At 38.7% G+C, this 72,089-nt stretch overlaps 2 protein-coding genes across 2 annotated transcripts; both read right to left on the minus strand.

The window, feature by feature from the left end:
• Window positions 1–12,235: 12,235 nt before the first annotated feature.
• rassf10b (Ras association domain family member 10b) lies at window positions 12,236–13,528 on the minus strand (the record flags this gene model as incomplete). The annotated part of the gene is made up of 1 exon (XM_079217078.1): window positions 12,236–13,528. The coding sequence occupies one exon, from the start codon at window positions 13,526–13,528 to the stop codon at window positions 12,236–12,238; it is 1,293 nt and encodes a 430-aa protein (XP_079073204.1).
• A 7,132-nt stretch (window positions 13,529–20,660) lies between these two features.
• On the minus strand, window positions 20,661–50,614 carry tead1b (TEA domain family member 1b; the record flags this gene model as incomplete). Its single annotated transcript, XM_079216996.1, has 11 exons — window positions 50,443–50,614; window positions 33,286–33,350; window positions 29,941–30,003; window positions 26,639–26,770; window positions 26,338–26,384; window positions 26,177–26,235; window positions 25,468–25,586; window positions 24,070–24,243; window positions 22,105–22,245; window positions 21,816–21,968; window positions 20,661–20,774 (listed from the first exon to the last, which is right to left on the minus strand). Exons 1-11 carry the CDS (start codon window positions 50,597–50,599, stop codon window positions 20,661–20,663), a joined length of 1,224 nt encoding a protein of 407 aa, XP_079073122.1. The 5' UTR covers window positions 50,600–50,614.
• Window positions 50,615–72,089: the final 21,475 nt, after the last annotated feature.

A 72,089-nucleotide genomic window follows, 5' to 3' on the forward strand; every position in this document is an offset into this window, starting at 1 on the left:
CACTAAGTAAGAGATGCCACTGGAGGAAACATCTTCATCTTCCAAGTTTCCGTTGCACTTCATCCTTCAGAAAAATAAGCATCTCACCCCAGAATAGACGCGGATGTATATAACTGAAGAGGTCATTAAAGGTTGATATGTATTGTATATCTTGTAGGGAATTCATATCTGCCTTTTGATAAGAGACACAAGGCAGGGTTTATTAAAATTGGATTGAATGATGAAAACAAATGTCCCAGAAGAACCTGCCTCTACTTTAATTTAACTCAAGGAAATGTATTCTTAAATGGCATTAAAAAACAAATCTATCTTTCCGACTGCCTGTGTAATTATTATTATTGTTTGTAGCAGCAGCAGCAGTCGTAGAAGTATAGGTCTGATAGTGGTATAGCTGATATCCTTTGTTGTTGTAGTTATGTTGCTGTGGGAACAAGAAGAGAGAAAAGGTCAAACAAATGTTCAACACCCTAATAATCAAAGTAAGAAATGCAAGACATGTATAGATGTCGTGGGACCTCATGAAAAGAGATGATCTCTTTCAGCTGAGACTTTTAGGCCATCATCTCTTCTCGCCACATGCTGGCAGTAGAGTGCCAACAAACAGATGAAAAAGCTCCTCAGTCAACATACTGTTCATTTACAATATAACTATTTTTGATAATACTGCAAATCAACAGAAACAATACTTAACAATTAGTATTTGAATCGATAGGTAAGGTATTAGAAGAATTATTTATTCTCATTTTTTTTTGCAGTTTTATTGATTAATGGTGACCGAAGGGTACTATGCCTGTTATGGTATCTATTATGACCTACAGTAACGATATATTTGAGGTGCAAACTTCAGCCTATAACACCAATTGTAAAAGAGGATGCTGGAAACATTGTTGATAAGACGTTCATCTTCAAATTGAGTCTCAAACACACACATATTGCCAACATGTCAATTTATAACAACAATTACATCTATAAAACAAGGATTAGTTACATTTTCAAAGATGAAATGAAAATTATTTGGAGATCAAAAGTGAAATGTTTAATCTGAAATATAGATCTGTGTCATAGTCAATTTTGCGGTTGGTCCACTTGGAGCCGCTGTGCATCAGCAGATGTTGATGTCCTGTATCACTGTAAATGGCAGTTAGACAGGGCTTCATGAAAGGCACTAAAATCTTGTGAGGAATCACGTGAATATTCATCGCATAATAATCTAACAGTGGTATACATTGGGCAGTGGCCAGTCTTTTAGCTGCAAGACAAAAACATAAACATGTTGTTTTGAAAACAAGCAAAAGATTCAGAAGTGACATGTAAAACTGATTGTTTGGCTTTTGGGCTGTGTTCGCCCTTTTTTAACAGATGGGCGAGGACAGGCTGTGCTGTCTTCTAATTCAATATAATCCAGGCAGAGATATGTGAACATGCAACATTATACCTTATTTAACTCCAACCCAATCTAACCATCTGCTCTTCCTACGGGATAAAGTGTCAGTGAACAATGTGTACAAGCGAACGAAAAATGTGTGGCCTATTTTAATGTAGCATTTTTTGAATCCTAAAATAAAAGGCTCTTCTGTAATTGAATTACACTCAACACTCACATGCTGTTATTTATAGTGTTTCCCACAATACATTGCATTTAGTTTTCTTTCATTTCACAGTTTATATTTCAGGATTAAGAAAAATATGCTCCCAATAAATCAGTTTAGATTTGTTCAGCAGATCAAGTAAGTGGAAATAATATGAGAGCAGAGTTCATTTAGATTTAAGAACAACAACAACAACAACATAGTAGCCTTGAAAGTCCACTCAGCTCTTCATCATCTTTAAAGCCATACAAGAGACAAAATAATAATTAATACTTTCGCAGATATAAGCACAAAATGCAAAATGCTATTGGTCAATATGAGTAATAAAGGATGAGTTAAAGTTAAATGTAGACTTGGGTCTTGGTTAAAAGAGTATAGCCAAGCAGCTGTATGCTTGATAACCTGTTTACAACAACAAAACAACATAGCAACAACATGTGAAACCAGAGACGAGGCCACAGCACAAAAGGTCATGTGTCAGTCAGACTAAAGTAATCTGAGACTAAATGTGTTAACGTGTACAATGAGTGTCACAGAACACCCTTCAAATAAAAGGCTTGATACTCTGCTGCTGTGGATTATATGTATCTATCTGGACCCTGAATACAGAGTGTTATTGCTGCTGTCTTTATTCTTTCCAGTAAAAGGGGGAAAAGCAACAAAATAGCGATAATGTTCAATAATTTGTGAATGAACCTGTGCAGAAAGGTGTTCTAGTTACTTGTAAATATGTATTGTTCCAGCTGTGCTGTAGGTAAAGGGCCTAGAATGAGCTTTAATACTGTAGACCTTGCTTTTTTGCATCGATGTATATAATGTATTTTTTTTATATGTATGGGATCATGTATTTGATACATGCATTGATCACTTTTAAACTTCCAATCTCTCTCTCTCTCTCTCTCTCTCTCTCTCTCTCTCTCTCGCTCTGTATCTCTCTCTCTCTCTCTCTCTCTCTCTCTCTCTCTATATATATGTATATATATATATATATATATATATATATATATATATATATATATATATAAACAAATATCGCTCCAGGATATCCAATGAGCACCTTCGCACACACAGACACGCACACACACACACACACACACATATTATTATTATATTATTATATATATATATATATATATATATATATATATATATATATATATATAATAATATAATATATAATCATGTTCATAGTGGAGAAAGCTGCCTCAGCTGTATGTGGAGCCGAACATAGTTTAGATGTACGGAGCTACATTCCTCAGACCTGGGCAAGCTGTCTCCGAGACCATTTGGAGCCAGAAAGTGGCCGGGTCAGTTTCGCCGAAATGCTCTTCCAGGGCTACATCTGCTTGAAGATCGATCAGTTGCATCTGGAGAGGCCCAACATTTGCCCCCTTAAAGTGCTGTGTGACTTCCTTTGAGAACCCCCTGTGAGAACAGACAGTTTAAAAATAAATGGGATTCTTTAAACTGTTCCTTTCAGCCTAAATTATGTGTTTTACTTCTTTGTATTTGCCTTTCATTATAGTTTTATCTTTGTTTATAAAATATGCCACTCTGCTGGGCACTGTTTCAGAAAGCAGATTACTTAAACTCTGTGTGTTAACATAGTAACTGACTCTGTGATCCTAACATGCTCGCTAGGTTCTTTTTTTATATAAATATATAACAATCTGACTTGGCTTCTGAACTTGCTAAATGCATGCTTAGTTAACGTATTCTGGAGTTTGAATGTGATGCAATTGCCACACTGCTTCCTGTCCAAATATGTCCTCCTCCAGTTTATCCTTTGGTAATCAACAGTACAGTACACTTATAATATATATTCTGAATACCAGTCTAAAAAAATGAAAAACCCCCAGGACAACATTTTTAAATATAACACAGAGGGGGAAAAAATCATCTAATATTCCCCCTTATTAAGTGTCTCCCTTTCGCACCGTAGTTCATTTTATGTTTGGGTTCCCAGATGCCCAGATAACTGGTTTCCATGACAACACTCCTTTCACTAAAATAGGCTCCACCTTGTATTGTACCAGGAAGGTTTGCACTTGAGTGCAAGAGTGCTCTCCTGCTATACATATTGATCAAGCATAAATTCCCTATTCTTTATTAGCTTGTTGAATAGACTTTTTTTCTGAATGAGAAGTATTCTTCTGGTATTTCTTTAGATTTTGTCTTTGAAGATACAATCATGGATGAAGCTTTCATTTTAAATTGTAGAGTTGTATTGTGTTTTTTTTTAATCCAGACGGTAGAGCAAGATTTCACAAGAGAGCAAGTACCTCACTTCAGTCTGGATATATCTTACGGTGCTTTGGCTGGTTATTTATGCATGTGCGTTGTTGCTCATTGCTGCTGTTGGTGTATATATATATAGAGAGACTAATTACTAAGACTATACTAATTTCTAAGACTATACTCAAAATATATATGATATATATATATATATATATATATATATATATATATATATATATATATATATATATCCATTCAGTCAGTGGGTTTAACATGGTGTCAAAATCAGTTACAATAATCAACACCACTCCAAATAAACACCACCGTTGGTCGTTGATTCAAATGCAACATATGGTTTGTATCTCATCTACTCATTGGTTTATTATAACTATGCATTTTTCTTTTAATCCAAACTTGAGTTGTTTTGGCCAAATGTGTTGTTTTTTTTTCAAGTCAATGACAAACTATTTATTCAATCTTTAGGTATAAGGACGTCAGTAACAATCAGAAATGAAGAATGTGGTAAACTCAGAACTTCACAATTCTGATGAGCTGTGTAATCAATGTTTTGGTGTAAATAGCACCAGTCAGCTTCAAGCGGTGTCTGGTCTATTTTAACTACATTTTTACAAAATTGTTAAATACACATAAGCAGTCTTGCCTCTCAACAGTACGTTTGTGCAATTTAAAGCGTGCAAAAAAAAAAAAAAAACACACATTCCCGTTGTTAATTTACCTGTCTCTCTTGGCACATTTCAGGGGCTTCTGGAATATTCTGTCGGGGGATCTTAATTATCTCTAATTGATCTTGATCAAACTGGTCTGGTTGCACTGAATGATTCATGAGACATTATAATGAGCAGTGAAATATAGTTGAGCCACATGAATCTTGTTAATTTGGATTTTAAAACTGCAATTAGAATAATTCCAATCAACATCCATACCATTTAAAATATGAGGCTGGGACAAATTAAGTGACAGCACAAACCAAATTTGTCATGTTACCCTTGATGTTAAATTATAAATTATTTATGTTCAACAAGTCATATGTGTGCTCTTCATGAGCAACCAGCAGCTCCATCCTTTCAGCCAATTCAGAGGATCTCCATGAATATGAGCAGAAGCTAAGAACGTGCACATATGTTCATTATACTTAATAATAAGGGAGAGCCTGCTACTCCAGCTTACCAGACATGCAATTTACGTTTGAGATGTGACCTCACTGCCGCTAAAGAGCTTTCAGCCCTCCTCTCAAAAGACGTAGAGTGTTTCTGAGTGAACTCTGTTGTGGGCTCCTGTCAGCTGTTTTGAAATGCTAATCAGCATGCCTGTTATTCAGGCCAGACTATGTAGAGCTCAACCAATCACAGTACAAGATCTGTTGCCTCTTCTACTACTTTGCTGAGGCTGTGAGCACAAAAGACATTCAAAACACTGAAAGAAAAAAGCTTCATTCCTGGAATAATTACTTCTGTGTGAGAGCTTTCACGCTCTCAGCAGAGCTTAAATTCTGTATAGTCACGTTTAGACAATTATCTCAAATTACATTTTTACTTAATTTCAAATAGAGCAGTTGGACCAGATATACAGTTACACAGGGTCTCCACAAAGTTAATGGTCACTATCCTCACTGAGAATTGTAATTTCATTGATTATCTTTTGCGACAGAATGAACTCTGTGCTCTTTCCTAAGTGACGCCGACGATGAGGATGAGCAGATAAGACGAGCAATGATGACCAAACTCACTGACAACCTTTAAACTTCCTGTTCCTGATGATAATCAGCTGTTTCTCTCCCAGTAATTTAAACTGAAGGAGGGCTCTGATTGTCTGAGGATGTTGCTCCATGATGATTTTTGTTTTTACTAAAGTATCAAGACTCTGTGTATCTGTTGTCAGATCAGTAAGTTGTGAGGATGAAGAGTTTATGTTAGTGACACCTGAGTGAACAAAATAGACTTCAAACATGTGAAAATACTTTTCATTGAGCCCAGCAGTGATATTATTTACGATGCCAAGTGTTTAAAATATATTTGTGTGAGAGATGTCTCACAGAAAGTAAGTCCCTACACCATTCAGCCAATGAAAAAGCAGCATCTTGCAGTGGGTGTGTTGTGTCTTCAGTACTGTATATTAACAACCACAAACAAAATCATAGTGTAATTGGCTTTTGGGTCTATTTTTGAGCATCTAAGATATCAATAGTTTGGACTTCAATTACAGCCTTCCATGTGTCTGAACCATCTGTAATTCTCAGACATGAGTCACTCCTGCTATCTTTCTATCTATCTATCTAACTAACTTTGTTGTCAATATTTTTTACTTTTTTAATAATATGCTTTGTGAAATTGAGACGGTTCAGACAAATCTATTATTGTAAAATGAGGACAGGGCTTCGTGTCCGTCCCTTTTTCACTCATTCACTGTGCGTTGCTACTGTCGGGGAGTTGCACAACTGGCATTTTTGCATGTTTTTGCTGTATTGTTAGATTTTTGTTGAGAACACAATATAATAGATAAATGTCACACAAAATGTCAAGCTAGAATAAATACAAATAAATAAGTCAATATAGTGATTAGGTAGTGATTTCCAACACAGCCCTGGTCTACCCACAGTTTTGGGGTTGGATTGTCAAAGTCAGATCAGTTAGCGGCACATTGACCAAAACATCAGTGTATTTTCAATAGTCTGCTGCATTGTAATGACAGAAAGCCTAAATAATAACTGATGATGGCATTAGTAAAAGTTGTGTTTTACCTACTATTACCTGCCGTGAAAAATGTCTATTACCAGTGATTAACATTTGCAGATTTAAGAATGTATGCTATTTTTCTGTTACATAGACTGATTTGCCCCATTTTTCAAATCTTGTCCCAATATATTTTATGCTCTTTCTGAGATTTAAAACAATCTGAATAAGTAATAGTGAGCTCAATGTGCATACATTATAAGTTAAAAGACTAAACATACCGCTTCTTTCCACTGGCCGTAACTGATGAACAATTAGTCAGTTACCTCCATCTGCACTACTTACACTATTACCACCACACTAATATCCAAAATGAATTGTTTATATGTATTATTCAATGTATATTTATATTGTACATATTAGTTAAATGTTAATGTTGATGTTTAGTTTCTGTGTTCTACTCTGTTGTCTTTAATGTTATATATATATATATATATATATATATATATATATATATTGCTCTTGTTTATTTGTATATATATGTAGGTACAAAGGGAGCAATGTGTAACCGGAGTCAAATTCCATGTATGTGTACACACAGGGCCAATAAAGCTGATTCTGATTCTGATTCTGATGAAATGTACACTTTACGACTGCTCTGTCAAAATGTTTAAATATCCCTTCGCATTGAGGAAGTGCAAGAAAATCTGACACTTCACATTCTCGCTGTTGTTGATCCTATTTCAGTCTCCACCGTACACAATGTGTATGTTTCAAAAGGAGAATTGGTGTGACCCACAAGTAATGCAACACAATCCATTCCCATTGTATGTGAAACCAAACTTTCCCATTAAGTGATAAAGAGGCAGCATTACAGCAATTGTTCTAAAGAAAAGATTTTAGCCTAGAGCAGACTCTATTCACTTTTATGGCGAGGAAGATAATTCAGTGAATTTAAGAAACACTCAGACATCTTCATGAGTTTTTCTGTAACTGATACACCAAGCACACCCATGAAATCCTTTATTTTGCACGAGAGGAGAATATTTATGTGTTGTTGAAGGAGATAACTGTGATATGCTTAGAGCTCGCTTTTCATCACTTATGGGTGTGGCACCTTTTGCCACAGAAGACCTAAAGCTGTTTGACACTTGTAAGATATAATGTGGTGTATCATTCCAAAAAAACCTTGATGCACTTTAATAAAAGGGGACATTCAATGCGCATTTTCAGGTTCATACTTGAATTTGGGGTTTATGCTATAGCATGTTTGCATGCCTTAATGTTAAAAAAAAACATGTATTCATACATTTTCTCATACTGTCTGAATATACCTGTATTCACCCAGTTTGTTTTAGCACCTGTCTCTTTAAGCCCCTGTCCCGAAAAAAATCCCAGACTGCTCTGATGGGCATGCGAGGATTAAATGGTGCACCTTTGCAAAGGTGGTTCTCAGGCCATGGGTGGAGATATTGATCATGAGCATGATCAGCATAATAGCATTGGCTATTTTAGCTTTTCTTCATGTGTCTTGTTCACACTTGCTGGCAACTGTGGTCTAAAACTCAAAATCTAGTGATGCAGTTATCAAAACTTTAAACTTAACTTTTATTGATTTCTGTTTTCATCACACAATTCTCTTTACTTTTTAATTTTTTTTTAACTATGACACACACATTACGAGTTCAGCATTGCCCTTATCCTATCCAAAAATGTCAAAGGCAGAGCCATGTCAAGGTTGATTTTGATGGGTCGTGTGTTGGGTGTGATGTGGATGAAAATATATAGGAATGACAAGAAAGACATAAAGAGATGAACATAAATTCATATTACTCATTGATCTGTGTGTTATATGCAATTATATAGTTCCAGTTGTGAGCATGACTTGCTGTTTTGCCAACAGGAACACAGTTTGGTTGTATCACCTATTCTCAAAACCGGATCTCTTGTTTACAACCCTTGCATCCGAACAATGGAGAAAACTGTAACCTAGACGTCTAGACGTCTTTTGAAAACCTAATGTCCCACTGGACAGGTTGGATTATGTCGATCCATCGACAATGTACTTCATCGCTGATAAATGACATAAACCTTATTGATATCCATTTGCATCCACAGTAACTAACAGGTTAGCTACAACCTTTGTTCTTGCGGTAGAACTACCTTTTTACAGTTACCTCTATGTATTTGATTCTAAAAGTATAGATTTGGGGGTAAAGCATAATTTTAACACATCACACAACACATTATCTCTGACATTATACATATGAAACTGTTTTTTTGTTTTTTTTACACACTGCATTGTTGGCAGACTGCAACGGCTTTACATGTTTCCATTGCATGAAAAAATAGAGGTCAGAGGTTTGAGTTGATCAGGAAACAAAGTGTAAGAACCATTACTCCTCTGACTATACTATGTGTATAGGTGCACTATTATGTAGCGAGTTAAACACAATTCCAATAGATTTAGCTTTTTTGCTAAATATCACTGATAGTGATTGTAAGTCAGAAAATTCCATAAACAAGAGTTATACCAAAGATTTTGTAAAAACTAGTACTGTGACAAGGAAAATCAAACTTAGTTTGAAGAGCTTTAAAAGTGCATCTGTCTGCTGTGGAGATATGAGGAAATGTGGGATGAATCTTGAACACTTCCTGATTTACCTGCCTCAAATGATTTTCACAAAGTTGAATTACACTGAAAGCAGCTGATTCTTTACGAAATACTTTGAATGTATTTTTTAGCTTGCAGCTAGATATCCATGACACCAGTTATACTGTGGTTTTAGGAGGTTTGGTTCACAAAGACTCTCATAAAACTCTCTGTCGCTCCACTAGTTGTAATTTTGGTCCTCTGCAGTAAGGTTATTGGAGGGTAATGAGCCTGTTGGTGACAGATCTGAGCTGCGTCAGATCCTACAAGAGGTGACAGGCCTTGAGATGCTCGGAAAGAGGTTGTACAGTATCCCACAGGCGAGGTCCTGGGGTCAGCACCCGACCTTACAGGATTAACACACCTGCCACCAGCACAATGAGGGCTAATGAGCGCACACTGGCGGCCCCAGTCTGTTAGCAGCAGGCCAAGTGCTCTCTGAGTGGCTCACACCTCAGCGCTGGTTCTTGAAGTCCTGACTCCTGAGGCAATACCTTCATTAGTGACTTCATGGCAGATCACTCTCTGAGGCCGAACAAAGGAACAACAGGAACACAAAGTGACACATTCCTGGGATTAGAAAACTCTGGCCAGTTGAGCCATTAAAAGAAGTTTTTTTTTCTTCTTGACGTGCAAGGAATTTGCTTTGACTGCAGGAAAACTAATAAATGTCAGTGTAATTAATCTGACGAGTTTGAAGTAATGCTGACATGTTTTAACATTATTGGGTGCCTAACACCTAAAAAGTGAAATGATCACATAAAACCTGCAAAACATTATATATTTAATATAATTGATATTTGAATGTATATATATATATATATATATATATATATATATATAATATATATATATATAATATATATATAATATATATAATATATATATCATTCATAAACCGTGGTAAAATATTCCAACAAAAATGTTTTTGAGAAATGTACATTATGTATATATATATGTATATATGTATATATATATATATATATATATATATATATATATATATATATATATATATATATATATATATATATATATATATATATATATATATATATATATATATAGCATGTCCACTGAATCTGCAAAACCATGCTGGTCCCACATTGAAAAATACTGAAAAAAACTGGCCCACTATTGAACCTAATTGTTGACCATGTATAATATGTGTTTTAATTGCGAAGCCACCAGGTTGCCCTATATTTTACAGTCACAGAAATACTGCCACCATAGACTGTAACCTGATTGCTGATTCACCGCCGCTGTTCTTCTGCCATTGCGAGCCTTGCTTCTGTTTTGCATTAAGAAACTCTGATTTCTTTAGATTCAGATTAATCTATGCCAAACAGTCACCCAGGTCTCTGACAATGCTTCCTTTGATTTAAACCTGCTGCTAGCACATCAAAGTCAAAGTCAAAGTCAGTTTTATTGTCACTTCCTCCATTTGTGCAAACATACAGAAGACCTGAAATTATGTTTCTCTACTGTCTGACATAAAGTGAATAGTGCAAAACAGTAAAAAAAAAATTCTGAAATTCTGGGGGGATTCTGAATGAATGCAGCTGGATTCTTCCAGCTGCATTCACTATGCGCTGTAGGGCTTTCCTGCTGTAGTCTGTGCAGCTTCCGCCCCACACAGTGATGCAGTTGGTCAGGATGCTCTTGATGGTGCCACGGTCGAAGGTGCACATGATGGGTGGGGGGCTTCCTGCTTTCCTCAGTTTGCGGAAGCAGTAGAGGCGCCTCTGTGCTTTCTTTGCCAGGGATTTAGTGCTGGCTGTACACGAGAGGTCCTCACTGATGTCCACCCCCAGGAACTTGGTGCTGCTGAAAACAATACTGTTGACATTAGCACTGTAAACTATATATGCAGCAATAATAAACAACTTATGGCCAGGATATTAAGTTATTAATAGGAAAAGCACTGGTACAACTTTTCTCTCCTGATACAATACGCTAATTAACTATTTCTGCCAAGTGATCCAATAGTGGTGCTATTGGATCACCGCTAGTAACTACTGAATTAACGAGTAGTAACTACTTGAATTCATCATGAATTGCAACTTGTTTTATCATTTACTAACACTTTACAAATTATCTTGTTAATCATCTATAAGTCTTAAATACTTCATTTACAAATGGGGATAATATAATATTCTCTGCAGGCTGCATTATAGTTTCCATAATGACCACAGAAGAAGCCTTGAATGGGCATTCAGATAGTTGTCTGGTTTATTGATGAGGACAGCTGTGTATTCTTTCTTGGTAAATAGAATCATTGATCTTAGAAATGTTTGGAAAAACAGTTACTCAAGAACAGGCAGGCGGACAGTGCAATTTTTTTTTTTTTAAGCAGCTGACAGATAAAATGTGGAGGCTGTGTGCTGATGTCTTAACTCTGAAAGACCTATTCACTGTTCAGCTGTGAGATGATTTTCTCTTGATATCGTTCAACAGCAGTCATTCTGCATTAAAATTAGGCACACAATCATGCTGTGTCTCTATCAGGCAGTACAATGTATTCTCCTCTGTTGGAGGTCATTTCTGCTTTAGATGTTTGGATATTATTATGGTTTTCCTTATCACTCAGTATCTGGGTCACAGTGATCGCTGAGATGTTGTTCACAATCTGCAGAAAGATCCCAAAGACCCTTGACTTTGTGTTTTGGCTGTGGCGCCCTGCTGTCTCTGAGGTATTTATTCAGATGTTGTAGAAATGATCTGAGAATGATTTCGGCATCATCAATTCATTGGTTTGGTGCTTTCCTGACTCGAACATCCAAAAAGAAAGAAAATCAGATAAAGTTTCAAAAACAGCTTTTATTTTTATGTCAAAAACAACTTTCTTGGTGAGATTAACATGTACTACCCCAACAAATAAAAACATATAGTTCTTTAATGGATGTTATAAACATATATGATAATGTGAGGATTGTTATGATGCCATATAAAGATACAAAATAAAACACACAATAATATAAGATACATTCAGTTTGTCATCCATGTTTACTTCAGAGTAAAAATGATCCCTGAGGTTAAAAAAATGATGAACAGTCAGATACATCCTAAACCAGTGACTCCCACACAGGCTGGCTGTCTGAGTCCTGACTGTGCAGAGAACTTAAGCCAGTGTCTGAGTCGTCGTCGTTCACACTGTGAGCTTTGGACAGACCCCTGGCCTGCTCCACCCACTCGCTTTTCCTCTCCAAAGTGCTCGTCATCCCCATCTTATCATCTGTCCCGTGGCTGCATCTCTTTTCACTGACTGTCCCTTCCTCTATATCCAAAGTGTTTACTTTCTCCAGCAAATCCCTCATCTCCTTCTCCCTCGCTCCGCAAATCTCTTGGGTCAGCTCTAAATCGCTCCTAATAGCTTCTAAATCCGTGTTGAGGCGCAGACCGACGTATAAACTCGCCTCTAGTTGTGTTCTGATCCTCTCTTCTTCCAAAAACAGCTCGTTTTCTGACGCTGTGTCTGCCTCGGTGCCCTCGCTCTGCAGCTGCTCTTTCCTCCGCTGCATCCAGCGGTGGTTCAGCTCCTCCTGCACCTGCACCGTGAACACCTCTACGAGGGCTTCCTGCTCCCACAGCTCCTCCTGTAGTCGAACCACCTCATCACACTGCCGGACATACTCTTCAAAGTTGGCAAGAGCTTCAGCCGAACACACTTTGTCTCCATCGCGACTGGAAGCCGCAGCAGCATCCAGTAAATACGTGTCTTGTACATAATTAACCCCGTGTCTTTCAATTCTGTCAACATGCACCTTTGCCTCGCACATTTCGATGTCTGCGTCCAGCTCTGTAATCCTCTGGATTTGCTGACGGATTGTATGATCCTGAGAAATCACAAGATGGACCAAAGTTTCCATCTTTTCCGCAGACGACGCGTCTCTCTTCGCCCTCTTTTTATTGATCTTCTCCAACTTTCTGAAAGCTTTCCTGACGACCCGACGCTGTTTCTCTGGCGGGATGCCACCCGTGGGAGACCTTGCATCATTGGTGACACAGGGGCTGTGTTTGCTGAGCACCACGCGCGCCTCTGCGCTCCGGGCTCCGTGGCTCGCCAAAGACGCCTCGCTTTTCACCAACACAAACTTCACATTCCTCTGCTCCTCTCCCCATGCCACCCAAAGCCGCAAAATCTTTGTTCTGTTCGGTAAAATCCTCTCGAAACCTCTCCATTTCTCCACGATACAGTAAGACTGTGGGCATGCAGCTGTGGAGAGGCCGGGCTGTGAATGCTGGTTTTCCAGAAGCACTTTGACAACTTCAGCGCAGGTTGTGCGCTTTGACAAGCCGAAGACGAGTTTCTCCTCTCGGCAGACCCACAACGATATCTTACTCTCCTCCGCCTCCATCACGAATGTCTGCTAACCTGCGTTTTTCTTAATAGAAATAAGAAAAAAGTTTTTTTAAACTTAAATCCGCATGTCAGGAGAAAAGCGCAGCCGTGGCATCTCCTGTGTGTGCATGCGCGCTGCGTCCCGGACGCGAGATGTTGCTGATGGAGCTGAAGGTTTGAGGTCCCATGTGTCCTTCTGTGCTCTTTCATGAGGCGACATTAAGGTCTGCCTTCACGAGACTGCCTCTGCTGTGATCACATGACTGCCACCAGCAAGCGTCAGCAACTAGTTATTATTTTCTGTGACATGTTGGAGGGTTATGATGGTTATGTATCCAATGCTCTTAAATGAAATGTTAAATGGATCCTCGCACCCAAGTGTTTATAATGAACATCGTTAGCATAAAAAATGCTCAATTTGGACTCAAAATTTAACTGAGTGGTCAGCACAACACATCATTATACATTCAAAAATTAATCAACATAATGATTTAAGAAGATAGAAAAAGTAGCCTCTACTAAAGCTGAGTAGTATTGCCTCAAGTTCCAATGGGAAATCGTTTATATTAAGATATAGAAATACATATATTTTTAAACTGAATGAGATTTTATAAAATAAATATATGCTTTGGTTTGGTCTGGACTCCTGAGGGAAACATCTGGTTTATTTCTTCGACTGCTTGTGTTCATTTACAAACAGAGAATGTACAGACAGTACGCAGCTGTTTAGCATAATAATAATAATAATAATAATAATAATAAACTTTATATAGCACTGTTTTGTAATGTAATGTTGCTTTACAAAGGCAAAGCGCTAAAGTAAAAATGAATCAGCACCACAATTAGGACAGCTAATAAGTGAAGGGAAGAGAATGAATAAAGAAAAACAGTCAAATTAACAAAATAAAACACATAACACTTGGTGGAAACGGAAAAATAAAAGATGCAGACCTAATAAAAGGATTGTATTTTACCCTTAAAGTTGGACCATATGATGCAGCCTGTACATTGTAAACTATCAACGGTGACATACTTTAAAATAATGATTTTAAAGTATCTACTGGATATCTACCGGCTCACAAGAGGTGCAGCAAGAGGGGATTGTATTATCCCACTCAGGAAAAGTGCTTTTCGTCAGTCTGCATTTTCTGTACAAGCTGCACTAGACTGGATTCCATTCCAGGGACTATTTGAGATCTACGGACACACCGTTCTTTTAAGGCTCAACTAAAGAAATGATTGATTGGTGCCCAGCTCTGTCAGCACTAGAACATAACTGCTCCTTGCTGTCCTCATTGTGTTCGTGTTGTACTTCCTCTGTTTGTCTGTTGACAGCTGTCTGTCAGTCTTGACTTTGCCGGTCAACCATCTATACCTGCATGTCTTTTATTGTTGTTTAGCTGTGTCTGACTGTTGTGCAGGCACTGTAAAAGCATAAAATGTTTATAACATTGTATATTTAATCTTATTTCTGTTTTTAGGTTTGTTTTTTAACATCTGCCTGCACCAAGAGACATACTATATAATCGAACACATTAAGAGATCTAAGCAGAGCAGAGGTGACCTCGTGCTGGGTTACACGTTTGTGTTCGATGATCTGAATATTCAGGATCAGTTTTTATTGTTGATTTGAGTGCTAGAGGACAGATACTTGCCGGTCCTGCCTCCTGCCATCGCGGCCCTGCCGATGCCCCTCCTCTCGACCTCCTTCTGCTGACATGGATCGTGGTCATCTGGGTCGTGGTCCATGCCTACTACTCATAATTTCTGTCATATTCATTGAATGTGCTGTAACTCCGTTACGTTATTCATTCTGTACACGTGACATGATTTTTCCTGATCCGATGTGAGGTCCCAGGACAGGGTTGTCGTATGTGTACAGGCAAACTTGTATTTGTGATTTTGGGCTATACAAGATAAACTGAATTGAATTGAATATTTGATTGTGTAAATGACACCTTCAGATTGTGATGAGGATACTTGAGGGTTAAAAACGCCAAAGAAAAACAGAAAAAAAGAGTATTAACTGAATGTTGGATTAGTGTCAGGTAAGACTGTGCTGCTTTGCTTGGTCTGTCCTTGTTACTTTGTGATAATGTGTTTAAAAGGAAATGGATGTCTTTTTAATATCCTATAATTCATCATTTTGAGCTTTTTAGCCTTTCGTTCGTTCATCTTTTTCCGTCTCATTGACCCTTTTAGATTTCAGCCTTAGTGGGTCCTGAATGCATGAGTTTGGATTTCAAAGCACACTGCTGCTCACCTTTGTCTTCAAGAAAGGCCCGAGATTCTGAGATTGTTGGGGTTGTCAAGGCTGCTGCTTGTTTGAGGCATAGTGACCATGTACTGTATAATCTTCTTGTGTAAGAGGTGTGCCAGCTTTTGCTCGCCCATCTTGTGGTGTTAGAATATATGATTGGTTTTATTCTTACGGCTTTAGAGGATTACTTTGTGTGTGTGAGAGAGAGATACACTAGTGGTTGGTATCCTCTGCAGAGTCTTGTCAGACCAGAGCCAAAACAACCTGTTTGAAACCTGAAAGCACTCAATCCTCTAAATGTGTCATATCTCATTAAAATAAAGTGTTGTTAATCTTTAGCAACTAACAACAGTACTGTAGATTGGAAAATGTGTCCAACCAAAAAACCCATCCCAGTGTTGTCAACTCTTTTCCAATGAAACTAGCTTTCCACACCCGCTAGATGGTTTACTACAGTGATTAACGCGTTATCTCATGACATCGCGAGAACAAAGCTGCTGTGCAAGGTAAATAGCCAAACTGACAGGTCTCCCTTTAAAGAGACTCACCTGAATTATCACAGTGAATGTAAACTAAAAACACGGCTATTCATTCTAACAGGCAGGACAGACACCTGCTTGTACCCGTCCTGCCTGTTAGAGCGAATAGCCGTGTTTTTAGTCAATCAGTTCAGGCTAAGACACAGCCACAGCCACAGATACCGATTTCTGTTCTTTTTTTTTTTTTTTTGTCAGAGTATTTGATTAATTGGTTTCTGTCGGGATGTAAATAGAATTTCAACGAATATATCAAAATGGTTTTTGAAGAAGATTAACAACACCATAATGAAATGACATGATATTGGTGCAGTCAGTGCAACGTGAAAGTAAAATGGCATAAAAATACGTAGGATCACTCAGAGCACACATATGTGCACATAGACGGCCTTGAACTACATCATCCAGAATAAATAATTTTGCCGGTACTACCCACAATTCAAGAGTTATTAGTATAAAGAGATGTATAAATGACAACATAGTGGTGCTATATACTCCCAAAACTATTCAGTTTTCTCATGGCCCTTTAGCACCACTTTTTTATCAAAAGTATTTTATCAGATATTCTGCATGCCTTTTGAATCGCCAATGTGAACTCCCATTTGGGCAAAGCCATTATTGCCTTTTAAGGTTTACTTCAAACCCACAGGAACAAATTGCTATAATGTCAATATTATCTGACAGTTTGCTTTTATCAATAATATTTGTGAACATAGCAGGAAAACAGGAACATATTTTCCATTTTAGTTGACAAACTGATATCTGAATAATTATTGGTTGAGCATTTTAGTATTTGGTCTCTATTTCTGCTGTCAGTATAGATGACAGCGACTAAGGTTTTCTTTCAAATGTTCTATGTGACTGAACTTTAAGTACACATGGATATTATTTGCTGGTTCCTCAACTAAGGGGTTAAACTAAAACATAAATAGTGCCATTTTCTTTAAATTAAACAATGTCTCCCTCTGGTGATGGTTTCTGTTACTACAGCTGTATACATCGAAATATCATATAGTTGTTTTACATGTGAAACAGGGACACAGAGATGGTTAAATATAAAGCGACAGGCTCCATCTACTGTTGAGCTGAGGTGTCTGCAGTTAAAGAGTTAAATGAGGCTGCAGACCACACAGAATCATGTTATGATTCTGTAATCATGTACTGCTTTCTCAGTAAATACTCAAACCGTGCTGATTACTTCAGAACCATGAATGTTTAACTGAAGTGACAACAAAAGCAGGCAATCTATTTTCAGATTTATTTAACTTCAATATTGTATACATACAAAGTATCTAGAAAGCTAAAAAAAAACTACCATTATCAAGAAGGCATCATAATGTTACGGAGCAAAGACAAGACCAAATGCATAACACAGAAACATAGCAGAGCTTCTTTTCTCTCCTTTGCTCCAACACTTTACTGTCATGGATACGAAAAGATATCACACATCTGTACCAAGAAAAGCTAAGATATATAATTTTATACAAAGCACCTTTTTACAAAAAAAAACAAGTCTGCACACAAAACCCAAATGTTTGTATGACAACTATATGTGAGCTATGTGAAAAATCACTTTAAAGCCACTATCTGGAAATGGTCATAAGACAAAAAGGTACCAGTACCTACTCTTTCGACAGAATTACAAACAACAAGAGCTAAACTGCTGATATGTTTATATCATGAGTCCTCGACGTGGTTGATTTTTTTTAATGTGTCCATATTCTCCTTAAATGGTCCACCAGACATTCGTGCCATCGAAGGCATCAGTCCTGCTGTTTTAGTATTGAAACAACATGTCAAAATGTACCAGCAGTGCAGCAGCAACATCATTATACCATCTTATTGGGCTTGCAATATACAGACAATGTCATCACAAAACCAAGTACAACTGGATACAAGTACAATAAGAAAACATCTCACTAAGTAATCAATAAATGTGAACAGATACACAGGGTAAACATAAAGAAAAGAAAGCCTATTAAAACTCCACAGTGTCCACAGGACTGTGGCAAAAATACTGAATGATTGAATGAACTTTATCTGCATCCACCAGAGACATTGTCTGCAATTATTTAGAGCTTCTTCCATTAAAATACATTGTAATTGTATGAGTATAGTCCTTATGGTGAAAAGCATTAACCTTGATGGCCTCGTCCACACTAGCACCTGTGAAAAATGTGTTTCTGCATCTCAAACAGGTTTTGGAAACAATTTCTACCACATTAAAAGTTAAATTAAAGTTTCCTTTTTCGTTGTGAAAGATAAATTATAAAAGCTTGTGTCGGTCCCTCGAGGACATCACAGCTGTGTCTCAAAGGTAACATTATGATATTTTCACATCGTGCGAGCGCATGGATCCAGGAGAGAGGAAACCATGTTTCCTAAAACCTTTTTAAAAACACACTTGAACCTGCAAGTGTGCACGGAGCAAACAGCTGAGGTGTCCGTACGAGTTGACATCCTGCATGCAGTCAGCGGCTGTACGTTATCAGCAGGTCTTTCAGGCTTTGACCTCAAGCAAAGAAATAGTTTTTCTTCAAATACATAATTTATGAAATCAATGAAAATGAATATATCATTTATCTTTTGTATTTACCAGTAACCAACTTTCCTCCTGCTGTCATAATAATCCTTTAAAAAGGCAATGTGGTGATTGGTTTCACTTATGTCTCATTTTTGGTCTAGTAACATTGAATTTGTAATTTCTGTTTGATCTTTTTGAAGCTGGAAATTGTATACCAAAGGCACTTCCTTGCTACCATGCAGGACAGGACAAAAGATGAACTGTATCTCTGTATTTTTGGTATTTTACGACAGGAAAGGCAGTCAGTCTGTGTTTATAGTACACCCTTACAAAAAAAGGCTGATAGAACATTTACAGCGTTAGAGGAAAATATAACCTGTGTTATAACCGTTTCTGAGCTTAAATGTGCACACTTTAACAAAAACTGTATTTCTAGGAGCGTACCAAATGGAGGAAACATAATTTCGCAGATGTGAAGATGTACCAAGTAACAAAGCAGTGAGTTATTTTTGCTTGTTTGATCCACAAAACTGATTTTAAAACAAAGCTATGGGTAATGTTAGTGTATTCTAAGGCACTGTACATCTACGCTTTGGCAGATGGGATTGTGAATTTCGTACACAATGCAAACATAAAAGAGTCTTCCTGCGTAGAGATCACAGTTTAAGGGGCATCTTTTGGAGTTCTCACAGCTATAACATGCTTAAGGCTCGGGATCGGCGTAGGCCACAGAAACATGTGAACATTGTGTGAACGTGAAGGCAGCACCACTCTGGTTTGGAGTTCTTACACCAGCATCCCAGAGGGGAGCGATATTTTGAGCCTTTGAGGGGGCAAAGCCACAGTGTATGAAACAAAGGCCTTCGGTCTAGACGTGATTTATAGTGTGCTGATTATTGAAAATATTATTCTAAAACCACAGTTTGAACGGAAAAAAAGAAAGCATCACTAAGGCAAGTCCAGGCGGGGGAACAAAGTGCTTTTGGACAAGATGAGAGTCTGTTTTGAGTAATTTCGCAGTACTTTCACCTGTCTAAAATCTAAAATCCTCCCGTCAGTTGTCACAGAGAAAAGACTTGTTTGCAGCACATACATGCTTAGCAGTTGGTAAGACTTCCTACATTTAGGGAGCAGATGCAGGCAACATTATTTTAGTATTTTCACAGTGCAATAATTCTGTTGTTAGTGTCTAAGACTTGGAGTGCTTCAACAGAGATACACACACCTCTGAAAGCAGAGTTTTTTTTTTAAAGAAATAGCAGTAATTCAGCAATATTCATAACCACTTGCTTCCAACTGTCCATGTAGTGTTTTGTTAGTTAAGTTTCTTTGGAAAATCTATTAGCTGTGGGTGTATGTCTGTATATCTACAGTATGTACGCTCACAAATTATCAACTACAGACGCACAAAAAACACTCAAACATATTACACAGACCACATCAGGCTGCTGAAAGAAAAGGCCCGCATCCTTTTTTTTTTCTTAATCTACATAACAAAGCAGAAGAAGACAACACACATAGTTCCATTTACCAAATTAATCTAGTAAATTCTTTTAAAACGGCCACATTTATACCCAACAGTGACCAACTCAACATCTTTTAAACGAGAATCCTCGTATTTAAACATAAAACAACTGTACCGCAATTCACAGCTGCAGTCAAATAACAAACACTTTATATTAAAACAAATTTATAACAACTGACTTCACCCAATACCATGACCAAAAAGCATTGTAGGTGTGACTTTCAGGTAGAGGCACTGCCACTTGTCTTGAGGTTGGTAAGTCCATTAAAGAGGGGGGATTAGGGAGGGGAAGCTCGGAGCCTCTCATTCCTTTACCAGTCTGTAGATATGATGCTGGGCGCCGTGCTCACTGTTTGAAACCTCAAACACACACGCCATACACAGCAGCGTCTCCTGGGTGTCCCTATTCGTCACCACCTGCAAGAGAACAGACGGTCACTTTCTTGTGGCAAAGTACAAGTGTTCAAGGAGTTGCCATTCCCATTTTGGGAACAAAAAACACAGGTATAAAATCAAACGCCCAGGGTCCTGTCTCCGGATAACAACCACATATCCAGTGACATATTTCACTGTTGCACAAGTGCATTCTGTATATTGAAAAACACAAAAAGAAAAATGCTAGAAATGCTTTACACGTAGGATTCTTCAGTATGAGAATGTGTGTGCAGTCAGCAGTCTACAGCTTTCAGTTACTGGGTGGAAGTTAAAGGGTTAAACAAGGTTCATACCTATATTTTGGGTTTCTACAACAACATTTTAACAGGTTTTATTGTTTAAAAACACATTATTGTTCTCATACTGTCTGTATGAATGTTGTATTCCCCCGCTGTCTGAAACACTTTGTTTAGCACCTGTCTCTCCAGCCCCCCTCAGATATAGAACCACTGATACTTCACTGATATACGTCAGTTTTAGTTCCTCCTGAATATTTTAGATCTTTTGAAGATGCTCTAAAAACAGATCATCATTAATCTATTGTGATCATTTCCAACATGATGCCTTGGGAAACACCTCTTAAGGCTAGAATGAATACATATCTTACACACCTTTTTAAGCTTCATATGCTTTTGGGCCCTGGTTTTGGGCCCCCATGTAAATATATATGCCTGTCTTTCTATTTGTTTTTATTTTTGATCTCTCTGGAGTGCTGAATGATACTATAAGACCCCATGTGATGGCTAATAACAGGAGTTTCTCTCCCCCTGTTTTCCTCCCTTTTCCCCTGCAGATAATGAGGCTCCTCACACTGCGTTTCATCCCCTGTGGAATGAGAGCAATACAAGAACAAGAGGAACTCATCTCAAGGCTCAGTGTCAACCCCTCCAGCCCACCAACACACCATGACAGCAGCAGCAGCAGAAGAAGAAGAAGAAGAAGAAGAAGAAGAAGAAGAAGAAGAAGAAGAAGAAGAGTCCTGGAGAGAGGGCTCTCGCCCACTCAGGTAAGTGTAGTGATTACCAATAAGATAGTGAAGTTCTCCAGCACGCTGTTCATCATATATTTCTCTGGCAGATGTTTTAGTTTATGGATGAAGTTGATCATGTATTCACACATGGGAGACCGGCTTATCCGGTAGACAAAGCGTCCATTCTCAAACCGCGCATATTCCGTCTGAGGGAAAAGAGAAAAGAATGTATCAATTAAAATAGCATGTCACCTAAAAATATATTGCCGTTGTGTACTCATTGTTATTCACGTCCTTCAGTCATTGTTCTGATTCCCAGAATGAACAGACTTCAGTTCATACCTCAACTTTCTCAACCACCTGCTTGCCAAAGGAGCAGACCTTGGTTGAGCACGTAATGGTCATGTTCTCCGAGCTCTCGTACTGACTCGTGACTCCGTAGAAAGATCCAGAATCGTCTTGAATGCTGCAGTTCAAGTCCGCCTGGGGAAATAGGAACATAAAAATGAGCAGTCAGTGACAATTATTATATGTATTTAGGTGTTCAATATACAGAAATACAACCACGATACAAAGAGGTAAATACAGGTCTATTAAAATGGTGAAATAAAATATGAGTAGAAACCATGTTGACAAGGTGTACAGGAGAAAAGTGATGGACTAAATTAATTGAGTATTATGTTTTAGTCTAGGAACCTTTGTGAGGTTTTTCATACAACAAGTAACAACAAGCCTGTGTGTATATTATTCTTTGGATAGTAACAACCAATTTAAAATGTTTAATTATCAAGGATCCCAGTGAATACATATTTGTAATGCCCATTCAAGTGGATTATCTGTAACATGTCCAATTAAACTTTTCAAAGGATATTATGTAGCCAATTGTTTTATATAAATAAACACTGTAGATATGAAAAACCTTGGACTGATGTTTTTAAAGATCTATGACCAAAATCCATTAGCGGGACGTTTTACAGTTGAAAAATGAACTCAGCGCTCTCTGGTGGACAAACTATGTAATAGAGACTTGGTTTCTAAATTACCTCAAACCTAGTTTGGCATTTTTGTTCTGCAACTTAGTATTATAAGATGCAATAAGATCAATACCAAAATATATCAGCTGATATACCAGTCCTACATAATACATGTGAGCAGGTTTTGATCATGTTGTGTGTTCACAATAGAAAAATGACACAACTAAGTAAATTAAGAGTCCTCTAAACCCCCACCTTTTAAATATGTCATTGATGCACACCCCAGAAAATAGAGAGAAATGCTGTTTGTTGAACCTGCAATAAAATATTTGTATATTTTACCGCTTGGCCGAAGCAGAAACAAGTTGTGAAAACAAATTATTTACACATCGATGATTTACGGAGAAAAGGTATGGTTCATTTTTTGCTCTGCTTTTGGTCTCTACCAACTCCAACTCCAAAGACAACACACATATAGACTAGCATAAAGTACATACTGTATACTGTATCCAGGATGAAATTGGAAGAGGAAGTCAGAATTTGTTTTAAATGTGGAATCTAAAAATGTTAATTTCCTTTGTCATTGTCTAATCAAGAGCTGTCGAAATTAAACATGTACATCGCATATAAATTTGAAGATCTCGGCCACATCTGAAGAAGCATGTAAATGCGTCCATATTGGAAACAAGATTCTAAAGAGGACTAAATGAAGTTATGTTAAAAGACTGATTAGCACGGTCGAACTGGTCTACTCTCGGCGTGCAGCCTTTCTATGCCCTGAACATCCTGTTCATTATGGATTCAAAAAGACATCCTCCTACAACATTCTGCTCCTTCATTAAGCAAAGCAGTTATACATTCATTATTGTGCAGATTCTGTCTTTCATTTGAAATTTAGATTGGTCGGTCACTTCAAAAGGAATTTGAGGGGACTTGGTCCAAGTGCATACGGTCCTACTTTGTTGGCTGCCGCTAGTTAGCATTTTGCATCATGGAGCAAATACATGCAATGTTTAAACAGCCATTAGGAGTGCAACCAGGTCACTCCATTGTTTGGAGATATTACATTGAATTAGTGACTGCTTTGATCAAAAGCTCTCCTGCTATGCAAGTCCAAATATAGCCGAGTGCATTCTGCAAACATTAAGAGAGCAATCTCTTCTGTGTAGACTGATTATACCCAATCACTAAAGACGAACCTGAGCAGAATGTTCCTGATACTGCCATTAAACATTTCACAATGATATTCATACTGATGTGCGTAAAAATACAATCCAGTTGTAATACTTCCATTTTATAGGATACTTGTCAATCCTGTGGCTGTAACACTCACCCAGAATTTTATAAGGAAGAAGGAATTCTGGGGACCTTTTCCATACAACTCCTTCAGTCCTCCTTTCTTTTCTGGGAATTTGTCATAAATCTGACGAATGTCCACAGACTCCAGCAGGGCGTCACTGTAGGAATGATTTGTCTGTCCGATATGTACAAATAGGTGCTTGTTGTACTGAAAGAATAGATGGATAGTGTTAGAAATGTACTTAAAATATGTTGCTATATTTCACACTATTTCCAAAAATGATCAATGTATCAATAGCAAGAGTCATCAAAACAGAAAGGTTTTCTAAACAAAATGAGCCAATTCTGTCAAATTAACCCCCATAATAAACAAGAGATGTCTGGAATCAGCCTCATGATGATAACCCTATGCAACATTGCTTTGGCTGTCGGCATGGTTTTATGATGTACAAATTAGGAAACCACTAAAGCGAAAAACAAACTGATCCCCTAATTTATATTATAAACCCAGACGGAAATTCCAGACTGCTTCACCCAAATTCTATAAGCTTATAAATTGAGACCTTTTTCATTTTCAAGAAAGCCATGAAACCACATATCTGTATGCATCTGAAGATCGAAATATCTGTGTTAAATTAGGCAAACAAAATTTCTCAGAGCATTATTCAGTCTTCACTCACATGAAAAGCAACATTTCTGCATCAAAGGCGACTATAATCAACCTAAATTGACAATATGGAATGAAATGTGTGTGTTTTTTGTGCTTTCTCCATTCCATCAACTTTTTAACAAAGTGGATACATGTTGTTATCCGTTGAACCTCAAACCCACGATGCATAGCAAAAAGCAGAAAGAGAAGCAAATCAGAGAATAACATTTGATCTTCAGAGGTCCGTTGCCCTGGTCGTGACCGCGTGAGACCCTGTGGTATTGCACTTCAGTTTAAAAGCTCACAGAGCAGCCTATCCAGCATGTAGCCTTCAGGGCAAATGCAACAATGTCAAGTATCAATCTGAATGGAAGGCTAATGGCTGTTGTCATGCCACAGTAATACCAGAAGAAAGTGCTCAGGAAAATGTGAAGAAATATCTAAAAATTGCAAAAGCAAACAAGAAATGTGAGACTTGTATTTGTCAACTCACACTCTGTAAATCTGTGGATCATCTGGCTGAGCTGAAGTCTGCCGCGAAAATACAGTTTTGGTATGCCTTTTAAGGTACTGATTAATATACAGTCCTTCATTATTTCTGCAGGTTTTCATGCTGTGTGTCTCTACAGGCCGGGCTTCTCCCCCCTCAGCTTGTTTTGGCCTCCTCTCAGCTGACTCTCTGCCTGGGAAAAGGTCCCAGTGTATTCATGGAGGAAAGGACTGGATGATAAGAGGTGGGAATGAACACCAAGAGATAGTGATATGTCATGCTTTACCACTCACTGTGTCTCTCTGTTGCTCTAGGAAGGCGGAGAACTCCACCAGTCGGAGTTTAGACGTACCAATGGAGCGGCCCTGCCACGCTGGTGCTGTCGGAGCTGGAGCTGCTGTGCTCTCGTAACCTACAGAAACGCCACAATAACACAACATTTGTCTCGTCTGTGGGTTGTTTTACAGTACAGGTAGATTAAGTTAATATTAATTAAGACATTATAACAAAACTGGAAGACCACAGTCCAACACGTAGAAACATGTATTTTTTGTTGCAAGTTCTATGCAAGAAATAATAAACACAACTAAAAGATAAAAGATTAAAAAAATCTCCACTGTATCTATGAATGCTTCTTTTTCAACTTTTATCTGGGGTTGGCTTTCACCTGCTGGCGAGCACCCTAGCTAATAACTGTGGGGTCCAAAGTATTTTAATCTCACTCTATCAACATATTAGTTTTACAGCGAGACAATCTGCCAATTTTCACAGTAAGGAAACAGGAACAGATTCAACAGCTAAGAATATTTTTGAATGCTTTTTACCGAGGAGGGGAATGCTCACGGGGAGATGGAGCAAGTTTGAGTAGTTATAGATTTTACTTTGTCCAATAACCAAAGTGTGAGGTTGCATTTCAAATATTTCAGATTCAGCAATTATACAACGTGATGTCCGTTTTCGGTCATTTTTCCTTAATAGTTTTCTAATCAGGTAACTTCTTACTTGAAATGGCTGTTGTGACTGGCTGGATGGGATAGGATTGTTGGGTGAAAGGCTTAATACTGCAATAGAGAATGACAGACCCATAAGCATACTATATTAAATGTGTTGCTTTAACAGTTTTTTGTGAATTCAAGTTCTCTTTGATGAAGTGTGAAACTTACTCTTGTGAGGATCCAGGCTGACCAGCCGATATCATACCCTGCCATAACTGGAGATTTACATATATTAATAGAAAACAGACAACGTACAATTGTGATCAAAATGGATCATAGCTCTATGTTCAGTGGATGTAGTTATTTTGACTAACACTACTTGATATTGTGCTTATCTAATAGTAGCAGTTATGCAAAGCTGTGGTGTGTAATGTGATTTGGCGCGTGTGTCGGTGTGGTTGGCCCCATGGCCGCTCTGGGTGAAGCTGGACAGGATGGATCAATAGTGGGGTGCCGACAAGGCTCTTACCCCTGCTCCAGGGAAGACTGGGCGCGGGATTCCTGGCAGGCCCAGCTTGTTGTGAATAGCCGTGGCAGAAACAATCTGAGCCGAGGACATGGAGGCCATGCTCTGGAGGGCTTTGTCCTTCACGGCTTGGTCCTTTAACAGCAGTCACAAAAGGCTTAGCACTCACACAGAAGGGGAAGATGGGGCATATTGCAGAGGTAGCAACAAACAGACTCTAAACAACACACTAAAAGCATCACCGACCTCTCTCACAACAGTAAACTGAAGGCAGGTTAAGAGAAGATGCATGTACATCACTATTTAAGTGTTTTTACAGGAATGTGCTGAACAAGGACAATCCAATTCCTATATACAGTGCAATAGCTGTGGTATGCACTTACACAAACGTTTGCTTGTTGACTAATCTACCAATAAAATACTTTCAAAAACTTATTCAGCAGCATTTCTATTAATGCTGTTTTTGTCTGTAAGTCAAAACACATCTAAACATTGTCAAGAATGTCTCAAGTAAAACTGTCAGGAAACAGTCCTACTAAACTTTCTCTTTACTGGTTAGTTCCGTATATCTTTGGACAAAGGGTCTTTAAATTATCAGTAAATATCAAATTGTAAATGTTAAATGGCCATGCTTATTAGTAACAAAGAGCCCAAAAGCCTGAAGAAGTGCACTGCACATTGCATGTTGTTTTAGACATAGTCCTTTGTTAATGAGCATTCACAAAGTCATATACATGTACAGTCATACTGAACATGCTGAATGCAGGTACTGCAGCAGAGTGCACATCTGGATATCCCATGCACACTCGCAAACCCATGCAGAATCACTGGTGGCAGAAGCTAAAGGTAAGCATGCTGGCAACAGATGCTGGTGGAGCAGAGTCAAGCTACAGTATGATAATAATATGATGACACAATGAAAAACCACTAAACTGGAAACACACTGGGCCGCAGCTACTGTGTCGCTATGGCAGGAGAGCAAATGCAAAACTAGCAGTTAAAGGACAAAGCAGGCCATAATAAAAGCAAAGACAGCATCACAAACAGAAAATGAATACTTACCATGCTTGTAACCTAAATGCAAAAAAACAAAGTTTTGTTGTATATTAATTTATTGTGAGTAATTCAACATGTATTAATACAACTGTTATTTAAGTCTGCGTGACAAAGTCTGTGACCTACAAACATTAGTAAAACCACAATTACATTTGTGAATGTCAAGCCTTAACACAGCACAACCCAATGCAAATGTGCAATGAACACTTTATTAAACAAAATGATCCTTGTTCTCTGTCACGAATGTCTTGGTTTCTATAATTTTCACAATCTGATCAGTCGTCATCACTCGAGACAAAACAACCGAACAATAACGTAATGACTAATTTCACAAAAATGCCATAGTCGAGACCAGAAACAGCAGGTTTTCATTGATGCCCCCTGAAATGACGGGCACACTTGTATTTCTCTTTGCCCCAACACTACTTTGCTTTAAATGAGAAAAGACTGGGGTTCATACAAAAGCTGTCTGTTTTTCTTCAGACAGCCGCCTGTGCCCTTGAAAGACCAGGCAAAGCTGCCTGTCTGACTCTTTCTGGCTTTCTGGCTCGACACACACTTACACACACTTACGCACGCACGCACGCACGCACGCACGCACGCACGCACGCACTTACACTTACACTTACACACACACACACACACACACACACACACACACACACACACACACACACACACACACACACACACACACACAAGGGGTCATTAATTTGTGTTGGAGCAAAGTGTGAAAGTCAACACATGACGTCGGCCCCCCCAAGAAAATGGCACATGGGTGGGGTGTCCTTTGATAAACAAGCATTACTTCATGAGATAAAATTACAGGTTAATATTATTCAAGATTATTTCACAATGTATTTGTCCCATTTTAATTTGCCATTGGGAAAATCTTTTTACAGGGATAGTAACAGAATTAATTATTGTAAAACAATCGACGAGGAGGCTCTGAAATGATGACATCTGAACTGGGGGAAAGCGGCTGGCAGCCATGGCACTGGGAGGAGGAAGAAGGAAGGAGGAGGAACAAGACAGCAGAGAGCATCTCAGCAAGAGTCAGCCATCAGACCAACTTCCTTGGACCTTCAGCTCTCGGCCTCTCACTAACAGCCAATGCCAGCATGCTTCCCAACATTCGCACACTTTGATTTACTAAATTACTACAAATATGTACAAACATGTTTTTTATATATATAAAGTACTGAGTATATATATATATATATATATATATATATATATATATATATATATCTCTCTATATATATATATATATATATCTCTATATATATCTCTCTATATATATCTCTCTATATATATATATATATATATATATATATATATATATATATATATATATATATACATATATATATATATATATATATATATATATATATATATATATAGAGAGATATATATATATATATATATATATATATATACATAACAAAAATATATATAACATATAAAATACTGTATATAATTATTATTTTTTTTTACATTATTTTTAGGAATTTCTAGGAATCTCTTTTGGTCCGTCAGTTTTGGTCCAGAGTGAACATTTTAAATGGATTGACATAAAATAAATATTCATGATCTCCAGAGGATGAATCCTCAAAATGAGACTTTTCTTCGAGTGCCACCATGTGGTTTGCATCTGGGGTTTTGAGGAACAAGTCTCAACAACTGTTGGAGGGATTGTCATGAAATGTAGTACAAATATTCATGTCCCCTTGAGGATGAATTAATATTACTGTTGATGATCCTCTGACTTTTCATTTAGCACCCCCATCAGATAAATAATTAAATAGTGAGCAGAATACCTGCCATCATCACCATGTAAGCATTGTTTTTGTGAGCATGCTAGCATGATGAGGTTAGCATTTCGCTCAAAGACCACCAGCAGTGATTGATCATAATCCATTTTATCGTTTTTTTTTAAAATGCATTTTCGATTCTTATTATTATTTTCTTATTATTTATTTTTCTTTACGGGCAAAGGCCCGTAAAGAAAAGTGAATAAATGTAGATGAAAACAAGCCGAAAGGACAGTGACAGCATGTCATAGTGAGGGTAAGAAAACTGGACTTAGAAGTTGGAGGGGGTTAGAAAAAATGTGAACCGAGTAGAGCGAGCAGAACATTTGGGTGAGCAGGAATCAGAGCACCAGGCATTCACTCTGTCACCACGGGAAACAGGAAGTTAAGTCTCACAGCAACGAACAAGCCCAAAAGCAGAAAAGCGCATACCTTTAGCTTGGAATGAAACTCACGAGATTTCCTTCTGGCAAGAACCTGAATGTGACTAGACACCTGCGGGGTCGGGGAGGGGAGGAAAACAAAGGAAGAGCCTGTAACCATGGCAATGAAAAGCCCTCTGCAACTGGGCAAAGCCAGACGTACCTTAATGGCTGCGTGGATTTCTCGAACTTTCTTTCTTGCTAAGACCTGTATGTGACTAGACACCTCCATTAAAAAAAACAAGCAAAAAAGAGAGAATGTAAAATAAAAAAACAAAAAAAGTACAAAGTGGATTATACATTTCTTTGTTTAACAGACACTTGAGGAAGAAATGGTACATAACAGAAGCAACTCCAAACCACACACCAAGCTAACAGCCAATAAAGCGTTATGCTGTGTGTTGTCGTCACATAAGTGAGCTGATTAAGGAGGATGCAGGCCCCTTTAGCACACATTAAGATCACCCAGATGCGATCTGCTGTGTGTTGAATGAGAATTGGCTAGTCTAGTATTCTTACGGGAGCTTGGCGAGGCATTTCACCGGCCAAGTTTACCCTCCAACGTTCACACAGTGCTAAATTATTTAATATTCTCACATGAAACATTCAGCAGTGCTACAATTAGAATGAGGAGTAATGTGTGTTGATGACAGCTTTGAGGGGCGTCTCCTCTGACACTATCTACGCAAATCACACCCAAGGTGAGTTTTCTAGTGGGAGCGAAGTGATTTAAAAAGTGCTTCCTCTGCAGGTAAATATTTATTTTATTCAAAATATATATATTTTTTGCTATTAAGGCTGATGCATAAACTATTCAAACTATTACTCAATCGATTGATCAATTGAACAAAAAACTATTTTAATAATTTAATATTTCTCAAGCAAAAATGTGAAACATAGTCTGGTCCTAGCTTTTTACCATGTGAGGATTTTCTGTGTTTCATATCTAATTATAAAACAAGGAATCTGTATGTCCTTTTTTCTGTCCATCGGTCCGTCTCTCTCTGTCTGACTGTGTGTTCTTTGCAGACAGTATCTCGAGAATCGCTCATCTGATCTGCTTCACACTTGGCAGGTGTATTGCTGTAGGACTCAAGGGAGTGCTTTGTCGAATATGGTGCAATTTGGATACTTGACACGCTCAATAGTATTAAACTTAATAAACGAGCGAACAGCGCTCTGTGTAGCTGCAAGGGACGGACAACTCAAATTGTGTACATTTTTGCTATTCTTACTTATAACACAAATAATTTTGCGACTGGCAAAATAACTCCACTAAGCCATTTAAATAACGGATTAAGTATGATTTCAACAGCAGACTGTTTGCATCCTGGGTTCACTGAAAAATGTAACGCAATGGCCGGCCCGAAAACGATTGCAGCAAATTTCCAAATAGGACTTATTTGAATAAACTGACCACATATTGGTAGTCAAAATGGTTAGTTTTGCACATGAAAACATATTAAAACGCAATAAAGTGGCATATTATCAGTGTGTATTTACAACACTCAGAACATTATTTCTGAAGTAAAACTATTAAGTAAGGTAAAGTAAAAGTTCTGCTTTCAAATGTTTACTGTGAAGAGGCATTATCAGCACAATTTATTTAAAATTACTAAATGTCTGTTCAAGGTGGAGCTTTCAATTCTCTGATGCTGGATAATTTAATGAATAATAATGCAACATATTTGAATTATTGTATTTGGTCAGTCAAATCTGAATCTGCGACGTAACCAGTATCGCTGTCAGCTAAATGTATTAGTATAATGTTTCCTAGTAGTATACAGAGTTGCATATGTTTTAAGTTTGGGGCCTTTTCTAAGTTATTGTGGGGTACAATAGTAACATAATTCAATATTTTTCATATAAACATAATTCACATTTAGCTGTTTGGAGTCCTTTTAGTCTGCCCCTGGTGTTTTTTCCTGAACCCGAAATCTGTTTAACTCGTGTTTCTACCCATGAGGAGCCGTGGCCTGTGTGTATGTGACAAAACTATGTCCTGGCAGGTGTATCGCTGAGGACTCAAGAGACTACAGTATCTAGTGTGAAGTTGTTTGATTGAGCAGTTCTCGAGAAAGCTGCGAACAGCAACACCACAGACAAGAATTCAGCCCGCACTGAACCGGTTTGTACGTGTTTTGAACGAGCACTGCACTAGTTATTATGAATTCAACATCTTGGGGTTTGGGACATTTGGTCAGACAGAACAAAACATTTAAAGACGTCATGTTGGACAAACAATTATTCAATATCAAACCTTTTGCTGATAAATGTAATCTCGATTGACTTGCTATTTCATCTCTAATAAAAATACTTGTTAGTTGAAGCCTTAACATAAACAACACAGCAAACACACATAAATACAACATGCATTTAAACTAACAGTGGTTCTTTGAGTAGATGTAAACATCTCTCTCTCTCTCTCTCTCTTTCTCGAGGAGAAGAGTCACAGAGAGAAACCACATAGCCGTTCTGCTCCAGACTGATCAATTCACACACAGTGATTGAATGTCACTGCAGTCACTGGCTTGTTTATCATTGACATTCGAGTCAGTGGTCATACAGGGGATTTCCTGTTTAGAGGGAAGATCAGTCCGTTGGTTTCATACTGTTACTGAAGCACCATCACAGCGGCTCATTATAAGCTATTTTGAATACACAAATCAATTGTATACTTTGATTTGTTTTAGTACTATTATTCCTAATAGAAATACATATATGGGAAAGATTAAGAGCCATGAATTCTGTATCATTTACATTACATGTACATGCCATATTACAGCACAGACTGATAAATTCATCGAAACTTGATTCAGAAATCTGAGCTGAACGCTGGGGTAAGAGTCGTGATTCTGCAATGCACACAGTGTGTTGCAGAAGACAGGATGCACTCTCAGCGAATACTCTCTTTGATCAGAGATTGTACCGATCTATTAAGGCTTCCACCTTTCTATTAATACAGGCTTCTACTCCAACCAAGTGCACGACCTCGATGATTTAGTCATGAAGCCAAATACTTGCACTGCTAAGCTACTGTGGCTCTCTTTTAAGGCTCTTATGTTTATGGTTTGCAGCTGGTATACTATGGTAAATGAAAAGCTGCATTTTAAGGAGAAATTTGCTTTCAGAACAACTGCTAGTTCTTACACAGTATGTGTACTAATATGTGACAACATGTGCATCTGTTCATGCAACACAGCAGTGACAGGGGACTTGTCAGCCTCAGAAGTCTACCCGAGAGCAAAGCATCGTGTTATTCTCTGTCTGGAAACAAAGGCAATAGTCGGCCTGCATTCAGATTTGACAGTCGTCTGACACTCATGCAAGAGAGACGTCGCTTCTCTTGTCTTACCTGCTTCCGAGTCCTCGTCTTCCCGGTCCGAAGCTTGATGTATCTGGCTATCAGCTCATTTCGACCTGCGTGTAGAGAAAAATAAAAAATCAGTTTGTTTAAAAAAAATACAAAAATACAAAACATCTACAACAACACAAATGGAACATTTAGAGATAAACTAAATATGAAATATCAAGTGAGGAGGGGACATAATTTAGCAAGAAAGAAAAACAGAAAAACCACAATGCCATGAACAGACTCATGTAGTCCGTATGGCTCACGGTTTAGTTTTTGAACACTCAATACAAGCTATGTGTTACAGTTTTCAACCAAGTGAATAAATACCTTTGAACCTAGTCTGAACATATACATTGTAATGAATGGATATTAAAAGCTGGCTGACTATGAGTGGCTTTAGTCACAATATGAGTCATATATTTATTCACAAAGCTACAACTTTTCTTGGAAGTAGTCAAAAAATCGAACACAAAGCTATTAAGCAAACTATAACCATAATTTCAGGTGTATGCAAATCAGAAGATATGTGTATCTCCTAAACAAACCAGATGCAGTTTCCCAGTGAGAACACAAAGAGCCATAAGCATGAAAAAAAAATGAAAAAAACTCGCAGCAGCACAGCCTTTCAAATTAATCTAATTCAGTCTCATTCTCTTCAAAGCCCGGCGCTTTGAAAGGAAACAGACCTAGCTGTTCATACTATTACAGAAAATAATGGCAACTGAATATATTGGGTTTAAAACACTGCAGCTCTGACTAAATTATAATTAAAGCATAGCTTTGTAGAGATTTCCAATTAACAACGGCTCCAAACATTCTTTTGCCCTCAGCTCTGCTCTAATTGCTGTAGCAATGCACATGACCCCTGCTTAGCCCTTTCATATGGTAATAACATGCCGCCAACAAAAACTATTACACAAATTATAGGTAAGGAGGCACTCTAATTATGTGTCCAGCTGTAGCCTATCAATGCCATGGATCTGCTTTTCTCCTCTATAAAATGCACCAAACCCTCAATATAATGAAACATTTTTCTACATTCACATCATTATCAATTAAAGGCCTTATTCTTGTTGTGACACAATGGGACCGCAACGTACATGTGCTAATAAGCCGTGTCTTAGGTAATCAGAAGAAAAGGCATTTTTTAATGAATGGCAGCACATCACGGATCACAGTGTGGCAGATTCCAAAGATAGAAAAGAGCAGAATATAGGAGACATGTTGCATAAATATACAAGATAAGACAAGAAAGCACTGAAATATGCTAATATCTGCTTGTTGATTGTATAATGGAAATATAGGGTAGCCAGTGTGAAGCATCCTCTTGTGGTGTTTAGGGCTCTTGTGCACTGATTATGAGTGCTAAATGAAAGACAAGGCGGTCAGGGTAAAGCAACTTCAACTACAACACTTCCATATAGTAAAGCTATAAGTAAGGATTACTCTACTTGCATTGTTTGGTCTATAAAATGTCAGCAAATATTGAAAAATGTCAACGTCTCAGAGTCCACGATGGCTTTAAACACTCCAAAACCCAAAGATCTTCAGTTTTCTTTCATGGAAGAAAACCAGAAAAAAAAAAGTTTTATCTATCAATTTATCCACTAATTGTTTCAGATCTAAAAGGTTTCCTTCATTCTAACTTCTTTTTAAGGTTAAGGCTGATCCTTTCAAAAAGGTGCTGATTTTAATAAAACAAATGTATTTCATGCTAGTGTAATATGTTATACTCTTGACCAGTAAAAGGTAATTCGTAACTTTCATCTGTGAGATGAAATAAAACTACAGGGTATAAACTTGTCAACAACAGGAGATCTTTGATACTTGCTGCATCTGGCGGCGTGCCACAGCTACAGATTGTATTGTTCCACTGAGCGAAGAGGGGCAGGAGTGGGCTTTGACGTCGAGGTGCAGTGAGTATCAGGTTGACCCTGTAGCTGTTTGCACGCTGAACATTTAGGCGAGGCCAGCTGAACCCAGCCATGTGATCTCACAGGAAAAATAAATAACATCTGGGGATTTACAATGCCAGCCTGCCTGTCGACAGCACACGCAGTGTAAACTTTACCAGGTGACGCGGGAGCTTGCACTATTTTTACTCATTCACACACTGAGGAAGCATAAGATAACAATACAGGCATTCATGCAAACTCCTGATTCCTAGATCAAAGCGAATCACAAATGGCCAGCTGAAAGCTTACTTACTGTTGAATAATTCATTCTTTTGACCAGACTGGAAAAAATGCTCAGTGGGTCCTGGCTGGCCTGCATTTATTTTTTTCTTGCCTGCCTTTGCGCTGCAAAACAACAATTGCTCAAAAAAATTGACTGTCGTGTCCACATTCAGAACTGAAAATGCTTTAGACACAACTCTGCTTTTTCCACCTGACATTCATAATGTGTAACATTTTCCCACAAACTAATAACAAAATTGTCCTCCACAAATAACACAGGGCAGTTTTTCTTTATGCCACATGAAACGTTGATATCCTTAATTTTCTCAAACTACATTTTTTTCAGAAAATAAAACCTAATCAGGAGCAAAATTAACAAAATTGGTTTAAAGTTATAGGATGAAAAGACATTTCAGATTATGTTATGTTAATTCCATGTAAAATCAGTTCACATGCATTAAGGGAAGTGTGTACTTTTTTTTATCAAATCCACTGACAGTGACGATCTTTTTCTCGATTCTGCAGCACCAGTAACACATATATGTAGCTGTGAACATCTCTTCATGAAAATACTGTTGATAAGTGTCACCAACACTGAAGACATTTGAAAATGAATTACAACATATTTCAGTATGTTTGGTGGCTGTTTCATAGCAGAAGATTTCAGTGTCAACTCACAGAAATCAAGCCATTTGCCCAGAGGGGATCAAATTAAGTCAATGCTGAGCTTGATAGAGAGCATTGTACACTAATCTGATATAAAATGTTATTTTCTGTAACGTTGCAGAGTACGATGCTGCAGATCCTAACTGTGTTCACACTTGACACTAAAATGTGACCTGGCTGATCAGACCGTGATCGGATATATTTCATGGTCAGATGAACGGCTGTAAAACGTGGGATAAATACATTTCATATCCTATTAATTCTTTGTTATTTTTGCAGCTCATTATTCTTCCCTGGAGTATAAGTGGATTTGTTTAATTGAAGAAAAGCCGCGATCAAACCCCTGTCAATTCAGTTAACACATTTAAAAGTCCACTGTAATTTTGGTGGGTTTTCATGAGCAGTAACTTAACATGAGACAGTGGGTCTCAGCTGTGTTACAGACCCGGTTTTCTTTGATCTCACTGGGGAGATACTGACTCAAGTAGCTGGATTGGGTTAAGGTGACAATGGGCCGATCTGGTATCGGATACCATTATTTTGAGAAATAACAATTCAGTACATTTACATCTATGTATTTATTTTACATTTTATTTTACAAAAGTGCAACACAGCCTGCAGAGGCTTCTACTGTGTTTTTTTCAGCCCGAGCCCCGTTGTAGACATCTTCAAACAGGGCAGAGCTGATCTAAACTTTGAATTTGAAGAGTTATCTTATGACCAGTCCTGTCTACCATTTGCCCTGATTACTTTTTATTGCATTTATTTTTAATGGAGAGGGCTGGGAAAACTAACTCTTTATGTGGTGTTCCTGTCACTCAGCAGGAAAGGGATTAAATATGTATAGTGTGACCCCTGAGCAGATTTGTGCTGCTAAGCAGCTGGAGGAACCCTCCACTTTGCCAGCCTGGACTCTCCTCTGAATCTCAATAACTCTGGAGGATCTGTGACATATGAAAGGCACTCCAGCAACAGCCCCACAAAGAGACGGTGGCTCGACTTTCTCTCGACCGACCCCAAGTAGCTGAATCCTCATTCAGCCAGAAATCCAATTTGGCCCTCAGCATCTTTCCTCCATGGAACCTGGGACAGGCTCCCTCTGTTGTGAATAACAATGGAGTGTATTGTCACAGTCCACTGTGGACCAACCTCAGAGATACCACACCGAGAAATAACGTCCTATACTCTCCCTTAAGACCTCCAGTGTCTAAATCCACTTTTTATGAACTTAAATCTACAACCACGACAACACTTGTAGCAAGACGTTTTCTACTATTCTGCCTCCCACAGTCACATCTCATCCATTTAAATATATCTAAACATGTATTTGCAGTAGTCTCACAAGTTGATCACACTGAAATAAATATCTGACCTCTCTCTATTTTATATTAACTGGACTGCTACATAAACAGGTTGCCTCATATGACCAATATTTGCCATTATCACCAACACCACTTCATACACAGCAATCCAATTCAGGCCGTCTTTCTACAAACTGGCTGCATGTTGTGTCAGTTCTCATTGACAAATAATCTGGCAAAATGCAGGTAGTGGTACCATGTTTGGGACATTTATTGAGTTTGTCCACAATGAAGACAGCCATCTGAAACTCAACAAAATTAGGTTATCTTCTTTACTGACAACTCTAGATAGAAAAACAGAGCGATCACCTACCCTACTAATAAACATTTAAGATTCAAGACACTTTATTGTCATTGAAACCATACAATGAAAAAAGTCAGCTTGTAACTTCCAGTGAACAATACAAGATAACAAGATAAAACAAGACAATGAGATAAAACAGGCAGGTTAAACTTGAAGAAAATGACTACTAAAAAGGTATTGCACAGAGACTGCGATGTATAATTAAGTGCTGGGGTACATTATTCCTAGTTTGCACATCTGCGCTTGAGCACTGTGAGTGAATTGTTAAAAAAATGCAAGAGAGGCTTGCCGGTGCATTGCAGACTCTTTCTAGATATTTAGCATGCTAATGTCTGGATCTGTCAGGGAGTCTGTCGAGGACCTACAGCCAATTTGAGGGGAAAAACCTCAAACCTCCAGCAAGGGTTGAGAGGAAACGTGACGGAGGGGTCACCCTGCCGTTAGCATACTTGTGTGTGCTTTGTGTTGCATTTGCCATTGTTGTTGTTGCACCTTGGGTGTTGGATGTTTGCATGAATAAGCATCACACATAGCACAGTGACTGATCTACGTAGGGTAAATATTAAAGACTTGTGAACATGTGAGCCGACGACAACATCCGCAAGCACGACTACGCTACGCCCAGGTCACTTCTTGTAGAAGATCTTGCAGTGTGCGACCCCTTGAAGTCAGTCATGAGGTGTGAAAGCTACGATTACAAGACAGCACAGCGTGAACAGTAGAGATCTGACGACTTTGAATGTCTCGTAGTGTGAACTTGGCTTAAGCAGCCGTTGGGAACTGGGGAGTGAGTAACAGTGATGCAGCTATGGTGGGGAAAAGCTGTCCTTCAGTCTGTTGTGATTCAGTGTAGGTGTTTGTAAAAATCTATTTATACCCTCAAATTCTGGAACAACTATTTTCAAGCTATAGTCATTTGAAATAGGTATTAGATCCAGTACGGAGCTTCTTGTTACATTATTTAATGTTCTCCCTCCGTCACCCTGTGGATGCAAGGACCCTCACAGTGAACATAAATGTACAGTAATAGTAGTGAGAGTCACGCCATTTACGCTCAACGCAACATACTTTGGGTATACATTGCATTCAGGTTTATTGAGGCTTATCCCAGCATATAAACTTGTGTATACTGACATTCCCACTTTGAATTACAACCTGGATGAAGCCTTTTTCTTCAGTTCCGAGGGACTGACACCAAAACGTGACCTTTACGGTGAACTGATAAACGCTTGGTTATCAAACTCTATTTATGCTCCGTTTTCAATCAGCTTCTTGCTGTTGGCAGTGTGTTCCTGCATAAACACACAACTTTGTGCCAGATAAAAAAATTAAAAAAAGTTTCATATTAAATAATTTTGTATTTGTGTTTTTGTCTAGTCATGTGTTTCTGTTCACTAATCATGATTCAGCAACAAAGTCTCAACTCGAAAAAATAATAATAAATAATAACACGGTAAGGGTCTTCTTTTCAATTTAACTTTGATTCTTGTATTTGATCATTAATATTTAATTTTATAGAGAAATACTTTGTTTAAGGGGCTTTAACACATTTAACACATACACATTGTAAAACTACAACACCAGGCAATACATTAAATTACGTTTAGCTGTCGCTTTTACCAAAGCGACTTTGGATAAATCAGTTGAAGAATAATTTTCTGACTGATCAATTAATAATTTCATCTCAGGATATTTGCTGTTTGAAAAAGCTTTGCTTCATGTTGAAAGGTTTTGTGATTCATAGTCTTGTAATTTATTTTGAGTGACATTTCTGAAATGTCTCTTGGCTTTTAGACATCTTAAATTTGCTAAAATTAAAAATAAAGATTATAAAGTTAATTTTACAGAAATTGAATACAGAATAAAAATTTAAAAAATCCATTTTTGTATCTGGATTAAAACAGGTTTTACAGAATCAATATAGACTAAAGCAAAACTGAATCACTAGGTAAATCCATACCACAGATGAATTTTGCAATGCCTTTATACACCTGTGCAACATAAACCCTGGGGCTAATTTAAGTAATGGCATATTAAACAATTTAACTGGCTTGGTTTCGTCCTTTGAGCGGCAAAAACAATCTTCTTTTTAAAAGCATCCATTTCCTGTAACGGCACTTCTTTCTAATGCAGGCACAACCACAGTCACATCTGGACCAGCACTCCACCATGAGACGGCGCTGGGCCTGGCCGAGAATCAATCTCTCTCTCTCTCTCTCTCTCTCTCTCTCTCTCTCTCTCTCTCCCTCTCTCCCTCTCTCCCTCTCTCCCTCTCCCTCTCTCCCTCTCTCTCCCTCTCTCCCTCTCCCTCTCTCCCTCTCTCTCCCTCTCTCTCTCTCCCTCTCTCTCCCTCTCCCTTTCCCTCTCTCTCTCTCCCTCTCCCTCCCGCTCTCTCTCTCAAATCACTGTAATAATACCCAAGAAGATAAGTTCTTATCTTAAAGAACTGATTTAGTCTAATCTTTTTATTTCTTTAAAGTTATGTAGACCAGTATGTGTGTGTTTCTCTATGTGTGTGTGTGTGTGTGTGTGTGTGTGTGTGTGTGTGTGTGTGTGTGTGTGTGTGAACACAATGGCCCCAGCTTTCCTGTCATCCGTGATAGATGACTCAAGGGTCTCAGGCAGACATTAGCATCACAATAGACTAAACCAACAATATGAAGGCATACTCCCAGGTTTTAGGAATAGCAGGCAGGGGCAGGAAGCCTTTTACTGGCAATAGCAATGGGAAACCACTGTTTGCCAAGTAGAGGAGAACCTGCGGCTTGAAAGAAAATTTTTGGAGTGAAAACTCTATGCTATCAGTTTAGCATCACATTAGCCCTGGATGAGAGGCCAAAGGCTATGCTGCCGACTAGTTCCTGTCTGAGGAATACTTTCACAGGAATGCATCAAATATAACTGTTGTGGTGAGAACACAACATGTCAGTTATGTAGGCTTAAATACTTTCAACAGCTGGCCAGAGCCTGCAGGTGTTTCCTAAAATATGAATATGAGTTTTTCACCTTTCTCTCCGTTTGGTAATACTGCAGGTCAGAGTAGCCGTGCACTCAGACCCCTTTAGCAGTGAACTCTCTTGTGGAAGTCAGACGATAATGTCAACTGATCATATCATCTGACTCCAGTCCACCAGCTGCTTGTTACGGGAGCTTTAACGTCTCGTATTGTTGAACCCTCGCACAGGAAACGTGGGTCCATAAGAAAGACTTCAAGGCCAGACATTGCATGTGTGACGCCACGGTGATCACAAACACTAAGCCCATTCTCTGAGAAATCCCTCCTCCACACACACACACACACACACACACACACACACACACACACACACACACACACACACACACACACACACACACACACACACACACACACACACACAGCGGGCTAAAACTGAAAATTTGAAGCCCATGTTTCTACACATTATGAAATGTTTCATTGTTGTAATATACATATATATATATATATATATATATATATATATATATATATATATATATATATATATATATATTGGCTTTTAACTTTATTCCACACATTTTCGATTAATTATAAATTATTTTTAACATTCTCTAATTTACATGTAGCAGTGTTTTTAATGTCTCATACAATTCTCACAGGCTCTTTCAGTTTTAGCCTCACATGTGTGTTCCACCCATATCCACAGGAAACAAGTCTATTCAGTCCTCATTTAGACAAGAAAAGCAGGGACATAAAAACAAGAAAGCCTACAATTAAGAGCAGTTTATTTCCATGCCTGAGAACTGAAGACCAATAGAGACAAGATGGCGAGTGGGGTTTTCTGTTTTGTGTGTATCTATGTTTTTACCTTTGACAATACCATTTGACAATGGCACATATGACCATTCTTTGTCATATGTGCTTTTATTTGCACAGAAGGGTCTTTTGGTCTCGTAAAACATATTTCTGGTGAACAAAGAGCTGATGCCATCAGCTTATATTTGTATTAAAATATAAAACAGTACTACAGAGCACAAATCTGCAAATTCATTCACCAAGTCATTTTGTTTCACTGATCAAGTTTTCACCCACAATTATTTTTAAATGTTAAACACCTTTTCAATAAACTAGCAAAAGAAAAAGCAAATGAATGCATCATTTTCATCAATTACTCTTATGTTAATATTAGAAGTTAGGTGAATTAAGATAAACAGTTGGCTGTGCCATTAAACCAGTGCAGAAGAAGATGGTGCAACAAGATGACATAATTAAAAGGAGTACCAGTCAAACCTAAAATGAAAAAAATTATGGAAATATTAATGTTTGTTTCATTCATTAACATGAGGGACGTTATAGTCTAAGACTTAAAGTTTATAAGTATCACTCAAGGTTCAGCAACGACACATTTAAGTTCTCTACATAATGCAGTGTGCTACTGTAATTAACAGCTCTTTAAAAATCCATTTTTTCTCTGGACACCAAAAGAAATCAATACTTAACTTCAAATGACCTTATTGAGCTGGATAAAAGGCTTTATTGCAGGGGCTGGGTCAGGAGCGGTTGAGCTAATGTGTTAGTTGAACAGTGGGGGATTAAAGGTGAGGTGTTCTCTCAAAATCGTACAAGACATCACAAAGCAGCAGGTCACTAACCTGAGCCTTCCTGGAGACACTGAGAGGATTACAGCAGCCAACCTCTGCTGAACTGAGCATGTATTCATACGGGTCTGAGGAGGAAACGACAGCCTCTTTATCACTCAGCAGGTCCAGCCCTTTCTATTTCCTCTCTCCCAGCTCTACGCCTCTTAACTGAGGCCAGAGCTGAAACCCACTAGTTTCAACTCTTTGCAATATACTCACAGGGGACCAATTTGCACAGGCAGCCGTTGTCTGAATCACTCTATCAATTAGGAGCCGCTGTGTTTATCATCACATACATTATTGTAGAGGCTGGTCTGGCCATTGTGTTGAGGTGTGCCTCTCAGGAGAGGGAAAGGGATGAAATAAACGACCAAGGAGTGAAGCCACAGTTGGACAGGCTGCTGGACTAATCTGAAAGGACGGCTGTAATTATGAGTCTCCCGAGGAACTGGCTGTGTGGCGAGTCCCAATGTGTGAATATGGCTCTAACAGCCAGGAAGGTGCACTGCCCCCCTTCTCCACAAGTAAGACACTGAGTCAAATCAATATTTTCAATCTCTCAAGATCAATTCAGCATCGGAGCACAAAGGAAGACATGTTGGCTGTGACCAATATGGGTAAATGAAAAGTCAAACTTTGTGATTATGATGGACTCCTCTGTCTCACGTTCTTTTGTAATCATGAGCAGAAGCTGAGGGAATCTGGACTGAAAGTTGTAATTGAATTCAAGTTTGGAGAGAAGTAAAGGCCCCAAATAGGTAATGGCAGTACCCCCGATAGTCACAACGTAATAAACATTCACTTACTACTACATTACAAGGATAATAGTATGATTGGTAATATATTATATTGGGGTCAGACCATAACACAGCATTGAGTATGAACATTTTATGGCTAAGGTTACAGTCTTCCTTTGTTCCCAGGGATGCTGTTCAGTGTTGAGAGACCTTTCTCTGTTCCACAAATAGCAGAGAAAGAGATGACTGTCTCTGTTAGCGGTGGAGTGTAGTCCCTGTGCTCTGGATGAGAGAATAACACTGGCATTCAGATTCCATTCATATGTTGATTACACAAAATGGTTCCATCAGTATGAGATGGTCTCATCAGAATGAAAGTGTTTCATCAATGGAATATGATGTAATCAGCACATAACAGATGATTTCTTGAAGAGAGCACGAAAGTGACACTGCATCTTTAAGAAGCCCGGAGTCTCACTGTGTTTTAGTCAAACAAAAGCAGCCAATTGGGAATGTGCAACCTGAAACCAGAAGCCAGACTCAGAGGGCCTCACACAGACCTCAGAGCAGGGACACACCCAGTGTTCTCCTGATTCAGGCAGGCAGAGAGCCACGGCCTGCTCTCCAACCATTCAGTGCAAACACTTCCACAGAAAAACACAAACTCACTGATCACTTTGTCTAATATATAATTATAATAGCACACTGGGACTACATTTCCATTATATTAAAAAATGTATTCAACCATATTAATTTAGGCAAAACATTTGCATTCAGCAACATTTTAAGGATGATCTATGTCAACTGTTCACCTATAAACTTACCAGTTAACATAATGTTGCAGTGCAAGTTTAGCTCATAGTCATATGATATATACAGGTACACTATGCAAAGCAAAATACCGAATCTCTGCCATCTTCTCACAGTCTGGTCAGAATCAGCACTGCCTACACCTTGAACCCCTCCACCAATGTTCACAGTGAGCAGCCAAGGCTGTGGGGATGATCTATCACAAGCCACAACATGTTAAGCTTGGTCACCACAACACAAACATGAGCTAGGGATGAAATCTGTTCCCCTGTACTAACTGCCATCAAATAGTATGCACTTCAAAATCAATCCTGCTTCTGAGCAACAGGAGAGCTTTTCAATGTAGATCCATTTTGAGTCTCATTAATTGCAAATTCTCAGAGCCACAGAAATATACAGTGGTCATAAGCTAAAGATATGTAGCAATCAAACAGAACAAGCACGGTGAAATCAGCTAGAACTCAACTCATACATTTCCCGGATTCTTACGTCAGCTGTTGTCCAAACATCCTGAGTATCGTCCACTGGGCATTTTAGTTCCATTTGCATTTGCAGTACAAAACAACAGGTGTGGAAGGACTGAGAGCAAATGGTTTGCTTCAAGAGAAAAGGGCAGTAACAAACATACAATATTTGAATTACATAGGTCAGCTGTGGAGATACCCTGATCACAATTTTTCCACCGATGACAATAGACGACCATTAATGAGCCATTTTGGCCAATACATGGCCAATAACGATCATATTTTTGTCGTTTTGTTTTGATATAGCACTGATATACAAGAATCCAGACTAATTTTTTCACCATTGTCCTAGAACCAACCCCAAATGTTTTTGTTGAGAAACCAGGTGTGCATCTCCTCAAGATGGTGGGAGGCAGGATTACAAACACATTACTACATTACACTACATTTCATTTAGCTGACGCTTTTATCCAAAGGGACTTACATTTTCTCTATAAACCGTAGACACAGCAACGGGGAGCAATTCGGGGTTAAGTATCTTGCTCAAGGACACCTCGACATGGACTAGCGGAGCCTGGGCTCGAACCACCGATCGATTGAAAGTCAGGCATGCTAACCACTGAGCCACAGTCGCTGTACTACACTACATTACCTTACCAGCTCAATCACAGTGTGGTATGGAAACTGCACTGCCCAGGACAGGAAGGCACTCTAGCGTGTGATAACAACTGCACAGTTCATCTTAGGAGCAGCCTTCCCCTCTCTTCAAGACATTTACTCCATCAGAGTAACCAGGAGAGCACGCCACATCATCAGGGACACAACACACCCCCAGCACAGACTCTTCTCGCGCCTGCCATCAGGCAGACGCTACAGGAGTCTGAAGTCCAAAACCACGAGACTGGCGAACAGTTTCTACTTCTGAACATTGGACATTGTAGCAATGCATAGTGAACTTTATACACAGAGCAATACTATTAGCATATGTTTGTGCAATACTGTTATATCTTTTATATTGTGTGCCTTATTTTATTTATATTTTACCTTAAGTTTATTCTAATTCTGTGTGTTAGGAGATTCCAGCAAAGTAAGCTTTTCATTGTATATTCATTGTCTGTTATCTGTGCATATGACAGTAAAAACATCTTTAATCTTGAATCATTACTACACTACATTACATTACTACACTACTACATTACTACACTAGTACATTACACTACACTACTACAGTACATTACACTACACTGCACTACATTACTACACCACTACACTACATTACATTACTACACTACTACATTACTACACTAGTACATTACACTACACTACTACAGTACATTACACTACACTACTACAGTACATTACTACACTAGTACATTACTACACTACTACACTAGTACATTACACTATACTACACTGCACTACATTACTACACCACTACACTACATTACTACATTACTACACTACATACACTTACTACACTACATTACTACACTACACTACTACACTACGTTTGATGCTCTCTAGTGAACCTGTTTTCAAATGTTGTGGACCAGTCATATGAGACCTCTGTCACAGTTCATCTCTCAAGGTCTGCGACAGTAGTTTCCATACACATTACTGCTGATTGGCAGAATTCCGTAAAAATCAGACCAAACAAAATTTTATTTCTGGTAGCACCTTGGGAGCCAAGTGGTTACAACGCTCACAGTATACTGTATTCTCTCTTTCTCTCTCTCGCTTCTCATTAACAACATATTAAAATCAATTACATCAACAAAAATATCCATATTATCCATAATAGAAACACCTGTTGAATAGCGAAGGAGTGTTTCACCCTGTTCGGCAGAAGAGTCACGAAACCAGGGTCGATTCGTGCTTGTTGATCCATTTGCATGTTCTATCCCCGCCACTGTGTCAGGTTGAAAGACATCTCCATAGCGACCCACGATGAATATATAACCAGTTTGTCACAACCCAACCCTAAAATCCTAATTCAAAACAACTTCTTTCCTCCCTCATCATACCTGCATCAATACTATTTACACTTTCAGCAGTTACTCCTTTTGAGGAAGGACATAAAATAATTGGACTTTTTTCACTAGCATGTGTGTGAAAACACGGTAGTCTTACACTGACAATGGCAGGGGAACAAATGAGGAATTATTCTGGAGGTGTGTGATGCCTCTCCTGCAATGAAGTTCCTCACACTCCATTCTGCGTGAATGTAGGTGACTCGGAGAGCCTGAGCTGATCCCAGAATTCCTCATTATCCGCCCAGCAGGGAGGATCAGGTCCGCTCGCTCTGTCTCGGAGCATGCTCGGCCCGGTGAGATGAGCCCCGGAGGAGCACCGTGCTGGGCCATCGGGGCCAAGCCAGGTCTGCTCATTATATCTAACTCATCCTTGGCATCTCTGCAAACCAAGTGCCACTTAGTTCCCACAGGAGGGGTCTGGGCTGGATCACTGACGAGATGGCAGAGCAAACAGCAGAGTGGTAATAGGAAAAGCTTTACATCAAAAGACACGTGCAGACAGATGCATAGTGTTCAGCAGTCTACCTAGGAGGTGGGTATTGCAACATGGAGGGATATCTCACGTATTTGGTGGCGGTCTTCCTTATTGTAAAGCTAAATGTGTATTTAATGGTATTATTGCTGCTACTGTTAATCAGAACCAGATTTATACGTGGTATAATAACACAAGCATATAAAAGTACCCTCAAATTCCCATGAAAACAAACATATCTGGACCAGAAGTGTTTAAAACCTCAACTGGTGGCGTCAAATACAATTGGTGGACTTGCTTCTTAAGCAAGCTTTGTCAGGAGGTGGGGGAAAAAAATCTGTACTCCTCTTTTTTCCCCAACAGTAACTGAGAAAAATGTACCAGTGTCATTTAGCTTGCAGGCCAAGAGCAAATATATAACTCAATGAATAAACATACAATTTGAGTGAAGCGTGTTGTTTCATTTATCGACTCTATTTCTGGGATAAATGAATGCAGCCTAGCACAGCAGGTGAATTATGCAAGTGCAGAGTCTTAGGCCTTTGGCTTGGGGCCAGGGCCCTCTATTTCCCTTTACTTTTTAAAAGATATTCTCCTAAGTAAACTCTGGGGCCAGGGCAAGTGTCGGCTGATGCAGTCTATGCAGATGTGGTGTCTTCCATTGCAGTCACAATTAGCCTCCGAAAAATTGGCACAGCGCCAGCCAACGGTGGTCTCAGCACATCTGAAACACTTCAGGTAAACATCACAATAAGCTAAGAAGCAGAAATTAGAAATTGTTTTGTACCGCAACACAGTTGCTATAGAGACTGTTGCTAATTAACTGCACTCTACCCCAGGATAACAAAGGGCTTAAGGGCACTCAGGGCAGATCCTCTTGTGAGGAGCTATGTGTATGGAACACTATGCCATCCCCAGGGTCTCCCAAACACAAAATACCAGTCTCCTTGCAGCCAACTTTCATCTCAGATGCCATGAGAGGTTTTGTGTGGCGTCGGTCTGCGGCTGTTTTAGACCCTATGGACCTGGATTACAGCCCCATATCAGCCTCACCATGATTAGCTGAACCCTTCTTTTCTTAAAAGACAAATCACTGGATGTTTGTGACAAATAAATCCCTTTATTGGTTACTCGTCATCTCTGATGACAATCAGAAGAAGTGCACTGTTAGTGAGGAGCACTGCATGAATGTAAACCGGAAAAATTCTACAAAGAACACACATTCATGTGGCATTTTTATCCTATTTCATAAATGCCTTAAACAGCAAGATTCATTTAAAAAATAATGAATACAGATTTTTACTTTTACAATATGTCCACACGTTTGATCAATCACATGCTGCAATGACAGTGGAAAAGACCATCACTGTTACAGGGAGTGTATTTTAGGGTTTAATGCCCGCTTATTTTGAGATTAAGATGATTACGGAAATTGAAAAGCAAGTCAAAAGCACCATTGGGCATTTTGGAAGAATTGCTCACAAAAACAAACTGTAAATATGTCGAAGGAATAAGATGAATTGAGTCACATTCCAAGCGTTCCTCAAAAGATTCCCAACACTGAGTTAATTTTTAACACAGAAATATTCCATACAGCTTCAAAAACAGCTTCTAAAACTTCAGCGTGAATGTAGCAATCAGCCCCCAGCATGGATTGTCCTGATGCTTCTAAATGTCACCATTATAGTAAGCTAACTCAATCTAAAACATATTGTATGGTCCTGTTCTAATATTATATTGAGCTCAAATAATAAACAGTCTGAAAGTGACTGTTATTTATTTCATTTTTTTTTTAAGAAAAAGACTTATGATGCCTTATGCCTTCCTAGCTTTGGTGGATTGCCACAGTTCAGGCATGATGCGATGGACACTGGGATGCAGCAACAGTTGCAGGGCTGAACAACAAGCGCCTGTCCCCAGAAAAAAAGCCCCCATGCATCAGACTGATATCAATCCGTCTCCTGCAACAGGCACAACAAACTCTCATATGCTAAAAATGAGGACTTATATAATAATTCTGCCTTTAATCATCATCATTGTGCAACATAAAACCATGCATTAGGTTTCCCTCACTGTTTGTCTCACAAGTCGGACTCAGTAATTAAAGGAATGACTGCCCTGTGATTCTGCTACTGGTGAGACAATATGTAACCAGATACTGCGCACATCTGGCAGGACCAAACTCTATTCAACTCTACATGTGTCTCTTAAGCAGATTTTAGGCAGATACAGCACCACAAAAAAATAAACATTTCTTTCGAGTTTTGCATCAACAACAATCTTTGTCCAGAGAAAGGAAACTTGAATGTTTCAGTTTGTGAATTGTATCTTTTGTCTATAAGTGATTTCATGAAGGTACATTTCAGCAGGTTGTTTTCTCCCACAGTTTATGTTTAATCATGACTAGTGACAATATTTCTTCTAGGGTTATATGTCTAATTTGATTATAGAATTTTAAAGTGAAGCACCCACAACCTACATGTAAGGTCTAGCATTTTGGCATTTGATGGAGAAAATATAAATCAACGTCAAGTATGAGTCACGCCAAGTTTCAACTTGCTCCATAACTTTTTCCTAAAACATATATTTAGGAGAATATACAACATGTCCCAGTCCAACAGAAAGCAGATAATATTAAGGATGTACATTGACTAACAGCAAGGATTGCTCATTTATAACTAAGAAAAAACAAACGGTCATGCTTTAATCCACAGCAGAGGGACAGCTTCTCTGGCAGCCTCACTGTGTGTGGGGACGAGGGAATTGGAGGAAGAAACAGTGGGGAGGGTCCTGTTGTCTGAGCCCACATCTTTGTAGTGGCAGCTGAGGGGTTTCACTGCAACTCCTAGAATTTACATTTCGTTTGGCCGGAGTGGGTCACATGACAGCTGCAAGCGAATGCTCTGAGGGGCTTTATGCTTTCACTTGACACTGACTGACTGGCTGTGAGACGGTCCAACACCACAGAGAGAAAATATTCCCTCTTTCCATGACATCACCCAGCCAGGAATGGGGGAAATGGCGGGAGGAGAGGGGGCACAGCTGGTGGAAGCCACAGCACCATCTGCTACTGACTAATAGTTCATGCTGCTTTACTTATAAACTTGCACTTCTGTGAACCAGAATAGTGGCTGTATGGTCACCATCACAGACAACTCTGACAGTCTTATAATATTACATTACTGGACACAGCCATGTTTTTTTTTATCAAAAGGAATAGTTGTAGTGGAAAATATGCATAATTACTTTTTTTGCTGTAATTTAAATGAGAAAATTGATACCACTAAATATCTCTAAATATGAAACTACAGCCATCAAAAACAAACAAAAAAAGTCCAGTCTTAATGCAAAGCTAACCAGCTGCAGGCTGTGACATGAGTGGTATTGATATTCTCATCTAGCTCTCCTCAAATAAATGTATTCCCCAAAATGTAAAATGATTTCTTTGAGCTCACTACAGTGTACACCTAGGAGAATATCGTGCAACTACACAGATAACACTTAAAACTCACACATACACTCATCTGTACTCACCATACATCTTTCCCTCATCAGAGAGGATGATCTTCCTGCGTCCACAAGGAGGATAGATGGCCAGGGCCTCCTGGAAGCTCTGTTCAATATCAGGGCTCCACACCCCCTCAGCATCATGGTCCATGGGCTTGTCTGCCGAGTCGCTCATCCTCTCCATGTCCTCGGCAGGGCTCTCGCTGCCGCTCCAGCTGCTGGGATCAATCGTGGCGGTTGGGCTCTCCAAGCTGAAGCCTGGAGCAGACTAGGGAGAGACCTGGAATTCCCAAATAAACAAACACAACCAAGCGGTCACTCTCTGCAACAGAACAGTGGACATCTGCTTCCCAAAAAAAAAACCACAGTACACACTGTTAGAGAGCACAATATGGAGCAGAAGCAAGCCAAACAAGCTTTGAAATCGCCAAGAATGTTGTTGATTTGATTTACAATGGATGTTGTGGGTTTAAACAATTGAATATTTTCTCTCATTTGTGCCACTAATTAAAATGACTGGACAAAGAGGAACTTGTTACTTTCAAATCTTGAAAAAAATTCTGAAAAAGTCCGTTAAACATATACTGTAGTAGAAAGTTGAGGCGCGATTGAAATCCACCCCCTTTCAGTACCTGTGCTGTTAACTTTAGCTTTTTATATTATAACAAGCAATAACAAGAACCCCATCAGAATTGTCACCCAAAGTGGATTCCTGAGGCGATAAATCTAGGTGGGGAAATGGGAGAGCAGCATTTGACAGTCAATCAGGTGAGACTGTGGCTGTAGCTGGCAGCTTTCTTTAAAAGTCATTTCTTTAAAAAAAAACACTCGCCCTGAGTAAGACTATGGTCCACAAAAGCATTGTGGCTTACGTCACACGTCATCCACAGCCGTCACACCATGACGGCATATAGACACATATGACACTCAAGCCTCACAGAGAAGCCAAAGGAGTTAACAAAAAAAGAAAAGAAAGAAAGCTGGAGACCCGCAGGCATCACAAGACAACTACTGTTTACAGACTGTGGCCCAATCCAAGAACCAGCTCCCTTTGTGCATCTTACCAAGCTGCTCACACAGCTGGACAAAGTCTCATCTCACCGGCGGCTATTGACAAGACCAACAAGCTCCGGGGTGAATCTGCAGCTAATAAACTGAGGACTGCATCATTATGCGGTGACAGCATCTGGAGCAGAATGCGTTGCATGTCCAGAAACATAAAACACAAGACTATCCCACATTTTATGAGAAATGACTATCGCACAGTACAGCTTTATGAATAATGGGCTTCAGCGAAGCGCATGTGTAGTAAAAATGAGAATCAGCAGTGTTGCGGTCAGAATAAACTGTGTGGCCTTCATGAATGGAGAACATTCTGCATAAAGTTGCTTTAGAGGACACAGAGTGGACTTCAAGAGACGTTGACTGAGTTTATCAAGGTGGTTGAATTACATAATTAAACATCAGAATTGATTTGAAATGTTCTGGGGTGAGAAACTAGCTCATTTATCATGTCGAGGTTGACTTCATACTTGCAATACGTGTTTGACTCCTAGGGCAGTGGTGTGCTGGCTTAAAGAGTGGATAAAGCCCCAAAACAGACACCGCAGACAGCAGTTTTTGTTTTTGTCAGATTATGTTGCAAATGCAGATGAGCAGATTAGTATATTAAATGTGTCCATGCATGGAAAAAGGATAGAATAAACAAACGGGTAAACTCAAAGCATGTAAGACAACACGGTCTTAATTATGGGTAAATAAATAATGCACGCAGGGGACTGGATGTTTGAAAAAGCTTGCTCTGAGGCAACTGAACACAAAAACACAGAAGAACACAATGAAGGCACGTCGGCTGAAAGGCAAGTTCTCTCTTCTCCCAGAGGGGATGGGCAAAGCAACTCATGGATAAGACATCCTGAGTAAACTAAAGAGGAAATTCTCTGACAGGCTGTATACACGAGGCTCGTTTCAGCTGCTTCTCATTGTCCAAGGCAGCTGTCCTACTTGTAACTGCTTCTGCTTCACTCACACTGTGCAACCTGAAGTGTTATTTTAGGCTTCATGTCCATTTTGTCACATAAAAACAATAAGTACATGATTGTATATACGGATGTAAGCTCTGTAGATTGTTTGAGTGCACGACAGCACTGTGGCTGAACAAGTCCAGTGTGCACACTGCGGGATGTGTTGAGATAAGCTCAAAATTAAGTGTCCTTCACTTTGCTCACTCAAATTAAATTCACTCTAGCATTCAGTAACATATCGAGTGCATGTTAAAGCAACATTTTTTCGCAATTTCAACATAAAGAAATCTGAGAGTTTGTCTGGACTGTCAAACTGCTTCGGCCTTAATTCACGATCCAAACTGCTTTCGTGTTTTACTTCCTTTACTAACAAATTCACTGAGGTTTCTCTCTTTTCTCTGCCCCTCTTTCCAGACAACTGCTTCCTCTCTGAGCAAGATCCCATTCAAGCAGTACAAGCTGTCAGGAAGTGGGAATAGTAGCATATGTTTCTTCCAGCATGTCAGTTCATGAGGGGAAAAGGGGGGATGGGAGCAAGCTGTTGGGGAAAAAATAAAAACTCCCAGCGAGCAGAGAGAGCTTTTACTGAATTCCGTTTTTGTGTGCTGACTGCTGACACAGCAGAACTAACTCACAAACTGATGAGGGAGGGGGGAAAAAACCTTTCAACCACTAACAGTCTGGGACTCTTTCTAGATGTGCTACTCTCATCCCAACCAAATGATATAATAATTCGCTCGTAATCACTTCCAGCTTAGAAGTTCTGAAGAAAATATTTGTTTCTATCCTCATCAAGCCCAAACATTGAATTATAGTGGCTTTTGTAAAAACTACACTTTAAGACTTTACATTGTGTTCTCTAGAGTTGCAACCAGTGTGTTTCAATAGAGCTGTAGAATGTCGAATCTACTAAAACATTCTTGAGCACAAACTCATTATCACACATTTTCCGGATCAACCCAGGAAAAAAACTAATACTACGGCTGATCTTTAAGTCAATCTGTATGCAGGACATTTTTGTACATCCTTCTAGACCTCTTATTACAACTTTTTTTGATGAGCACTGGCTCATGATTAATGCAACTAACTCCACCTACTATCCTATCAATAACAACTATAGCTATAAAGGACATGCAACACCTTCAATCCAATCATTTTTTTAAAATCCGTTTCAGAGAGCATCAAGAGATGGAAGAAAAAAAGTAAAGAATGTTGAATTGGCTAAATCCCTGAGCATGTCTCAAATCACACTGCGACAGATAAACATCAATAATTCTGATCTACAACAATGACCCAATAAACAATGTTTCTCCAGAGGACTTTTCTCTAATATGAGACCAAATGTGTCTTCAGGATGCTGATTATTATCGGAGGGAAAATGAAACAGCACAGACTCAAAGTCAACCAGCACAAATAACACAACAAACCTGGCAACACTGTTCAACTGATTTTCACCATCCAACCTACTCTCTTCAAAGCAACCACTAACCAATACAAGCCACATAGAAGTCCTTAAACAATCTCCTTTTGGCCAACAACTACCCAGCTGTGTGTTGCCCGTAACCTTGCATCTACTCCTTCTCGTAGGTCATCCAGAACTGTAGACATAGGCTCTATGCATATTTCCACCACGATAGATTTTCTACCATTTTAAAAAGGTTTCTTAACTACATTCACAACTTCAAATATATGTGGCACAAAGCCTCAAAATATGTCAACAGCTTACATCAAACACCTTTACCTTTTTCTATCTGCTTTCATGTTCAGTCATGTTTCCTGTCTTAAATTAAAATATGGTAAAATATACAAACTGTCTCTCACGGTCATCATCCTGATTTTTACTTTGGCAATTCATTTTCAAAAAATTCATAAAGTATTAGCAATGCTAACTGTGTGTAATGAAACTAACTTAATTCACCTTTAGCTTGGTGGCTTCTGATAACAGATGTTTGGAGAATGTGCAAACTAATCATTTAAAAGAACACAAATAGAATATGGGTACAGACTAATGTAAAACAATGTTGCATCCATAAATTATGTTTTGATCATTACGTGTTAACTTAGCCATAAAATAACAAATTGCTGGCAACAGGATTCCTATGTAAGATGCACATTAGATGATGTTCAAATTAATGCTATTCCTTCATTATAAATTGTCAATGGACTCACTATTTTTTTTGTTTTGTTTGGATGATCTGTGGAATTATTGTTCTATCCTTTTTCATTCATTTAACCCCTGGTCCTCAATGCGTGTTATTTATAAAATGTCCAATTATTCCCAATATAATGTGGAATGTGGTGGAATAATGAAGGAGGTAAGTAATGTTTGCAATTAAGGAGGAAATAGATGTGGTATAAGGATATTAAGGTTTGAACAGAAAACGGTGAGTGCATACATTTTGTCTTACATATCACAACTGAAGATCTACTACACTGGCTTTGTGTTGACAAAAGATAAAAGGCATCCCCATCCTTAATAGATCCGTTTCTTAGCATCCCGTGGCATCAATTGGACGCTTTTGCCATGTGCAACATGTGAACAACAACAGAGTTGTCAACGAAGACGGTCTCTTAGTGCCTTAGAATCTGTGGACTAATTATGTCCGGCAAAAGAAAGTATGAATGTCACCCATAGAAACACTTGTGGCTTCCAGATAATAAGTCTGCATACTTCTGTCTTTGTAGCGTGTTCACCATAGAAATGGTCTTATTTGTGAGATGCAGGGTAAAGATCGCCTGCAATGCAATAAGTGAATGTGGCAACTAAGCAGAGTAGTAGCTGTGACATGGCATTATGGGAAATTACACTTACCGTGAGATTACATAAACCACTCAGCAAGCTGGAATCCAGCTCCTTAAATTAAGAGAACCCATTTCACCCATCAGAGAGAGCAAGGTAATGAAATAGCAGATGAGAGGTTTCAAATGTAATTTTCCATGTGGAGTTCTTTTGTGCCGTTATCTCAGAGGGTGCAATAATGATTCTGTGAATGACTTTTGTGCACCCCATAATGGCCCACAGTAGTTAAGGCCACAGTGTGTAAAACTGTAATTACTATATGATTTCAAAACTCAACATTTTCAGCTTGTTGTCAAGACATATCCTGGCCTTTGCATAATTATAACAGCAATGTCAAAAATATTCAATTTATAACTCACTGTGAACATTTACAATGACATTTAGTTTTGGTTCATTACCTGGGAAAAGTATGTTTATGGAATAAAGTCTCTGCAGGTCTTTGAGGACCTTGAAATGCAGTGATAGGGCAAAATAAAATTAATCAAAAATCTATGGAAATATTCTTTGAATTGAATTTATTTACAAAGCTTTACTACACAAGGCTAAATTCAGGCATGCAGCCTCTGTTTAAAATAAAGCAAAATCAAAGAGTCAATATGAGTTCTAACCTTTAATACAAAAAAATACAAAAAACATTTGGAGCACACACTTAGCCTACTGCAATTTCATTTAAGAAAAAGAAAATCAGGCGGATGCCAGGGACATTTTTAATTATCGCGGTCATGTTGAAAACATTTCCAAACAGATTGCAATATGTCCTCAAACTATGCAAGAATGTCAGGGAAAAACTCCTGATTCTGTATTGGATTTTCCTTTAGGTTTCATGAATAAATCTACAGGTTTGGAGTACAGATGAATGAATAAACAAGATTTCCAATACCAATTTCCTCAGGTCCACTGGAGAGGCTGGAAAGCTTACTTTCCGCCTCTGTTATTGGCAATGGCTTAGTGTATATTTCATGCCTCTTTGAACCTGCAGGCTGAGATGCCGTGAATCTGTCTGATATCATCCCACTCAAATCTGAGGCCTGGATCCCACCGCCCAGCAACCATCAGGCCACTATGGGATCAATCTTTGTTTGCCAGAGAATAGGATTGATTTACAGGTTCTGTCAAAGCAGCCCTCTGTACCTGCCTCAGACTAAGAGACAGGTAGCAACAACTGAGCCTGGACAACATCAGATATGTCGGCTAAAGGTCTTCCAGTCTGAACAACAGAGGGAAATTTGACTGTAAATCTAAGACACTAAATTGTCTCCTGCAGATACATCCCTGACCTGCCGGTAGTACCAAAATATATTAAAAAAAAATACAATTGACCATTCAAACATGAAATGTAATGAAAGCCCAGAAGACATTTGCCTATCAAAAATGTGCAGTGCATTCCACACAACATACGCCCATGTCACCGTGGAGTGCGAGCGGAACACATAAAGCTCAGGAAATTAAAGCTGTAAATAAAGGTCCGTCAGATAAAGGATCTCCTGACAGTTATGAGAGCAGAGCAGGCAGAGAGCTGGCCGCCAGCTCATTCAGGACGCGTGCGGAGGGGCATGAAAAAACAAATCACAGTGATGAGCATGTAGGCCACCATTTGCATTTGGCTCTGCCAATTCACACCGACTCTCATCTCTTTTCTTCTTCTTCTCGCACGATCATTTATCCCCGTGTGTACTGCTTTCTTTCCTGTCCCTCCACATACATCTTCTTCTTCTCTACTTCCTTATTTCTCTTGGTCAAATCCTGCACATCCCACTGGACTCATTATGAAACGTCCTCCTAAGAGGTGATATGCAACCAGGTGAAACTGAAAAAACCTTTACCAATTATGTATAATGTTTTATTATGCATTAAAAATATATCCGCACACACATATTTTTGAGGTATCATCATCAGTAATGTATATGACATCCAACAGCATGTTGTATTCATTTGATGATGTACAATATATAAAAGATCTGACATGTTTTACCTTTAAAAAGTTACAAGCTGTTGAGAACATTTTATTTAATTAGAGGTTGTTGGCCTTTTCACATTTTTGGCCATGTACAGTGTGGAAATAGTTGGACGTTTTCTATGTCAATTGTTCGACATTGAAAGAAGATCAAGTCAGCTATGCAAGAAATAATCAAAAACCTGTGCCTTACTGGTATTGAAGCCTCCCCATTCACTATTCAGGAATAAATCACACAGTATTGACATGATCACAAAAAACATCGGCCAAACTAAAGGCTACATTCATTTTTGGGCTCTCTGTGGATAATGAGAAAAAAAGATCCAAGGCTGAGACACTAAGCAGGTAGTGATTAAGTTAGACACTATACTAAGACGCTATGTACAGTCTTAAGTACAGCCAATGCTGAACAATGAATTGAATCCATGTTTTCTTTCAAATGTGTCCATCAGGAACAAAAACCGTAGAAACAAGAAACATCTGAACATTTGGAAGCCTAAAACTGTGACATGAAGACATCATGAGCAGTGTCAGAAGAACAAGGCTGCATCCCAAATTACATACTAACATGATATTTCGTACTCTAAAACAATATGTGAGGGTTTTTAGTATGTCTGAAACCTTATTATGAAACTAAAATAATACATGAATTCCATTTTATTTCCAGTGAAATATTACAGCAAGTAAACACTGGACACTACATCGGGCTGACTAAATATACCACAAAGCAATGCCGTAATTGGGGATGGGTACCGTTAGGGTTTTACCAATACTAGTACTATTATCGATACTGCTTATTGGTTTCGTTTCTTATTAATATTCTTATTGGTTCTTTTTGATTATTTAGTGGGGGGAAAAAGACAATTAATTAACAAATAATCAGCATTGTATTATTATTCATATGACAAATATTATTTCTTGAACGGCAAAAGCAGAAATCTTTAAACAACTCACTATGGTTGACTATACTATTTCAATGCCAACAGCAACTGTACATTTGAGAACATTCCTACAGGCAGCGCCACATTTGGAGTTGAGAGCCTTTGTCCTCTCCCTACAGTAAAGAAACAATTATTGTTAAGGTGTGTTGGCTGGAGTGGAAGTGGGACTAGCAGCTTTAAAATAACTTATAACACTAACTTGTCAACACACAGCTCCTCCCCTTAATAATAACTATGTATCAAACAACTCAATATACACTGACAGACTAATTAGTAGTTACCTAAATCACTTTGACTCCACTGATGAGAAGGGGAGCAAGCCTTTACAGTAAACTGGGTAACAGCCCTCTGACACTCGTCCACCATCTCCTGCTCGCTGGAACCAGCGCTGGTAGAGGGAGGGAGGACGTGCTGGGTCAGCCCAACAATCTACAAAAAGTTCCCAAATCCCTAAAACACAGTCGCAGCTAAAAAAGTTGAGTGATTAGCTTTCATATAATAGTCTCTTCTTATTATGTTTGCATGGCATTGCTAATGTAACCTGCAGTGCTCGCCAAACAGTGGAAACGGTGCAATTGTGCACAGGTTTGCAAGGCTGCTTTTTTCCGCGGAGCAGAACGGCTAAGCTCGGACCTTATCGGTACTCCGGGTATTTACTACTGTCTTAACGCTACCCATTTAGAACCGGGTATCGGGGGCTTCCCTTTTCCGTAATGAAGACAATGTTCATAACAGACAATGACGGACAGCTCCGTCGCATCAATAAAGGATTCGATTATTTGTCAAAAGACAGACAAATGGTTTTCAGACAGGCTGATGCACCTTTGGTTTTGTTCTTCACTCGTGAAAATATAGAATATCTGCAACTTATCTTCTCAATTTGTTAAATACGCTGTGGGAAAACGAGATAATAAACAATGTGTTGTTTGTTGACAGCACAGCAAAACTTTGTTGATGGTGTAATTATAAACCAACATTAGGTCTCGTTGAAAATGTCTATCTGTGCCTCCGCTGAATCCAGGACACCATCGGGGCAGAGAGGGAGAGCCTGATCTGTCAGCCATGATAACAATGCAGCGGCCATTGATGGAAGGTCTTGTGGAAATGTATTACAAGCCACGACTTTGGACAACGGTGCCAGAAAGACTGAATAACCCACATTTGAATACAAGCCACAAATTATACACAGTTTCACTAAATGAAGTGACTGTGAGCCTTTGTTCCACGGGTTTCCTTTCACTAGTGGAAAGCTGAACACCACTACCGGTACTATGGCCAGCACTGAGAAAGGAAGTTGTTGAAGCTGAGATTTCCTGCTTTCATTGTGGTTAAGAACTCAAAATGTTTATAGTGGTTTCAGAAACTGACTCATCGGATGATTCATGGAGTACATATTGCTTTTCATTCGTGTGTGATCACGAGACAGCTCGTTTATTTGTCTTTTTATTCCAAATAGTAAAAAAAGAAAAATGCTTGTGCCACCAACTTAATAACTTCTGAGGAACTACACATCCATTATGAGTGGTTGAGACATTGCGCTGTCCAAACTCCTTCCAAAAATGAAGGAGACGGCCATATGGTACAGATTTTAAGTCTGTAATATTAAAGTGGTAAACCTTCAAAGGGTCACAGAAGCTCAATCATTTGGCACTTTATGTGAAACTAAAAAAGGCTCAAACATGACTTGTTCCGAATAGGCAAAGTCTGATACAACTCAAGCTAAAACAAGAGTAGACTTAAACACAGCCTGTCTTCCATAAGTAAAAAAAACTGTGCTGCACTTACGAAGGTGGTTGACAGGGCCAAAGTGCATTCGGTAGCTGGCAGTCATTTTATGGCTGCAGTACTGAAGCAGATTTACTTAGATGACGTCAGTGGCTTTGAGCCAGCTTTCCCTTTTTGGTGGCACTCTCCGCTGGCCTCAGTGGGCCCTGCTCAAACTGCTGAGCAGCAGCACATACTCTAAAATTCCCTTTCTAGACCAGGGTTTACCTCAGGGCACACACAGTGTGGAAGCCTGCAAAAGTGTCCTTTTTTTTTTTTTTTAAGCATGCTTTGACCACAAAGAAAACTGATGTGTTGATGTGATTCTACCCCCACCACACATCACATCTAATTAGACAATTAATGACTCTGTGACCAGATTAAATTACAGATCAGATATTTTTCTAGCCTGGAATTTTCATATCAAAAAGTAGCCTAATAACATTGTTTATTATGATTTCAATTAAAACGTGGGAGGCGATGTGATCACATTCCCATGAAGAATGTCACAGGTCTCATACTACAAATAGAGAATATGCGTTATTGAACGTACGTTTGTATTTTCAGTCAAGTGAAGCTTTTATTTCTTAACATCAATATCCTGTTTGTGCATGTATGTTATGGAGTATCCAGAAACTATTTAAAAACTGAGAACTAGCTAGACTTTAACTGTTGACAGTAACGAATATATAATTTAATACAACTAACTTAAAACAAAAAAATTAGCAAATTAACGAACCAAAACATAAAGACGTCTTGTCATCTGAGCACACAAACACTAGTTAACACAAATCACTGTTAAAAAGGTATTTAACAAAACATGCTCAATATTACAATGTAAATCCAATTGCAACGAGGGATGCCATCCTGAGAAACTAAATACAACACAGCTCTAAAGCACCTGTTGCATAGAGCACGGACTACACAGGTGCTTCTCTCCAGCTGGCAATTATGACTTCCAACCACAGATTGTATCTCTTAATGTGCTATAATTAAAAACAGTCAGGAACCGGTTGTGGTTGGTCTAACATTTGTAATGACCATCATACTTGTGGTTTAAAGGAGAGTTTGAATTCTTTCTCAGGTGTCATTCAGAGATTTTGGCAGGAGTATTTTATGTTTCAAACGGACAAGAGTTTCTGGCTTCATCCTCACAATATATTAATTTTAAGTAAACATGATCATATTCTGTCATTACTGTATATTATTGTACAAACATGGTAAGATATTTAAACGCATGAACATTTATAAGGAGACTGGTGTGAGATGTCACTTTATGGCTCACAGGACAGACAAAAGCATTAATATTTGCAATGTTTCGTAAAGGGGAAATTAAACAAAGACATTCCACAAATGTTTGGCCAAAATATAGTTTTCTGAAAAGTGAACATCCTCGAACAGTATGGACAAACGAAGAAAATAAGCGTCTCGCTTTGCCCCGAGAAGTAACACAGTCCAGTCTGTACTTCACAAAAGCACATCATTCTGTCCACACTTCACAACAGATGAAGAGACAACACTCAGTACTTCTGTCCTCAGATCTCAACAAGGCAGCAAGACCAAGTTACACATTGCCTGTGTATCCAATTAAGAAGTATACAATAAAATACAATGACATAAAAAAACTAAAAAACTCGGTATATAGGCCTGTCATTTTTTGCTTGTGACAAACTCCAAATTATTTAAAAGTTTAGACTTATTATAATATAGAGAAAGACACAGGCTCATTGTCGCCATAGCTGTGAACATATCTATGTTGTAGTCTCTAATATACTAAAACAGCCTATAACGCTGCATTATGCTCAACATGACGGCGAGGAGGTAACAGTGCCACCAGCACTAACCGTGTTAGCTAAACATGATCAGAGCCAACAGACATACACACGCAGTGCAGAGTGGTGGCTGTGAGCGAGCTGGTGGAGCACACTCACTGGGACTTGCATGCATTAACATACATACAACAGCTACGTGAACAAAGCTCAGACAAGTTTGGATTACAGCGTGTGACTTCATTTTCTGCCTTTACTGCAACATATCTTATAACTTTAGCACCTTAACGGAATTGCATACTGATATATTTTGGTTTCATATTTTAAGGTTGATGTTACAAATTATTTGACGTGAATAGACTAATATCGGCACAGTTCCAGTTTTGAGTATTACAGCAATCTTGTTTTAATGTTATGTATCTGTGATGTCCACATAGGTTTCTGATGAGCCTTTGTTAGTTTAAATGGGTTATTCCGACCTTCGTCAACTAAGAAATTGGCAGGGATGATACAGCCGGACGGCTAATCCAAAAATGGTCAAAGAGGTGGATTGCCGGTGGAGCTTTGGTGAGACAGCCAGCAGCTAGCTGAGACGACACCCACACTCAAAGCGATCACTCGCTTAATTATGCCTCACTTCGAGCCTTAACATAATTCAAACAGGTGAGTTATATAAAAATTCACCCGAGTACATTTGTCATGAATGGGAATATTTGCTTTTGAGAGCAAAATCGTTTTTATGTCCCAGGCTGTAAACATGTTTATTTCTGCTGTAAAGTTGGACATTTTGCCATCAGGGTTGATGAGGATTGACTCGCTTTTGGAGCCAGCCTCAAGTGGCAATTTGATGAACTGTATTTTGTGGCACGTTAGCTTCATTTTAGCACCGGGGATTGCCCCTTGGTGTGTGCGTGTGTGTGTGTGTGTGTGTGTGTGTGTGTGTGTGTGTGTGTGTGTGTGTGTGTGTGTGGATTGTTCTTCAAATAGGCTTGTTGTCCTTTTCCTCAAAAATACACTTTTATTTCAGTTTATATTTGCATAAGTTGATTGATTGTAAGGAACAAAACATGGGATCAAGCCCACTCACACAAAGGCCTCCCATATTATGCATGTGCGAGCACGAGGGGGGTTCGTGATTGTACGGTGACCCCCTCCCCCTTGGTGGCACCTCTGGTAATGCTGCATCAAAAAGCAGAGGGAGTTTAGTAACTCCTAGTTTCAGAGGTAAAGTCTCATTCAGTCAAACAAAGACAACATCTTGTTATTGCACAAACGTTATGCAGGCTTTCGTTCAACAGGTCCACTGGTTGCATAAGCTGAAAACAAAGCATCTGTTTCTACCCCTAATTCTTTTCTTCCAAGTGAGCAGATTTACATTGTGACATGTCTGGAATTACGCCTGAAAGCATTGAGACTTTTTCCTTGAAATAATAACGGACTTTTACATTAATTAAATAAAAATCATTGTCTTTTTCCATGTCTTTTCTTCTTATAATAAGTTACATAAAATTATCAAAAGCAGTTCAATGTAAGCCAAAACTTAGTAGTATTGCTACAGATTGAAAGTGGATTTTGTTCAAGCTTGTGCAGGGTTTTTTTCGCCACGCTTCTCTCTCAGTTGTGTCACTTCTTCTTACACTAGCTTACTATAATAAGAAATAGTAACTTTCCCAAACAGGTGAAGTTATTTTCCCCAAGTTTATGATGAAACACAACTGAAGCCATGAAATATGAAGATTAGTGTGACTAGACAGCTGACTAAGATACTGAACAAGTACAAAGAGAACGAATGAGGTCATTTCATAACTGCTTAATTAATTAAGTATAAAGATACTCTGATAGAATCACAGCAGCATATCTGATATGTTTAAACTGTGACTTGATAACCTGACTGGGCGGTTGTTCAAAGCAAACCAAATCTGACCATTTAAAGCAACAGATATCCAGTTAAATGTCAGAGATTAAAACAAGTTGAGACTAACTAAGTCTAGTACAACTGGGTGTCCACCCACTTTACTGTTTACTTTACAAATGAAAGCTGTAGGCCTTGTTCTCGTCGCACCCTTTGCATGAGAGCCTGTGTAATTATCACAAAAACCACAAAAAGGTTACGGGGGTAAAATCATTGTAAGGAGACCAACTTTGTGACACACATACTGTACAGTGTACACCCACAGCTGGCATACAGTTGGAGGTGAGTTCAGTTTTAGCTGAGCAGGCATTTCCCAAAGTCGAGGAAGGAAAAGGAAAACAATGAAGGAAACCCCCCAAATAAACGCTACAAGCGTCAATGTAACCTACTTGTCCTCCCCAACGATAACCAGAGTTGGGCTTAAACTGGACATTTTAAGATCAGTTTAAACCACCAAAGTAACGCAAAAAAAAAGCTTTAACCCAGCAAACAATAAAAGGGGTTTAAGCTACTCTTTCCCCCGGTTCACTGTTTCGTTTAGAGTTACAGTAACAACATGGAGCACACACACTGCTGAGAGAAGTAACAAACAGACATGTAAAAAAAATGTACTTACACTAAACTTCGATGGCGATTAAAAATCACCGTCAAAACGCGTTGAAGCAACAAGTCTCTCCACCGTGTTTTCTTCTTCGAGATGGTCCGAAAACGCTCCGGCGTGATGTCCAACAAGTCCCGGCTGAGCCAACTACGGAGAGGAAGACAGCAACGTTGTTCAACCGTCATCTTGTCTAAAAAAAAAACGTTATTCGTGCGGTATATATATATATTTCTTAGTTCATCCCGAATCCCGCTGGGACTTTCTGCTGATCTGACACAAAACGGCCTCTGGTGCTCTTTATAGGGGCGTATGATCGGGCTTCTTTTAAAAAAAACTGTGAAAAATGTCAAAGATTTTCGCCGCTATGTCAAAGCCCTCGGCTGCACCAGTGAGTGCTCAAAGTAAGCACCCTGTTGCAAACAGCGACCACAATCATCGGCCATCTATTTCAGCGGTGGAAACAGACGACCTAACGTTACTTCATGCCGTGGGAAAAATAGTAAACACCTAAATAAGCCGACATTTTTTAATAAATTGTCTAATATTTCCAAAGACGTCCACTAAAACCTCACGAACAGAAAGTCTACAACCAGTTTGGATACCTGCAACTACCATTGGAACTTACCTCGTTATTGATATCTCATATAAAATGTCCCTTTTTTGAGTAATGGGGATGTTACGGGGTTATTTTTGTAATACTATGTCAAGTTATTCTGGTGTTTCTGGGCCAGCCAGGAAGGTGTAGGTGAATCGCTTCGCGCATTGACAGAGATGCGAAGAATGCTCGGAATGAGAAGAGGAATGAAATGAACGCAAAGAGCGAGTTTGCGCCGGGGCGGAGCGAGAGGTGGCGTCATCCCGAGCCCAGCAGCCAGCCCGGGCAGCGGGCAGCGGCAGCAGGGACAGGGAGGGTACAGCCCGAGAGAGGACGCCTTCAGGGACACCAAGAAGCTCAGATTTTACAGCTCCGAAAGCCCTGAAGCCTATTTGAAACAGCGTCGATCCAGCTACAGTTATCAATACAGAACAAAGTCCCCCTACGACAGGAAGAAGTATTGGAAGCTGGAAGAAGTATTCCGATATTTTGCGGTGTGTAGGGCCCATTTCACACATATATATATATATATATATATATATATATATATATATATATATATATATATATATATATATATATATATAACTAGCATCACAGGTTGAAAGCAGTTTTCTGCGTGTTTTGAGTGTGTGTGTGTGTGTGTGTGTGTGTGTGTGTGTGTGTGTGTGTGTGTGTGTATATATATATATATATATATATATATATATATATATATATGGTCCATTTCATATGTAGATAGATAGATAGATAGATAGATAGATAGATAGATAGATAGATAGATAGATAGATAGATAGATAGATAGATTAATAATACTTTGTTTTGCTTCAGAGGGCTTCTGTACACAATCTGTACACATATGGTTCATGGGGACATTAAGGTTTACATACAAATATATAATAAGCGTATATAATATGATCTACTATTGAACTCTGAAGTAGATAATAAGCTCTACCTTGACCAACAACAACAGCATTACGTAAGTAACAATTACCTAATAATATAAAGGTATAACACTGGAAGTATAGCCACCCTGCATTATACTTTGATACTTTAAATACATTGTGTCACTCATTTACTTTTAATTAAGTAAATGAGTTGAATACTTCTTCCTCCATTGAATTTTAATATGCATTTTTGTTGAAACAAACAGGACCGTACAAATGTTCACACCATCACTGCTCTGTTGAATTATCTAGCATAAAGGTACAGATGTACGTACAAATGCATTCTAGGGGCACTCGTGTGTTTGCTAAACTGACACTTGGATACATACAGTGAAGTAAGATTAGGCCATAGATAAAATGTAAATTCACAGAATATACCAAACAATCTGATTATTTTTCATTTCTTCATGGTTTCTTTGTATTATCTAATTTTCCCTCAAGACATACTTCAGCTCATTTCTTATCACTCAGTGCAGGGATAAGATATTTCCTACAAGACTTAAAGGCAGCAGCTGACTTCACAAATTCAAACAGAAGAGAGGAGGGGGGTGTTTAAAGCAGGCCTTCATGCAGACTGGATGTGGGGAAACTTTGTAAAGTTATCTTCACGAGTTTAACGATCTGTGTCCTCCAGCTGGGTATCACTGAAAGCATACATATACATTTAAGTTAATTGAGATGCATTGTTTCATGTATTTCTCCCTTAATAAGTCTATCTTGTCTGCACAGTTATATTAACGTTAAGTAACATGTTATGGAATAATTCATATATTTCCTGAAATCTATTACATCTATATTCTTAAAAAAATGCACATATATTAACAGACCTGCTATTTTTTGTCTAAAGGTTGAGTTGGCCAACTTTACAAGAGCAAGTTCAAATGTGTATAGACAGAAACCCCAGTCAAAGACACATCTGTGGTCCTGTCTGAACAAGTCATCCATTAGAAGCCAGTGTTTTGACACCAATCCTTCAAAAGAAAAGGATCTATGAAGACGAACGACTGCCCCTCCAAGGACATCCATCAACACCTTTTAACACCTGTCTCTGCATGTTTAGCTGAGAGAGAAACACAGGGAGCTGTATGATTTAAATGTTCTTTATACAGGATTGTATTTCACTGCATTTTTGTCTGTCTATCTCTATTATTCTGTAATCTGTTGAGAGTGAACTTCATGGCAGAGCAGCAGCCACTCAAAGCCATTGTCAGCAGTCGTATCACTTTCATATTGTCCTGGGAGTTGGCTGTTCCCTCAATAACAAACTATTAATCATCACAATGCAGCTGTATCGAGGACGTCATTAATGAAAACCCCTGCTTTTCCCCCCAAAGATGATTGCAGCAGTAACTCCAGGAGCTCAGAGTGCTGATTCATCAGCTGACAGTGTTTGAAAGCGACACGTTATAAATAATCTCCCCTCATAAGAGAAGTCTTCAGTGTCAGTGCAACCAGAAGAGACTACATTTTTTAGATTACTGAGCCAAATGATTATAGTTAAATTATGAATGTATCAGAATCAGAATCATCTTTATTGGCCATGTGTGTGTTACATGGAATTTGACTCTGGTTACACTTTGCTCTCTTCATACCTATGTACATATTGTATACAAAATAGAGAAATATATTTAAAAAAAAGACATTAAGGACAACAGAGTAGAACACAGAAACTAAGCATCAGCATTAACATTTAACTAATATGTACAATATATATATATATATATATATATATATATATATATATATATATCGAATAATATATATGAACAATGAATTTTGGATATTAGTGCAGAAAGGTGAATGCATTTATCACGTTTTCATCTCTGTGCTCACTGTGCAGTTATTATATTTCATCATTCCTACATGTGGTGAAGGAGAAAAAGCCACTGAACTGTTTACGCCAAAGCAAATAGCTCACCCGCCGAGCCCACCCTATACTACGACACTATTCCTGCACAGCCATTCAGCTGTTGTGTAATATAGGGTGTCGCCACATAAGAGCGGGAGCAGTGGGATAAGCTGTATAGGCGGCAAATGAGACAAGACAAACGTGTCAGCAGGGAATGAGCGAATGAGTGTGAGACAGAGTGGGAGAGTCCCGTGTTTGAATGCATGTTCCACTTATTAGAGACAGGTGTTTATGGTCCACACCTCTGTAAACACATCATGTGTCGCTTGTAAACAATGAAACTTTGTCCCAGCCTTTCCAAAATATTTCATTATTTTCTTGATGTATTTGGTGTAAATCAAGTATCTGCTGTGTGGAGCAGTATTTTAGAGGAAGCATTGATTTGATTGTTTTTGTAAATATTTGTTCTATAAGTCTAGCCGTTATTTTTAAATCCTGCAAGCCTATATGTATGCAAATCAGTTTGATGATGACATTAAAAAATATATATATATGTATTCATTTCTATATTATTAAGTACGTATTTCAGGGTTTGGATTTGATGGTTATGATCCGATTAACCTTTATTCTCTGTGCAATAGACACAGTGTTTCTATGCACGAATACTATCTGATCCTTGATTTACTGTGTGGTTATTCAATTAAACACATTCATTTAGCAATAACCAAACTATAAGTACAACATTTAAATAAAGAAGACCGACTTTAAGGCCTTTATCACGTCAGTTGATTCTGCTTTAGTGGTGCATATTTCCAAACTAATTGTCAATTCAATTGTTAAATCAGGAGTTTTGGGGAAATTACCCACTTTGCCCAGTTGGTAGTCTAGCTAAGACAGACCAGCGTAACTGCCTTCATAGACTCCACAGAACCTGCAGGACATTATAAACGTGTAAAGCAAAAAAACAACATGAAAAAAACATTTACTGCTACACTTAATTAATAAGTGTAGCTTACAAAAAAATAAAACCTTGACTATGAATGCTGAGACTGTCACACCGCGGTGAGGGTTGTCTTGTCTTGGGTTTTTGTCTCGTAACTTTCTGTTTTATTTTGAAGCCTGACTCTCCTCTCGTTTCAGGTCACTTGCCTTTCCTCATGTATCACCGGTCTGATTGTCTCCTCTGATCCCTGAGTGGCTCCACCTGTTCCCCATTACCCTCATGTGCTTATAGTCTGCGTCTTCCCTCTGTCCTGTGCCAAAGTGTTTGTCCTGGTCCATGCACCAAAGCCCGCGTCCACAGCCCTAGTTAGAGTTTTCCCAAAAGTTTTTGTGCGTAAGTAGTTTTGTTCTGTTTTTTTCCCCTCCTTTGGGAGCGCTTTATGTTTGAAGGTTTAGTGAGAAAGTTGTTTGGATCAAAGGAAACAATAAAGTGTGCCTGTACGGATATCCCGTGCATCTGGGTCCTCCTTTTAGACCAGGCCTGACAGAGACGACTGCATTACTAAGACCTACACTCTCCTGTATTGCACTTACACTGCACTATATGTACACTTTGCCACAAATGACCAACACATTTTGCCAAAGTGAACAAAAGCAGGCTAATGGAACCGACCCTGCCATGAAGCAACCTCACCGTCGTTCAGGAATAACACTGTAATAAAACACACTTTCTCTCTACACAACAGGCTGCTGTTTTCAGGTGCCTCTGTGTTGATTTAATTGCTTAATAGTATCCCTTACTTTCAATAACTAATGAGTATAATGGGCCCAAAGCCAGGTCATGACTTATGGTGTTTTCTAGTGACTGCCTGCAGTGTGCAATATGTCTGCTTTTATTTTCCAGTTTTCCAGGCCTTGAACCTGCAAAGATTTATCCTCTGATTACATTTTTCTATTTATTTTTTCCATTCATAGTTGAACTTGGACATTGGGTTCCACTGCTTAACAGCCTCTGGTCAGTTGTAGGTTACAAGCACGTCGGTATCCAAATATATAAATCTGGCAAAGACTGCATGCGTCAAAATGTGCCATGCATTGCCTCATCTGAAGATGTGAGCCGTGTGTAGTCTGTATGTCGCTACTGATGTCCACTGATGTCCATGGTTACATGCAGTGTGTTGCATGACTTACCAAGCTTCTTTTTTAGGCTTTTATACATTATTCAATCTATATGTATATATGGTGCATCCATTTGGGGTTTTGCCATCTGTAAATATTTTTCCCTAAAAATCAGCAACAAAAGATTCCAAATCCTGTGTTTAGAAATCTCTTACTAATGCCTTCACTCTGGTGTGTCAATCTCAACATTCCTGCCATTTTCGGCTGCGACATGTCAGAGAAGCAAGCCAATTTGGGGTCTTGGGGATACGGCAGATAATAACAGTTTAATCATTAAATGCATGCTTCAGAGAACACCAATCAGCTGTTCTGAACCAGTGAAGCTATAGTTTATCCACTGCAGTCCTCACTTCTGGTTGATAAGGTTGGTCTGTGCTATCGTATGGCTTTGATTTGAACCTGCTGCTCCAAGCCTCTAAGGTAGGCCATGGTACAATAGAATTAGTCTGGTTTAGTTCATTTTGCTCCAGATCTGCCACTGCCTGGCCTGGTCTGGTTCATCCTGGCCTGCAACCTCCTCTAATCAGATAGCCGTGTAAGGCCAGGTGCTTTGCTGGCTCTCTGCTTTGACTGCTCAGCCAGCCGCGCTGATTCGCTTTATTCAGAGATCAGAGATGGGCTAGTGAGGGCCACTTACTGGTTAAATGAATAGGAGTGGGGGAGCCCACATCCCAATCAGTAGAGCGTCTGATTATTTCATTCATTGCATTTCTGTTAAGTGCATTTTTGTATACGTGTTTTGTTTGTATGAGCAAATGTTCCTGAATAAACCCCACAGTTTTTAGTTTGTTACCATATGATTCAGAACAGCTTGAAGAAAAACCGCAAACTACATTACAATAGTCCGAATTCCCTGTGTGTTCATTATAATTTGACTGCTGCTTTCAAGGCTTACTGATGAACATGTTCAAAGCAAGGTCTGGAAATGGCCCCTTGTGGCAACTTAAAAAACGGTTTTCTGTTTCACCTATCAGCTCATACATATCATAACAGCTTTAAGCTGCTCCACTATTATCTGTCATTCTTTATTTTTTATATTTATTTGAATAAATTGTTGTAAATTGCAGATTTCTTTCATGTATAACACTAGCTATCTGACAGAAATTAGCAGAATTAAAAAGTTAGACTACCTCATTGGCCCCTGAAGACACTGCATTATGTACACTGTTCCTCAGGCTGAAATAGAGTAAATGTGATCTGCAATAAAACAAGTGCAATAGTGGGAATGGGGCTTTAAAACAAGGTCCTTAGGGTTCTTTTTTTACCCTCACTGATCTTTATAATCCATGTATCCATGTGTATTTTGAATTTGTACAACAACCTCCTCGATGAAAAAGCAATGGATCATTAAACATTGGGAAATTTCACCGGTATATAGAACTGTATAAGTGCCACATCGGCCTGAGCTGCATAGTGTAACATCCACATTTATACACTGATACTATTAACATTTATTATTTGATCTGCACTTTACACTTAATTCCAGTAAACACATTATGTTCCTTTTTGTATTCTGTTTCTCACAGTAACCACATTTTATGACATTTTGCCATCTGATTGGGTTTTCAAAATACTCTGTTTCCCAAAGTTGCCTCGTCATGTTTTTCAGGGACAATTCTGATGAAATATGATTATACCTCTATGATTCAATTATTGTTCCAAACAGTACAATTATAATGCAGCAGGGATTTACATTCAGTACAAAAAAATATTGTCAACCAATTGTGCAATAAAATAAGCAAATATGAAAAGTAGAGTTGTTCTAATGGTATGTCACCAGTCGACTATAGGATATTTAATATGACTGTGGCATAACAAGATACTGCAAAAATATTTTATTTACAGAAAGCTGATTGGTTAGGAGGAATGCTTTTCACACCATTTGATCTGATCCTATAAAATAACCGTCTTCTTAACAGATTAGCCTATTTTAGGTTACGATGGAGAACTAAACTGGTTTAAATGAGACATGCTCTGAAAGCTCCCACAGCCTCATTCTCCAGCATGTTTTAATTTTGCTTTTAGTAGGAAAAAATCCAACCCAATCTGCCTGAATGACGACAGACATTGTCTGTTATAATAGAGGTATTTGAGCACCTGTTTTGCAGTTCCTTGTCCAGTGTTGTTCTTGAAACCTAACAGCTTGCACATAGGACAGAACAGTCTGTCAATGATGCAGTGTCATTTTGTTTGTTGATTATAACTCAGCATTTAATAAATTTCCACCCTCCAGGCCGGATGATGAACTCCAAACGTCTTTGTATCAGTGGATCTTGAACTTCTTACAGTGGAAGAAGCAGGTGGTCAGAGTTCACAGCAAGTTCTTAAAACGCTTGGTTATAACACAGAGGACCAACAGGGATGCATTTTGTCTCCCCAGTAAAAAACATATGAGT

This window comes from Taurulus bubalis (genome assembly GCF_910589615.1).
Source record: "Taurulus bubalis genome assembly, chromosome: 4".
NCBI classification, from domain to species: Eukaryota; Metazoa; Chordata; class Actinopteri; order Perciformes; family Cottidae; genus Taurulus; species Taurulus bubalis.